The 72,089-nt window shown below is 36.8% G+C and overlaps 1 protein-coding gene across 1 annotated transcript; it reads left to right on the top strand.

Moving 5' to 3' along the window:
- Nucleotides 1-32,770: 32,770 nt before the first annotated feature.
- On the top strand, nt 32,771-33,543 carry LOC130960066 (uncharacterized). Its single transcript, XM_057885412.1, has 2 exons — nt 32,771-33,096; nt 33,294-33,543. Exons 1-2 carry the CDS (start codon nt 32,771-32,773, stop codon nt 33,541-33,543), a joined length of 576 nt encoding a protein of 191 aa, XP_057741395.1.
- The last annotated feature ends 38,546 nt before the right edge of the window (nt 33,544-72,089 follow it).

Here is a 72,089-nt window from a genome sequence, read left to right as displayed (position 1 = left end):
TTTAATAATATAATTTAAAAATTCAAAAATAAAAATTTAGTTTTTTACAATTATAATTTTTTAAAAATATTTTTATTTTTTTATTCACCGGATAATGTTACACGTAAACAGTTGACTTTTTTTGCTGCACTTGTTCACAAATTAAGAATAAATTATTTAAAAAATTTAAAATTTTTAATTTTTAATTTTCATATTTTTGGAATTTTTATTTTTTTACAATTAGAAAAATATATTTTTAGTTTAAATATTAAAAAATAAATTTACAGATCTGTTGTTTACTAGATATTGCTGGACTTTTTTTATTATTTAAATAAAAAACATTTAAAATAAATTTAAAATTTAAAAAAAATTTTGTTTTTTAAATTTTTTATTTTTTTAAAAATATTTTTTATTTTTTTATTCACCGTATAATGCTACACCTAGACAATTAACTTTTTTTTGCTGCACTTGTTCACAAATTGAGAATAAATTAATTTAAAAAATTTAAAATTTTAATATTTTTATTTTTTGGATATTTTTGGAATTTTTTATTTTTTTCAATTAGAAAAAATATTTTTTATATTAAATATTAAAGAAATAATAAATTTACAGATCTGTTGTTTACTAGATATTGCTGGACTTTATTTTTTTTATTTAAATAAAAAACATTTAATAATATAATTTAAAAATTCAAAAATAAAAATTAGTTTTTTCTAAATTTTTATTTTTTTAAAATTATTTTTTATTTTTTTATTCACCGAATAATGCTACACATAGACAGCTGACTTTTTTTGCTGCACTTTTGCACAAATTAAGAATAAGTTAATTTAAAAAATTTAAAATTTTTAATTTTTAATTTTTGGATATTTTTGAAATTTTTATCTTTTTACAATTAGAAAAAATATTTTTATTTTAAATTTTAAAAAAATAATAAATTACAAATCTGTTGTTTTCTAGATATTGCTGGACTTTATTTTTTATTATTTAAATAGAAAACATTTAATAATATATTTAAAAATTCAAAAATAAAAAATTTAGTTTTTTAAAATTTTAATTTTTTAAAAGTATTTTTTATTTTTTTATTCACCGGATAATGTTACACGTAAACAGTTGACTTTTTTTTTGCTGCACTTGTTCAGAATTAAGAATAAATTTATTTAAAAAATTTAAAATTTTAATTTTTAATTTTTGGATATTTTTGGAATTTTTTATTTTTTTACAATTAGAAAAAATATTTTTTTAGTTTAAATATTAAAAAATAATAAATTTACAGATCTGTTTACTAGATATTGCTGGACTTTATTTTTTTATTATTTAAATAAAAAACATTGAATAATATAATTTAAAAATTTAAAAATAAAAAATTTAGTTTTTTAAAATTTTTTATTTTTTCAAAATATTTTTATTTTTTTATTCACCGGATAATGCTACACCTAGACAATTGACTTTTTTTTGCTACACTTGTTCACAAATTGAGAATAAATTAATTAAAAGATTTAAAATTTTAATTTTTTTATTTTTGGATATTTTTGGAAATTTTTTTATTTTTTTTACAATTTGAGAAAAATATTTTTTAGATTAAATATTAAAGAAATAATAAATTTACAGATCTGTTATTTACTAGATATTTCTGGACTTTATTTTTTATTATTTAAATAAAAAACATTTAATAATATAATTTAAAAATTCAACAATAAAAAATTTAGTTTTTTTAAATTTTTTATTTTTTTAAAAATATTTTTTATTTTTTTATTCACCGGCTAATGCTACACCTAGACAATTGACTTTTTTTTGCTACACTTGTTCACAAATTGAGAATAAATTAATTTAAAAGATTTAAAATTTTAATTTTTTATTTTTTGGATATTTTTGGAAATTTTTTTATTTTTTACAATTTGAGAAAAATATTTTTTTAGATTAAATATAAAGAAATAAATTTACAGATCTGTTATTTACTAGATATTGCTGGACTTTATTTTTTATTATTTAAATAAAAAACATTTAATAATATAATTTAAAAATTCAACAATAAAAAATTTAGTTTTTTTAAATTTTTTATTTTTTAAAAATATTTTTTATTTTTTTATTCACCGGAAAATGTTACACGTAAACAGTTGACTTTTTTTTGCTGCACTTGTTCACAATTAAGAAAAATTGTTTAAAAAATTTAAAATTTAAAATTTTAATTTTTTTATTTTTTGGATATTTTTGGAATTTTTTATTTTTTTACAATTAGAAAAAAATATTTTTTAGTTTAAATATTAAAAAAATAATAAATTTACAGATCTATTGTTTACTAGATATTGCTTGACTTTATTTTTTATTATTTAAATAGAAAACTATTAATAATATAATTTAAAAATTAAAAATTAAAAAATTTAGTTTTTTAAAATTTTTTATTTTTTTAAATATTTTTATTTTTTTATTCACCGGCTAATGCTACACCTAGACAATTGATTTTTTTTACTGCACTGTTCACAAATTGAGATAAATTAATTTAAAAAATTTAAAATTTTAATATTTTTATTTTTTGGATATTTTTGGAATTTTTTATCTTTTTACAATTAGAAAAAAATATTTTTTAGATTAAATATTAAAGAAATAATAAATTTACAGATTTGTTATTTACTAGATATTGCTGGACTTTTTTTATTATTTAAATAAAAAACATTTAATAATATAATTTAAAATTTAAAAAATAAAAATTTTGTTTTTTAAAATTTTTAATTTTTTAAAAATTTTTTATTTTTATTCACCGGATAATGCTACACCTAAACAATTAACTTTTTTTGCTGCACTTGTTCACAAATTGAAAATAAATTAATTTAAAAAATTTAAAATTTTAATATTTTTATTTTTTGGATATTTTTGGAATTTTTTATTTTTTTACAATTAGAAAACATATTTTTTTAGATTAAATATTAAAGAAATAATAATTTACAGATCTGTTGTTTACTAGATATTGCTGGACTTTATTTTTTATTATTTAAATAGAAAAATTTAATAATATAATTTAAAAATTAAAAAATAAAAAATTTAGTTTTTTAAAATTTTAATTTTTTAAAAATATTTTTTATTTTTTTATTCACCGGATAATGTTACACGTAAATAGTTGACTTTTTTTTGCTGCACTTGTTCACAAATTAAGAATAAATTTATTTAAAAATTTAAAATTTAAAATTTTTAATTTTTGGATATTTTTGGAATTTTTTATTTTTTACAATTAGAAAAAAATTTTTTTAGTTTAAATATTAAAAAATAATAAATTTACAGATCTGTTGTTTACTAGATATTGCTTGACTTTATTTTTTATTATTTAAATAAAAAACATTTAATAATATAATTTAAAAAATAAAAAATTTAGTTTTTTAAAATTTTTAATTTTTTTAAAAATATTTTTTATTTTTTATTCACCGGATAATGCTACACATAGACAATTGACTTTTTTTTGCTACACTTGTTCACAAATTGAGAATAAATTATTTAAAAAATTTAAAATTTTAATATTTTTATTTTTGGATATTTTTGGAATTTTTTATCTTTTTACAATTAGAAAAAAATATTTTTTTAGATTAAATATTAAAAAAATAATAAATTACAGATTTGTTATTTACTAGATATTGCTGGACTTTTTTATTATTTAAATAAAAAACATTTAATAATATAAAAAAAAAAATAAAAAATTTTGTTTTTTAAAATTTTTAATTTTTTTAAAAATATTTTATTTTTTTATTCACCGGATAATGCTACACCTAGACAATTAACTTTTTTTGCTGCATTGTTCACAAATTGAGAATAAATTAATTTAAAAAATTTAAAATTTTAATATTTTTATTTTTTGGATATTTTTGGAATTTTTTATTTTTTTACAATTAGAAAATATATTTTTTAGATTAAATATTAAAGAAATAATAAATTTACAGATCTGTTGTTTACTAGATATTGCTGGACTTTATTTTTTTATTATTTAAATAGAAAAAATTTAATAATATAATTTAAAAATTAAAAAATAAAAAATTTAGTTTTTTAAAATTTTAATTTTTTTAAAAATATTTTTTATTTTTTATTCACCGGATAATGTTACACGTAAATAGTTGACTTTTTTTGCTGCACTTGTTCACAAATTAAGAATTGTTCACAAATTTAAAATAAATTTTTTTGGATTTTTTGGAATTTTTTATTTTTTAAAATTTTTAATTTTTGGATATTTTTTTTTTTATTTTTTTACAATTAGAAAAAATATTTTTTTAGTTTAAATATTAAAAAATAATATTTACAAATCTCTTGTTTACTAGATATTGCTTGACTTTATTTTTTATTATTTAAATAAAAAACATTTAATAATATAATTTAAAAAATAAAAAATTTAGTTTTTTAAAATTTTAATTTTTTTAAAATATTTTTTATTTTTTATTCACCGGATAATGCTACACATAGACAATTGACTTTTTTGCTGCACTTGTTCACAAATTGAGAATAAATTAATTTAAAAAATTTAAAATTTTAATATTTTATTTTTTGGATATTTTTGGAATTTTTTATCTTTTACAATTAGAAAGAAATATTTTTTAGATTAAATATTAAAAAAATAATAAATTTACAGATTTGTTATTTACTAGATATGCTGGACTTTTTTTATTATTTAAATAAAAAACATTTAATAATATAATTTAAAATTTAAAAAATAAAAATTTTGTTTTTTAAAATTTTAATTTTTTTAAAAATATTTTTTTATTTTTTATTCACCGGATAATGCTACACCTAGACAATTAACTTTTTTTTGCTGCACTTGTTCACAAATTGAGAATAAATTAATTTAAAAATTTAAAATTTTAATATTTTTATTTTTTGGATATTTTTGGAATTTTTTATTTTTTTACAATTAGAAAACATATTTTTTAGATTAAATATTAAAGAAATAATAAATTTACAGATCTGTTGTTTACTAGATATTGCTGGACTTTATTTTTTATTATTTAAATAGAAAAAATTTAATAATATAATTTAAAAATTAAAAAATAAAAAATTTAGTTTTTTAAAATTTTAATTTTTAAAAATATTTTTTATTTTTTTATTCACCGGATAATGTTACACGTAAATAGTTGACTTTTTTTGCTGCACTTGTTCACAAATTAAGAATAAATTTATTTAAAAAATTTAAAATTTAAAATTTTTAATTTTTGGATATTTTTGGAATTTTTTTTTTTTACAATTAGAAAAAATATTTTTTTAGTTTAAATATTAAAAAATAATAAATTTACAGATCTGTTGTTTACTAGATATTACTTGACTTTATTTTTTTATTATTTAAAAAAAACATTTAATAATATAATTTAAAAAATAAAAATTTAGTTTTTTAAAATTTTTAATTTTTTTAAAAATATTTTTATTTTTTTATTCACCGGATAATGCTACACATAGACAATTGACTTTTTTTTGCTGCACTTGTTCACAATTGAGAATAAATTAATTTAAAAAATTTAAAATTTTAATTTTTTATTTTTTGGATATTTTGGAAATTTTTTATTTTTGTACAATTAAAAAAAATATTTTTTCAGATTAAATATTAAAGAAATAATAAATTTACAGATCTGTTGTTTACTAGATATGCTGGACTTTATTTTTTATTATTTAAATAAAAAACATTTAATAATATAATTTAAAAATTCAACAATAAAAAATTTAATTTTTTAAATTTTTTATTTTTAAAAATATTTTTTATTTTTTATTCATCGGAAAATGTTACACGTAAACAGTTGACTTTTTTTTGCTGCACTTGTTCACAAATTAAGAATAAATTTGTTTAAAAAATTTAAAATTTTAATTTTTTTTTTTTTGGATATTTTTGGAATTTTTTTTTTTTACAATTAGAAAAAAATATTTTTTAGTTTAAATATTAAAAAAATAATAAATTTACAGATCTATGTTTACTAGATATTGCTAGACTTTATTTTTTATCATTTAAATAAAAACTATTAATAATATAATTTAAAAATTAAAATTTAAAAATTTAGTTTTTTAAAATTTTTTATTTTTTTAAAATATTTTTTATTTTTATTCACCAGGTAATGCTACACCTAGACAATTGACTTTTATTTACTGCACTTGTTCACAAATTGAGAATAAATTAATTTAAAAAATTTAAAATTTTAATATTTTTATTTTTTGGATATTTTTGGAATTTTTTATCTTTTTACAATTAGAAAAAAATTTTTTTTAGATTAAATATTAAAGGAATAATAAATTTACAGATTTGTTATTTACTAGATATTGCTGGACTTTTTTTTATTATTTAAATAAAAAAAATTTAATAATATAATTTAAAAATTCAACAATAAAAAATTTAGTTTTTTTAAATTTTTTATTTTTTAAAAAATTTTTTATTTTTTTATTCGCTGAATAATGCTACACCTAGATAGTTGACTTTTTTGCTGCACTTATTCACAAATTAAGAATAAATTAATTTAAAAAATTTAAAATTTTTAATTTTTAATTTTTGGATATTTTTGGAATTTTTTATCTTTTAGAATTAGAAAAAATATTTTTTAGTTTAAATATTAAAATAATAATAAATTTACAAATCTGTTGTTTACTAGATATTGCTGGACTTTATTTTTTTATTATTAAATAGAAAACATTTAAATATAATTAAAAAATTCAAAAATAAAAATTAAGTTTTTTAAAATTTTAATTTTTTAAAAATATTTTTTATTTTTTTATTCACCGGATAATGTTACATGTAAATAGTTGACTTTTTTTTTGCTGCACTTGTTCACAAATTAAGAATAAATTTATTTAAAAAATTTCAAATTTAAAATTTTTAATTTTTGGATATTTTTGGAATTTTTTTACAATTAGAAAAAGATATTTTTTAGTTTAAATATTAAAAAAATAATAAATTTACAGATCTGTTGTTTACTAGATATTGCTGGACTTTATTTTTTTATTATTTAAATAGAAAACATTTAATAATATAATTTAAAAATTAAAAAATAAAAAATTTAGTTTTTTAAAATTTTAATTTTTTAAAAATATTTTTTATTTTTTTATTCACCGGATAATGTTACACGTAAACAGTTGACTTTTTTTGCTGCACTTGTTCACAAATTAAGAATAAATTTTTTAAAAAATTTAAAATTTTTAATTTTTAATTTTTGGATATTTTTGGATTTTTATTTTTTTACAATTAGAAAAAAATATTTTTAGTTTAAATATGAAAAAATAATAAATTTACAGATCTGTTGTTTACTAGATATTGCTGGACTTTATTTTTTTATTATTTAAATAAAAACATTTAATAATATAATTTAAAAATTAAAAAATAAAAATTAGTTTTTTAAAATTTTTAATTTTTTTTAAAAATATTTTTTATTTTTTTATTCACCGGATAATGCTACACCTAGACAATTGACTTTTTTTTGCTGCACTTGTTCACAAATTGAGAATAAATTAATTTAAAAAATTTAAAATTAATTTTTTTATTTTTTGGATATTTTGGAAATTTTTTTTTTTTACAATTAGAAAAAAATATTTTTTAGATTAAATATTAAAGAAATAATAAATTTACAGATCTGTTGTTTACTAGATATTGTTGGACTTTATTTTTTTATTATTTAAATAAAAACATTTAATAATATCATTTAAAAATTAAACAATAAAAAATTTAGTTTTTTTAAATTTTTAATTTTTTTAAAAATATTTTTATTTTTTATTCACCGGATAATGCTACACCTAGACAATTGACTTTTTTGCTGCACTTGTTCACAAATTGAGAATAAATTAATTTAAAAAATTTAAAATTTAATTTTTTTATTTTTTGGATATTTTTGGAAATTTTTTTATTTTTTTACAATTAGAAAAAATATTTTTTAGATTAAATATTAAAGAAATAATAAATTTACAGATATGTTGTTTACTAGATATTGTTGGACTTTATTTTTTTATTATTTAAATAAAAAACATTTAATAATATAATTAAAAATTCAACAATAAAAAATTTAGTTTTTTAAATTTTTTATTTTTTATTCACCAGAAAATGTTACACGTAAACAGTTGACTTTTTTTGCTGCACTTGTTCACAAATTAAGAATAAATTTGTTTAAAAAATTTAAAATTTTAATTTTTTTATTTTTTGGATATTTTTGGAATTTTTATTTTTTTACAATTAGAAAGAAATATTTTTTAGTTTAAATATTAAAAAATAATAAATTTACAGATCTATTGTTTACTAGATTGCTAGACTTTTTTTTTATTATTTTAATAAAAAACATTTAATAATATAATTTAAAAATTAAAAATTAACAAATTTAATTTTTTAAAATTTTTTTTAAAATATTTTTTATTTTTTTATTCACCGGATAATGCTACACTTAGACAATTGACTTTTTTTACTGCACTTGTTCACAAATTGAGAATAAATTAATTTAAAAAATTTAAAATTTTAATATTTTTATTTTTTGGATATTTTTGGAATTTTTTATTTTTTTACAATTAGAAAAAAATATTCTTTTAGATTAAATAATAAAGAAATAGTAAATTTACAGATCTGTTGTTTACTAGATATTGCTGGACTTTATTTTTATTATTCAAATAAAAAAATTAATAATATAATTTAAAAATTCAACTTTAAAAAATTTAGTTTTTTTAAATTTTTATTTTTTTAAAAATATTTTTTATTTTTTATTCGCTGAATAATGCTACACTAGACAGTTGACTTTTTTTGCTGCACTTGTTCACAAATTAAGAATAAATTAATTTAAAAAATTTTAATTTTTAATTTTTAATTTTGGATATTTTTGGAATTTTTTATCTTTTAACAATTAGAAAAAATATTTTTTAGTTTAAATATTAAAAAATAATAAATTTACAGATCTGTTGTTTACTAGATATTGCTGGACTTTATTTTTTTATTATTTAAATAGAAAACATTTAATAATATAATTTAAAAATTCAAAATAAAAAATTTTGTTTTTTAAAATTTAATTTTTTAAAAATATTTTTTATTTTTTTATTTACCGGATAAATTACACGTAAACAGTTGACTTTTTTTTGCTGCACTTGTTCACAAATTAAGAATAAATTTATTTAAAAAATTTAAAATTTAAAATTTTTAATTTTTGGATATTTTTGATTTTTTATTTTTTTACAATTAGAAAAAAATATTTTTTAGTTTAAATATTAAAAATAATAAATTTACAGACATGTTGTTTACTAGATATTGCTGGACTTTATTTTTTTATTATTTAAATAAAAAACATTTAATAATTGATGACGAGTCATCTTAGCCTAGTTTCACTAGTCTTTTTCTTTGTTTTCATTTAGTTTTATGCACTTTCTTAAGCCATAAGTAAGCCAATTGGGTTGAAATTCATGTTATCTTTGACTCAATCAATCATGTATAAATGATGCATTTTCATGAGATTTTGTGCTATAATTGTCATATATTATGGAAGAGAAACAATCTCATGATTTGAAGCATAGCTTTGATGTTTTTGATTGATTGATGATAGGTGAAACAAGCTTGGAAGGAGGTTGCAAGAAGATGAAAGCAAGTCCCTGGGAGAAGCAACGCCTGCGCCAACGTTTGCCTCAAACGTTGAGGCAAACGTTGGCTGAAATCAACACCCTGGGGAGGCTAACGTTTGCGCCAACGTTTGCCTCAAACGTTGAGGAAAACGTTGGTTGAAAGAAAGCAGGGGAGGGAGGCAACGTTTGCGCCAACGTTTGCCTCAAACGTGAGGTCAAACGTTGGCGCCAAAATGAAGGAAAATGGCATCCTGGAAGCATGCAACGTTTGCGCTAACGTTTGCCTCAAACGTGAGGTCAAACGTTGGCTATATCTTAGCAAGGAAGAGACCCCTGATTGATGATGATTGTTGAGCCACGTTTGCGCCAACGTTTGCCTCAAACGTTAGGCCAAACGTTGGCCAAAAAAGAAGCTTGGGAGGATCCATGTTTGAGCTCACGTTTGACCTCGAACGTTGAGCCAAACGTGGATGACAGCAAATGGGCTTGGCTGCATAATTTCTCACAAGCAACGTTTGAGTCAAAGTTTGCCTCAAACGTTGGCTCAAACGTGAAAGTTGCATGGCCCGGTTCACAAGTGGATTTCTTCCCAACACCAAGAGCAATCAACGGAGGCTACTATCAACCCAATTCCATCAAGGCCAAGGCCCAATTCAAGGCTTGAAGATCATTAGAAGAGAGTGTATAAATAGATTAGAATTTAAGTTTTTCGAGAACTTTTGAATTGTGATTTTTGCTGAGGAGTTTGAGAGCTTACTTGGCATTTTATAGAGTTTCTGGGAGGAGAATTGAATTCTCTTCCTCTGGGTTTTCTTGTTTACTTTCCTGCAAAGCTTTATTTGAGTCTTGGGTGTTGAGAATTGAGGAAATTCTGTCTCAATCTCACCTTGAGATTTCTCTCTGTTTTGAGCTACTGCACATTTGAGAAATTGATATTTGAATTCCTTTATTCCACTGCTTGATCTTAAATTTTCTTGCAACTATTTTCAGAATTTGGATCTAGGAAGGCAGTGAGATCTAGACTTGGCTATCTAGTCTCTTGGGTCCTGAGATCTATTGATTTCCATTTTAATTTCCTTGTTTAATTGCTGCATCAAGCTTATTTTTCCTTTTAATCTGAATTCTGGTTGAATTGAATCCATCATCTACTCTTCTGCTTGTTTAATTTTACTTTTCTTGTCTAATTTCTGCAATCCCACATCCCACTTCCCCTTTATTTTTCAAGTCATTTATATTTCTTGCACTTTAAGTTTCTGCAATTTACATTACTTGCACTTTAAGATTCAGCTCTTTTTCTTTTTGTTCCCTTTAATTTCCTGCAAATCACCCACACCCCTTTACATTTTTTGCAATTTAATTCCTGTCAACAAATCTCACACAATCAACACTTGTTTGCTTGACTAATTCAACCACTAAACTAAAATTGCTCAATCCTTCAATCCCTGTGGGATCGACCTCACTCATGTGAGTTATTATTACTTGATGCGACCCGGTACACTTGTCGGTGAGTTTTGTGTCGGATCGTTTTCCGCACATCAAGTTTTTGGCGCCGTTGCCGGGGATTGAAATAGATTGACAATGATTAAGTGAGATGGTAGTTTAGATCAAGCAATTTTTCTTTAATTTTGACTAACCCACTAACTGTTTGAGGATTTGCTTCTACTAACCCACTAACTGTTTGAAGTTTTGTCTCAACTGACTACACTCAATTTTCAAAAATACCACTGTGTGTTTCGTTTGTTGATTATATGTCACAGGAAAGAAGAGGCCAGAGGGAAGGATATCATTGAAGAAGGAGTTTCTGAGAAAGAAGAACACCACAACATGAAGCCGCAACTCATTACACTAATCAAGAACAATTGCTCCTATGGTGGAAATCCATTGGAGGATCCGAAACAGCACATATCCATTTTTCTGAGGACTTGTGGTGCTATTAATCTCAATGGTGTAAATCATGATACCTATAAACTCTTGTTATTTCTGTTCTCACTGAGGGATGAAGCAGCACAATGGCTTGAAACCTTTCCCCAAGGAAGTATCACTAGTTGGGATGATTTGGTTGCCAAGTTTCTAGCCAAATTTTCCTCATCCCAACAAAACATCAAGATGAAAGAGGGAATACATCCATTCATACAAGGAGAGGAAGAACCATTGTTTAAAGCATGGGAAAGATACAAAAAAGCAAGTGACAAAGTGGTTTCCAAGCTTTCTATGAAGGATTAACCTCAGAAACAAGAAGAGCGGTGGATCACTTCTCAGATGGTCTACTCAAAGCAACAGCAACCGGCTAAGGAACTGCAGAGTTCAATGACAAAAGAGTCAATAATCAACACTCATTTGAGAAACCACAGAATGCAATTTCAGAAAAGGAAGTGATGAATCTTGAAGGAGTGAAGGTAGTCATGAATCAAAACAAACAGTTACACCAGCAAACTCAGCAACAATTGGAATCAATAGCTAGACAAATTGATTTCCTACATTCTACTACAGTGAATGCACAATTTCCACCATGGAAGCCACATTCTTATATAAGAATGGGGGAGCACCAACATCAAGAACAGAGAAGTTCCAACATAGGCAAACCCATGATCACAAACAACCAAAGTCACTCTAGCATGTCCCAACACCAGTCTCAGAATGATGTGTACATCCCACCCTGGAGAATTCAATCCAACTGGAAAGAGGGTGAAAACCAAAATCAAAGACCAAGGGACTTCAACTGCAACAACTCCAACTTCAAAAACCAGCATAAAAACCACCCCCACAACAACAATCATCAAGCACTACCCCAACACACACACCTCCAACCCCATCCTACCTCACCACTCGCCCAAAATGACTTTCATCAACCACCACAGTTGACACAGCCACGACCAATTCTAAACTTTCAAAACTCTATGTTCTAGAAATGGCAATGGAGAGGTTCATGAAAGTTCAAGAAATGACAACACTAGAGCAGGAAGAAATAAGAAAAATCAAGAGATGATAAGCAGGAACCAAGAAGCCTCACTCAGAAGAGTTGAAAGGCAAATGGAACAACTGGTTCAACACCTTGCTGAAATGGGCGAGAAGAAGGCAAATATATCCCTAAGGGACACTGAAGACAACCCAAAGAACAGCGGAAAAGCTGCTGGGTTGAAAGGGAAAGCACTCATGGAGGAAAGTGAGAAGGATATGGGAAAAGAAATAATGATCAAAGAGAAGCACCACAGAGAAGTTACTCAAGAAGAAATAGAGGAAGGAAAACCCACAGTAAGAGGAAAAACTCAAAGGCAACAGAATTCTCTACTTCCATGATCAGAGGATGGAGAATGTCAAGCTAGTGACAATAAAGAAGCGCTTGTTGGGAGGCACCCCAACCTGAGGTAGTTCTCTTTCCATTTAATAAAAAGGCTAAGTAGTCTTATCTATATTGCAAGGAGCTAAGTTTGGTGTTGCACACCAAAACAAAGGGAGAATGAAGAATGCTAAGTTTGGTGTTCCACCAAAAATCTCATTTAAAAACACATTCTCACCTTCTGCATAAAGGGTTGCTATCTCCAAGCAATCAGAGAAACTACTTAACCAATGTCTATTTTCTAGTTTTTAGTCTTATTGCCTTTAGCAAAGAAAAAGAGTTCCACATATGGTCAATTTGATGCATGAGAACTATTGGCAAGGTACTAAGTTTGGTGTTCTCACACCAAAGTAAGTTCAAAAGCCCACAATAATTCATGCTTGCTGACCATCTTTCAAGTGCTTGGGGAACAAGCAACTTTCAAAGTTTATTGTAGGCAGTCACTTGAATCTAATGAAGGATTAAGCACCATCAACCAAAGAGACAAAGAGGGATGCAAAGATCAACAATGGTGCTGAGAAGGGGTGAAGCAAGTGAACTCCAACAACAGGTTGTATTGTTAAGTGACTGTCTTATACTCAAAATTGTTATGATTGAAAGTGATATTGTATCCCTGTTTAGTATAATTTCCTTATAGTCAATAACTAAGATGATTGGTATATCATAGCACCATATACTTAAAATTTTGCTTGCACCCATGGTTTGAAAAAAATACGAATAGAAAGCATTTCTTTGAAGAGAAGGATTGATGAATCAAAAATTTATCGTGAGGTAAGCAAAAGATTAAGGGAAGTGGTGGTTCTGGTTGTAAGAATGTGTATTGAGGTTACATGTTTGTGAAACCTGCATGGGAGCTCATAGGCAGGAAATAGAATTCAAAGAAGTATTGTGGAGATTCTCAGACATCTTTTGATCCAAGAAGCGAAAAAAAAAACATAATTTTGAATAAAATAAAAAGGGAAAGAATGAGAAAGCTGAAGGCTCTGAGTACCAATGGCAATTTATTTGCTAAGTGCTTATGGGTTTATGTATCGAGCCAAATGCTTGAAAACAAAACACTTAGAAGTCAAGGCTAGGCTCAAGTGCAAAAGCACTCCCTTATGGCCCAAGGCTCTGAGCATCAATTACTGATACGTGAAAATTAAAATTCACGTATACAACCGGCAAGTATACCGGGTCGTATCAAGTAATAAAACTCACCAAGAGTGAGGTCGATCCCACGGAGATTGGTAGATTAAGCAATTTTAGTTAAATGGTATATTTAATCAAGCAAACATAATCTGGATTTCATGAGAATTGATTTTTGAATGTACTTGCAGAAAATTAAATGACAAGGAATTTAAAGAACTAGAATAAAGGAAGAATATGAAAGTAAATAGCTGAAAAATTAAAGTGCAAGAAACTTAAATGACATGAAAAGTAAATTGCAAGAAAGTAAATGTTGCAGAATTTAGAGAGCAGAGGAAAAGATTGCAAGAAGTAGGAAGCAGAATATAAGTGACAGAATGATAAATTGCAAGAAAGAAAAGGGAATTGGGTAGTGGGTATTCGGAATAACTAAAGAACAAAAGAGATGAGAATTAATGATGGAGAGATCATTAGGGATCAGAGATGTAATTATCATGGATTGACTTGGTTCAACTCCTTCTCAATCATGGGTATAGATCCATGGCAGATTATGAATAATTGGATCCCAATCTCTTGGCAATCCAATTTCTCTCAACAATCAATTGCCACTCTCGTGATCTAATTGGTCATGAGAAGAGGTGAAGCTCAATTTCTAATCCAAAGCCACACAACTTCCAGGATCTCAACCAAGGGAGGTTACATCTCACATACCAACCCAAAGTGTATTGATCAAAGAAATCATGAAAGGATAACTCTAAACTGAATTCTATGGATTTTTTCTCAAGTTCACCATACAATTCATATAGATTCAATCCTTCTCTCGAATGTAATTGAATCTGTGAAGAACAAGAGTTTCCTCTTGGATGAACCACTTGAATTGAGAAAGAGAAGAATTGTTGTCAACCCATTCAAATAAACAGAGCTCATCCCCCTAATGAAGGTGGGGTTTAGTGAATCATAGCTCTAAATTCAACAACAATTGCAAAGATAAACATTCAAATTTAATAGAGAAGAAATGAAGAATGAAGAAGAAGAAGTTCTTAAAACTGAAATTTGAAAGTTGCAAGAGAAACAAAATAGCTTTCGGGTATCCTCCCGAAAGTGAAAAATAATCTCAGTGTCAAAGTAAAAGTAAAAGTCTCTAAAAAGTGGAAGAAGAGTCCCCCAAGTACAAAGTTTAAGTCTATTTATACTACTCCTAAGACTCATTTGGAGGTCCTCAAGTGGTTGGTAATGTGGGCTTTTTCCATTGTTGAGTTACTGGTCCAATGAAGGAAGAAGTTGCCTTTGAAAAGGGTGTAGAGAACAAGAGTCATCTCTTCACAGATTCTGGCCCAAAATGGGCGTTGTTGCCAACAACGCCAGCTTTATGCACGTTGGCAACGTGCATGGAATTTCCTGGGCTTGGGCGTTCCCAGCCCAAATTGTTGCTAAGTGTTTTGGCCTTCTCTGAATTCAGTTTTGATGCTTAAAGTTGCCTCTTGCTCGAGCTTCAATTTCATGCTTTACTATAGACAATTATACATGGTTGGAAAGCTCTGAATGTCAGCTTTCCAATGCAACTGGAAGCACCTCAATTGGATCTCTATAGCTCAAGTTATGCTCCTTTGAAGAGGGTATGGTCAGGCTGTCTGGCGTTGTTGCCCAAGTTGTTGGCAAACACGCCAGCAACAACGCCCAGTGTTTCTGAGGCTCTAATTGTAGCTGGCTCTAATTGTAGCTGGCTCTTGAATCTTCAAATGAACTCTAATCCCATGCTATGATATATGGATGGAAAGCTCTTGATGTCTATTTTCCAATGCAATTGGAAGCATCTCATTTGGAGTTCTCTAGCTCAAGATATAAGTCATTGAAGAGAGGGAGGTCAGGCTGCCTGGGCTGGGCGTTGTTGCCCAAGTTGTTGGCAAACACGCCAGCAACAACGCCCATTGGAAGCTCCTGGGCGTTGGCAACGTGCTCTGGGCGTTGGCAACGTGCTAGATGCTGCCCCTTTCTTCTCTGCTTGGGCGTTGCCAACTTGGTGTTGGCGTTGGCAACTTGGTGAGCATGCCAGTAACAATGCTTTCCATGTTTGAGGCTCTAAATGAAGCTAACATTTGAACCTTCAAATGAACTCCAATTTCATACTGTGATATATGGTTGGAAAGCTCTTGATGTTTACTTTCCAATGCCACTGATTTCACCTCATTTGGAGTTTTCCAGCTCAAGATACACGTTCTTGAAGGGAGCATCCTCGAGCTGCCTGGGCGTTGTTGCCCAAGTTGTTGGCAAACACGCCAGCAACAACGCTAGGCTCTCCTCTCTTCTCTGCTTGGGCGTTGTTGCCCACGTTGTTGGCAAACACGCCAGCAACAATGTGCCAACATCTCTTTTCTTCTTGGCTTGGGCGTTGCCAACTTGGTCTTGGCGTTGGCAACGTGCTAACATCTTCCCCTGGTGGCTCCTGGCGTTGCCAACTTGGTGTTGGCGTTGGCAACGTGCTAACATCTTCCCCTGGTGGCTTCTGGCGTTGCCAACTTGGTCCTCAAGTTGGCAACTTGCAATGCTTCATTTCCTTGCTCTTGGGGCTTAAGTTTCCCTCTGATTTGAGCTTCCATTCCTTGCCACATTATGGACTATTGTATATCGTTGGAAAGCTCTTGATGTCAGCTTCTCAACGCAATTGGAATCATGCCAATTGGATCCTTGTGGTTCAAGATATTCATCCTTGAAGAGGGGAAGGTCAGGCTGCAAATTCTGCTGATCATGCACTAGCACGTTGCCAACTTGGTTTCCAAGTTGCCAACGTGCTACTCCTCCTGGCAGCACCAATTTGGGCGTTGGCAACTTGGAGACCAAGTTGCCAACGTGCTCTCTCATCCTGGTTACATCAAATGGGCATTGCCAACTTGAGGATCAAGTTGGCAACGTGCATCTCCTTCTTGCTCCAAGATTTCCTTGCATCATTGTCTTCTTGCTTCATCACCTATCATAAACCAAAGAGCTTTTCTCAAAGTTTTGCCATCTCATGCATTAAATTTCAAGGAAATCATTCACCTTAACTTGCATATAAACTTCTTGAATCATTTGCATGGATTATGTCAATTTTCACTTAATTCTTGGTTTATGGATGCATGGAGGAAAGTTCACAAATTTGTCTATTTATTTCAAAGAAAATGAATAAAGCTAAGCTAAAACTAACTAAACTAACTAAGTAAAATGGTAAATATGCGAATGCATCACAACACCAAACTTAAAATGTTGCTTGTCCTCAAGCAATAGAAAATGATTTGATAACAGAATTTAAGATGCACACATATTTAAACAGAGAGGAATTCCTTTCAAGAAGTCTATCATCCTTAGTTGTGTAGCCATTTATTCAATGCAAATGATCAAGGGCTCATTTACTTCTTTATTAAAATGCTTGCTTTAATACCAGACTAGCTAGATTTATTAGACTCCTCTTTTTTCATACCCTAGCACCTAATCCTTAACTTGATTCTTTGCTTTCCAGTTTCCTTTGCTTTAATTGAGCTAAATATCTTGTCTTAAGGCGGCTTTTTAGCATAAGCTTTCAACCAACAATCCCAAACCAGTTGGTTTAAGTTGTTAAGTGTTAAAACACTCTTAAAGATTTACTAGCTCAAGCCTCTCTCCTTAACACATTCTACCATAGGCATATAACTTTGGGATTGTACTTGGATAGTGGTCCAACACCTCTTTGGGTTGTTAAATGTTCTGTTATGGAGCTACTCTTGAAGTGGGTTTTCAATCGATAATCCCGAGTTAGTTAACTCAAGTTATCGGGTGATGAAGCACCCCTCGGATTTACTAGCCCAAGTATGTCTCCTAACATCAATCACCACAGACACATATCCAAATTTAGTCATTGATGCCTAGCTTTTCATTTTTTTCCTTTTCTTTTCTTTTTTTTTTTTCGTTAAGGACTCTTGTGCTTTGAGTTTCTTGAGCCTTGTTTCTTTTAACCAACTAGTCTTGTATAAACAAACATCCTTTGAATTCTTGAACCTTGATTTATTTACAAAGAAACCATGTATACTATCATTTTCTAAGAAACAACTTCATTCTTTCTAAGCCAAATTTCTCTCTGTTCTTGTTTGAATTCCATCTTTTATTCAATCATCAAATAAAAGGACTTAGGACAAACATGCATTTCAAACATGATGTAAACATTAGAATGCATAACATAAACAAAAGGAAATAAATGCATAAAAGGGGGATCTTAGAAGGTATATCATGTCTCAGATATACATCTTCTTTATTTATTGAAATACTAAAAGAAACTTCACCACCTTTAAGCTTTGGGTTCCTTTCCTTTGCTTGATTCTCCTTGCTTTCCTTTGCCTTTTGGATCTTGCTTTTTCTTGCTTCTCATTTCTCCTTGTTGTTTTGTTGTTGAGTCATCATCTATTTTCTTCCATATCCCTGAGCTCACCATCCTATCTTTTAGCCTTTGAGCATTAAATTGCACCCTTGCAATCTCCTGCTCCTCTAATATATTGTGTGCTTCATTGAATGTTTGGATTTTTGGGTTGAGCACTGGGAGTGATCCACAGATGTAGCTGAGTTTTTCTTGGGTGAGTATATCATAATCAATCCTGTCTCTGTGTCTAGCCTCTTTGAATATTCTGTTCTCATTGTAGTCGTTCTGCAAGGCGTTTTGCCTAGCCTCCATCCTATGGAAAAGCTCCCTTTGTTGAGCTTGCTCTCCTCAACTGAACCTGCTCTTGAATTACTTTATTCATGGATTTTTCATATTCAGCGGTTGAGTTGTTGATGGCTTCGTACATCTTAGTATATTGCTCTTGTTGAAGTTCCATCATGTGTGTTTGATATTCCCTCTGCTGCTCCATCCATTGAGCTTGGGCTCCTCTTTGTTGATCCATCAATTGCCAAAGATCTCTTTGTTGTTGAGCTTGCTCATTTTGGCTTCTTTGAATTTGTGAGTATTGCTCGGAGATTCCTTCTAACGCAGCTTGAAGTTGATTCATGCTTAATGCAGCTGGTTCTTCTCTCTCGTCTTGCTGTTCCCTTCTCTTTGCTCCCATTCTTCTCCTTGCTCCTCCTCTTGCCTTGTTTCTTTTCTCCTCTTTCTTCTTGCTAAAGGTTGCCTTTCTAATTGGGTTGTGGTGAGATACTCCATTAACTTCTTGGTGATGGGTTTCCCGGTGGAGACTATGTCTGTGGAATCAAATTCTTCAAGTGGCACTCCAGCTTCTTCACATAAACGCAAGATAGTGCTAGGATATCCTAGCCAGCCGTCTCTTTGGACACCTTCGGCTATGCTGATGATGTTCTGGGCTATGGTTTCTCCCACATCTATCCCCCTCCTTTCATTATACAATGAATCATTATAGCTCTGTTCAATGTCACTCTGAGTTGTTTGAGGTAGGGATTAATGATCTTCTCACTATGTCATGCCATCCTTTTGCTTGAGGTATGAGATCACCCCTTCTGAGTTTGAGTGGTTGTCTGTGTGAGTCCAACACCCAGTCTGTGCCTACTTTACATAAATCACTTAGAACATCTACACACCTTGGGTCATATTTGATTCTCTCCTCATAGCTAGGTTGCTTGAACCGTTTTGGTATGGTTTTTAGCACTCCATTGATGGTGTCTGGGCTAAATGGAACTACCACTCCTCGTACATAACTCAAGTATGGTTCTTCCTCCTCATCTTTCTTTATGACATTGGCATAGAACTCATGGATGAGAAGCATACTTACAACTTGGGGTTGGTCACATAGAAGCTCCCATCCCCTTTTTCTAATCACTTTGTGTATGTCCGGGTATTCTTCATCTTTTAGTTTGAAAGGCACCTCCGGGACAATGTCTCTAGTCATCATCCAATTGAAGATGCGTTCATGGTATTCAGATTTGAACCTTCTTTCATCAAATGTGGATTGCTCTTGCATGGGTTGCTTATCCTTCTTCTTCCTAGCTCGTGTTGATGAGGCCATTGGATTGTGATGGTCGAATCTTCCCAACACCAAACTTAAAGCAATGCTTGTCCTCAAGCATACATGAAGTGTAAGTAAGAGAAGCTTAGATTGTTGAGTTTATAAGGTAAGAAATGAAGGTTTGAAAGTGATTGCAAGAGATATGAGGAGTGAGGATGGTATGGGTAATCAAAAGACTAAAGATTGTGAAACAAGGAAGAATAATTGGGGGAGAGTTTTCGGGTGAGTTGGTGAAGCATGGTGATTGATGACAAGTCATCTTAGCCTAGTTTTACTAGTCTTTTTCTTTTGTTTTCACTTGAATTATGCACTTTCTTGAGCCATAAGCAAGCCAATTGGGTAGATTTTCATGATTCCTTTGATTTAATCAACCATATGTGAATTAATGCAATTTCATGAGGATTTATGCTATAATTGTTGCATATTATGATAGATTGAACATCTCATGATTTTGAGAATAGCTTTGATGTGTTTGGTTGATTTATGATAGGTGAAGAAAGCTTGGAGAAAAGTGGAAGAAAGAAGGAACGGCTAGAAGCAAAGAGGAGACAATGAAACAAGTGAATTTGAACCAGGAAACATAAAGTTGGAGTTGAAGTTAGCCCTCAAACTTTGGCACAAACTTTTGGTGCAAAGTTAGCCTCAAAGTTAACCCCCTAACTTGAAGGCTAACTTGAGAAGTTGAATTTTCTTCCCTGGGCCACTCAAAGTTTGTGCCAACGTTAGCCCCCAAACTTGGAGGCTAACGTTGGCATGACAATTCTCACCCAGGGTAGCCAAAGTTTGCGCCAACGTTAGCCCCCAAACTTGGAGGCTAACGTTGGCATGAGAATTTATGCTCCAGGGTGGCCAAAGTTTGCGCCAACGTTAGCCCCCAAACTTGGAGGCTAACGTTGGCATGTCAATTTCTCCCAGGGGTGGCCAAAGTTTGCGCCAACGTTAGCCCCCAAACTTGGAAGCTAACGTTGGCGCCAATTGTGTTTAAGGAAGGGCCAAAGTTTGCGCTCAAGTTAGACCCCAAACTTGAAGGCCAACTTTGGCACCAGAAAAATTGATTTGCTGATATGAAAAGTTGGCCTTAAAGTTAGCCCCCTAACTTCAACTCAAACTTTGAATCCAACTTTGCAAAAATCAAATCCGGATCACATGGTTCACTTGGGTTTCTCTCCAAACTTCAAGAGCAATTAACCAAGGCCTCTTTCAACCCAATTCCACCAAGAGTAAGGGCCCAACTCAAGGCTTGAAGATCAATTGAAGAAAGTGTATAAATAGGCTAGAATTCAAGTTATTCGGGGAGTTCCCTTTTTAGAATTTTTCATAGAGCTTTCCTTTTATTTTAGTTACAGAGAGTGATCTTTAGTTTCTTAGTTTGGGGAAGGAGAATTCCATTCTCTTCCTCTTAGTTTTATTGCTTTTAATTTCAATTACAATTGTCTTGGATCTTGGGTTGGAGAATTGAAGGAATTCTGTTTCAATCATCCTTGGATCTCTTTTTACGGCTTAATTGAATTTAGTTCTCTGTTAATTGTTCTTCTTCTATTTCTTTGCAATTTACAATTCTTTTACTATGTTCTTGTTGGATCTAGGAAGGCATTGAGATCTAGACTTAGTTTTCTAGTCTCTGGGTCCTGAGATCTAATTTTCCCATTTCAATTCTCTGTTTCTTGCTTCACTTGTTCATTTACTTTCCTGTTTTAAATCCGATCCAAACCCCAATTCCAATTTACTCTTCTGTTGATGCAATTCAACTTCTCTTTGTTTAATTCCTGCAAATCCAAGTCCCAATCCCCTTTACATTTCAAGTCATTTACATTTCTTGCCATTTAAGATTCTTGCAATTTACATTTCTTGCTCTTTAAGTTTCTGCCACTTAATTTCTTGTTTCTTAAGATTCAGCACTTTAATTTTGTTCTCTTTAAATTCATGCCAATTTCCCATTCCCTTTACTTTCAATGCAATTTAAATTCTGCCAATCACCAATCAATCAACCAAATCTTGATTCGCTTGACTAATTCAACCACTAAGCTAAAATTGCTCAATCCTTCAATCCCTGTGGGATCGACCTCACACCCGTGAGTTTTATTACTTGATGCGACCCGGTGTACTTGCCGGTTAGATTGGTGTATTTTTGGGAGAAATTCATTTTTCCACACAAAATATCCCATCAAGTTTTTGGCGCCGTTGCCGGGGATTGATTAGATTGACAATGATTAAGTGAGGTGGTAATTTAGATCGAGCACTTTTTCTTAATTTTTGACTAACCCACTAACTGTTTGATTTATTGTTTAAACTAACCAAAACCTCAATTTGACAGTGAATTGAAACATTGGTTTGTGAATTTATCTTGTTATGCTTGTATGTCAGGTACAAGCAGAACCACACCCACTTTTCATGAAACTGACGAAAGAACTCTCAGGAGGTTAAGAAGAGCTGAAAGAGGGAAGAATATTGTTGGAGAAGAGGAATCCGAAGAAGAATTTCAAGATATGGAGGAACACTCAACCAATCCGCCAGGTGGAACAAACAACAACAATGGCAACCCACCTCAGAGGAGAGTTTTGGCCTCCTATACCTTTGCCAATCCTAGACATTGTGGAAGCAGCATCTTGGCCCCAAATGTCAATGCAAACAATTTTGAACTTAAGCCACAACTCATCACTTTGGTTCAGAATAATTGCTCTTTTGGTGGAGGATCACTTGAAGACCCGCATCAACACTTATCCACCTTTTTGAGAATATGCAACACTGTCAAAACTAATGGAGTGCCTCCTAACAGTTACAAACTGATGCTATTCCCATTCTCTCTCAGGGACAAGGCCACTCAGTGGTTGGAATCATTTCCAAGGGACAGCATTAACAATTGGGATGATTTGGTAACCAAGTTCCTTGCCAAGTTTTATCCACCACAGAGGGTTATAAGGTTGAAAGCCGAGGTACAAACATTCACACAAATGGAGACTGAACCCATCTATGAGGCATGGGAGAGATACAAGGCTCTAGTCAGAAAATGTCCCCCTACCATGTTTAATGAATGGGAGAAGCTGCAAAACTTCTATGAAGGCTTGACACTGAAGTCTCAGGAATCCTTGGATCACTCAGCTGGAGGTTCCTTGCAACTCATGAAAATTGCAGAGGAGGCCCAAGAACTCATTGATATGGTGGCCAACAACCAATATTCTTTGCTCATCAAAGAAACCGCCAACCATCACAAAGAAGAGGAGTAATGGAGCTAGAAGGAGTGGATTCAATCCTAGCTCAAAACAACTCATGCAGCAGCAAATCCAACAACAATTTGAGCAAATGACCAAGAGGATTGATAGCCTCCAAGTTTCGGCAGTGAGCACCAGCCAACCATCACCACATGGGGCAAAATGAAGAAGTTCAAGAAGAGCAACAGCAAGAACAAGTCCGTACATGCATTCTAATCCAAATGAGTTCTATGGTGATACTTACAACCCCTCATGGAAGAATCACCCCAACCTCAGATGGGAGACACTCACACCAAAACCAACAGCCATGGCAGAGGAACTCAAACCAAAACAGTCCAAGAAACAACCAAAATTACAACCAACATCAAACCAACCAAAACACCTACAGAAAACCTCAAAACAACTACCCAACCTCAACCAGTACCAATCCAATAATCAACCCATTAACCAAAATGCCCACCATCCACCACCTACAACTCACAACCCACCACAAGCACCACCTGAATCCCAAAGACTCACAAACCTGGAGACCTTTATGGACAAAATGATGAAATACCAAGAAATGGCAACCAAAACCAAGAAGCATCAATAAAAAGCCTAGAGAGGCAGATCGGGCGAATCTCCAAGCAAATCTCTGGTGAGAGACCTTCAAGCTCACTGCCCAGTGACACAATCCCAAATCCCAAGGAGGAATGCAGGCAATACAATTAAGGAGTGGAAGAACATTGATGAGCATAATGACACACAAAGAAGCAAACGGAGAGCATCAAAGAACCAACAGGGGATGAGAAGCAACCAAAGGAAGCTAAGGAGCAAGTTGTGGTGCCAAACAAAGCACTGAGAAACTCAAAAAGCAGGACAACCAATCACATAGCTCAAAGGAAATGACTCAGGGACAGCAGCACATAGGAAAAAGCATCACACCTCCATTGCCATACCCTCATAGATCAACAAAGAGGTTAAGGACCAACATTTCCACAAGTTCCTTGAAACCTTCAAGAAGCTGGAAATCAATATCCCTTGGCGGAAGCACTTGAACAAATGCCTCTGTATGCCAAATTCTTAAAGGAGCTTATCAACAAGAAAAGAAGGTGGACGAGAAGGAAGTCGTATTACTCACCGAGGAATGCAGTGCTGTGATTCAACGGGATTCCACCAAAACTCAAGGATCCGGGGGGCTTTGTAGTATCATGCACCATTGGCAAACAATTCTCAATAAAGCTCTCTGTGACCTTGGTGCCAGCATCAATTTAATGCCTCTTTCGATGATGAGAACGCTGATATAGAAGAGCTTAAACCCACCAGGATTTTGGATACTGAAGAGGAAGGAAGTGACTCAATCATTTTAGGAAGGCCATTTCTACACACAGCAAGCCATCATTGATGTAGAAAGGGAAATGATCTTCAGAGTCCATAATGAACAAATGATCATAAATGTTTTCAAGTCAATGCAACATCCCGGAGCAAGAAGACTACGTAAAAGTGGATATGATAGAGAGTCTGGTGGAAGAAATGTTGGAAGAAAGTTCTCAGGAGCAAGAAGGAAATCAAGAGGCAACAGAGAACAAGTAGCTGAGACCTTCATTAAGCAAGATGAGAAACAAGACAAGAAGGAAGAAGTACGGAAACAGGAACTAAAACCACTACCTCTCCATCTCAATATGCATTTCTAGATATCAGAGAGTTTTCCAGTGATCATTAATTCATCCCTGACAAAGAAGGAAGAAGGAGAGCTTCTTAATGTGCTCAAGGCTCACAAAGATGCTTTAGGGTGGACCATTGATGATCTGAAAGGAATCAGCCCCACAGTGTGTATGCATAAAATCCTTTTGGAAGACAATTCCAAACCAGTAGTTCAACCTCAAAGAAGCTAAAATCCCACAATGAAGGAAGTTGTCCAGAAAGAAGTAATGAAGTTGTAGAATGCAGGGATAATTTTTCCAATATCTGACAGCCCATGGGTGAGCCCGGTTCGATTGTACCAAAGAAAGGAGGAATGACGGTCATCACCAATGAAAAAAAAATTGATCCCTACTAGAACAGTAACTGGGTGGAGGAGTTGCATAGACATAGAAGAGTGAATGATGCCACCAGAAAGGACCATTTCCCTCTTCCATTCATTGATCAGATGTTGGAACGGTTGGCCGGTCACGCCTATTATTGCTTTTTGGATGGATTTCTGGGTATAATCATATGTGTGGACCCCAAGGACCAAGAGAAGACTGCTTTTACATGCCCATTTGGAGTCTTTGCATACCGGGACCCCAAGGACCAAGAGAAGACTGCTTTTACATGCCCATTTGGAGTCTTTGCATCCGAAGGATGCCCTTTGGACTTTACAACGCCCCTGCCACATTTCAAAGGTGTATGCTCTCCATTTTTTTCTGATATGGTCGAAAAATTTCTAGAGGTTTTCATGGATGATTCTCTGTTTTTGGTGATAATTTCAATGCTTGCTTGAACCATTTAACCTTGTCTTGAAAACGATGCCAAGAACCTAATTTGGTTTTAAATTGGGAAAAATGCCATTTCCTAGAGGTTTTCATGGATATTCTCTGTTTTTGGTGATAATTTCAATGCTTGCTTGAACCATTTAACCTTGTCTTGAAAACGATGCCAAGAACTAATTTGGTTTTAAATTGGGAAAAATGCCATTTCATGGTACCGAAGGGATTGTCCTTGGCCATAAAGTTTCAAGAAAAGGGATAGAGGTTGATAAGGCAAAGGTTGAAATAATAGAAAACTCCCTGCACCAATTAATGTGAAATCTGTTAGAAGTTTCTTGGGACATGCCGGATTTTATAGAAGGTTTATCAAGGACTTTTCAAAAATAGCCAAACCTTTAAGTAATTTGTTAATGCTTGATAATCCTTTGTGTTTGATGAAGTTTGCTGGCATGCTTTTGAAACCTTAAAACATAAACTCAAATGATGCCCAAAGAAATTACACCACAACAGAGAAGGAGTTGCTAGCTATAGTGTATGCATTTGATAAGTTTAGATCATACTTGATAGGATCTAAAGTTGTGGTTTATACTGCATGCTGCACTTAATATTTGATGTCAAAGCAGGATGCTAAACCAAGACTCATCAGGTGGATATTGCTCCTACAAGAATTTGACATTGAGATAAGAGATAGGAAGGGCACTGAAAACAAGGTTGCTGATCATTGTCAAGGGTACCACATGAAACAACTCAAAAGGCTTCTCAACCCGTGAATGAAAGCTTCCCAGATGAACACCTCATGCAGATCCAGCAAACACCTTGGTTTGCTGACATAGCCAACTACAAAGTGGAAGGAAAGATACCTCAAGAGTTTTCTAAGCAACAAGTGAAGAGGTAATCAATGAAGCAAGGAAATTTTCAGGGATGAACCCTTCCTATTTAAAAGATGCTCTGATGGAGTAATTAGAAGGTGCATTCCCGAGAGTGAAATAAGGGATATCTTGTGGCATTGTCATGGGTCAGCTTATGGTGGACACTTTGGCCCAGAAAAAACAGCTGCTAAAGTACTACAAAGTGGCTTCTATTGGCCAACCATCTTCAAAGATGCCAGAGAATATGTTCACCAATGTGATAAATGTCAGAAAACAGGAGGGTTAACAAGAAGAAATGAGATGCCTCAAAACTTCATCTTGGAGTTAGAATTGTTCGATCTATGGGGAATTGACTTCATGGGACCCTTTCCTCCTTCCTATTCTTTCAGATACATCTTGGTAGCAGTGGAGTACGTCTCAAAGTGGGTGGAAGCAATAGCCACAACTACCTGTGATGCACAAATTGTCTTTCAATTCCTAAAAAAACACATTTCACAAGATATGAGTACCCAAGGGGCTTGTTAGTGATGGTGGGGGTCACTTTTGCAACAAACAGATGGAAAAAACTTCTCCACAAATATGGAGTAATCCACAAGGTAGCCACACCATACCACCCTCAGACTAACGGCCAAGCTGAATTAGCAAATAGGGAATTGAAGAAGATCTAGAGAAAACAGTGGGAATCACAAGAAAAGATTGGGCTAGAAAGCTAGAGGATGCATTATGGGCATATAGGACAGCTTTTAAAACTCCTATTGGCAAGTCACCCTTTCAGCTTCTGTATGGCAAATCCTGCCACCTCCCTGTAGAGCTTGAACATAGAGCTTTTTGGGCTACTAAACTCCTCAACCTTGACTCCCAAGCTGCAGGAGAGAAAAGGCTGTTACAACTAAATGAATTGGATGAATTCAGGCTAGAAGCTTATGAAAGTGCCAAGATATACAAGGAGAGAGCTAAGAGGTGGCATGACAAGAAGATCACAAAGAAGGAGTTCAAGCCAGGACAGCAAGTGCTCTTGTACAATTCAAGGCTTAAACTTTTCCCTGGCAAACTAAGGTCTAAGTGGACTGGGCCATACTTGGTGACAAAGGTTCTTCCCTATGGAAGTATTGAAACTGCTTGATGAGGCAACAAAGAATCAATTCACAGTAAATGGTCACAGAGCAAAGTTGAGGACAATGGGACAAGGAGAAAGAGGTCCAGAACCTACAGCCCTCTTGAAAAGAATGGAAAAATGTCAAGCTAATGACAATAAAAGAGCGCTTGTTGGGAGGCAACCCAACCTGAGGTAGTTTTCTTTTCATAGCTTTTTCAAATAAAAATTGATAATTGACATGCATTGCAGGGAACTAAGTTTGGTGTTACACACCAAAAACAATTAAGAAAGAAGGTAGGATTCTAAGTTTGGTGTTCCACCAAGACCTCATTCAGAAACACCTTTTAACTTCCTGCATATTGCTAGTCTCAAGCAATCAAACAGATTATTCAACCATGTAATTGCTTTTTAGTCCTTACTCTATAGCATTTAGCAAGAACATAAAAGTTTGCCCGGAGTCAAAATGTAGAATCAGAGGAAGTAGCAAGGAATTGGCATCATGACTCAAAAATAGGTACAACAGAAGGACGCACAGAAGAACTGCAAACCAATAGGTTGTATATACACTAACCTTTGCTGTTGAGAAATGTTTTGTGTGTGTTCTGCTAAAGTGTTCATTTAGTTTAAACAGAGTTAATTTCCTTTTGAAACAAGTAAGCTAGTTTAAGATTGTGCTTGTGTGTTTACTTCCACTTGACTAAGAGCATGTTCTGTCCCCTGCATCTTTAAATCAATAAAAGAAATGTTTGAATGTGAAGTAAGATAGTTCTCTGATAGATAAGTATGATAAAAGTAAGTGGTGGTATGTGTGTGATTGTATAAAAACTCACTATTAGTGAATAAGTGATCTAGAATGTCTCATTCTAAGTGTAGAGTGGCTTACTGTCTATGAATCTCAATAAGAAAATCCTTGGTTCAAAAGAAAAACAAAAAGAAAGAAAGAAAAGAAATAGCCAAAAGATGGCAGAATCAAAGAAAACAAAAAAAAGAAACAAAGCTGGACACCAATAGCTTGAACCTTAAAAATATATGCCTGTGGTGTCTGTGTATTAGGATCTGCTTGGACTACTAAGCTCTTGGAGTGCTTCAACACTCGGTGACTTGGATTAACTAATCCGGGATCATCAGCTGAAAATCCACTATCAAGAGCAACCTAATTACAAGGCATTTAGCAACCCAAAAAAGGTGCTGGGGCATCAATGTTTAAAAGGAAAGGTGAGCCAAGTGTCCATGGTGAATAATGTGTCAAGTATACAGAAAAGAAAATGAACTTGCTACACATGACACTCAAATAAAGCTTTGAACAAAGTAATAGCCAAGGATAAGGGAATAATGAGAGGTCATAGCTGTAGGTTACTTGAAGCTTGAAGGAGACTTTCTAGGCCTAAGAGTCAATAAGAAGTGAGTATTGCATATCCACACAAAACCCCATGAACTACCAATAACTTCCTGCTAGCATGAACACCCTCTTCCATTTCATTCTTTCTTCTTAATAATTCATTTCTTGCTTGGGGACAAGCAGCTTTAAGTTTGGTGTTGTGATGACAAGTCATCTTAGCCTAGTTTTACTAGTCTTTTTCTTTTGTTTTCACTTGAATTATGCACTTTCTTGAGCCATAAGCAAGCCAATTGGGTAGATTTTCATGATTCCTTTGATTTAATCAACCATATGTGAATTAATGCAATTTCATGAGGATTTATGCTATAATTGTTGCATATTATGATAGATTGAACATCTCATGATTTTGAGAATAGCTTTGATGTGTTTGGTTGATTTATGATAGGTGAAGAAAGCTTGGAGAAAAGTGGAAGAAAGAAGGAACGGCTAGAAGCAAAGAGGAGACAATGAAACAAGTGAATTTGAACCAGGAAACATAAAGTTGGAGTTGAAGTTAGCCCTCAAACTTTGGCACAAACTTTGGTGCAAAGTTAGCCTCAAAGTTAACCCCCTAACTGAAGGCTAACTTGAGAAGTTGAATTTTCTTCCCTGGGCCACTCAAAGTTTGCGCCAACGTTAGCCCCCAAACTTGGAGGCTAACGTTGGCATGACAATTCTCACCCAGGGTAGCCAAAGTTTGCGCCAACGTTAGCCCCCAAACTTGGAGGCTAACGTTGGCATGAGAATTTATGCTCCAGGGTGGCCAAAGTTTGCGCCAACGTTAGCCCCCAACTTGGAGGCTAACGTTGGCATGTCAATTTCTCCCAGGGGTGGCCAAAGTTTGCGCCAACGTTAGCCCCAAACTTGGAGGCTAACGTTGGCGCCAATTGTGTTTAAGGAAGGGCCAAAGTTTGCGCTCAAGTTAGACCCCAAACTTGAAGGCCAACTTTGGCACCAGAAAAATTGATTTGCTGATATGAAAGTTGGCCTTAAAGTTACCCCTAACTTCAACTCAAACTTTGAATCCAACTTTGCAAAAATCAAATCCGGATCACATGGTTCACTTGGGTTTCTCTCCAAACTTCAAGAGCAATTAACCAAGGCCTCTTTCAACCCAATTCCACCAAGAGTAAGGGCCCAACTCAAGGCTTGAAGATCAATTGAAGAAAGTGTATAAATAGGCTAGAATTCAAGTTATTCGGGGAGTTCCCTTTTTAGAATTTTTCATAGAGCTTTCCTTTTATTTAGTTACAGAGAGTGATCTTTAGTTCTTAGTTTGGGGAAGGAGAATTCCATTCTCTTCCTCTTAGTTTTATTGCTTTTAATTTCAATTACAATTGTCTTGGATCTTGGGTTGGAGAATTGAAGGAATTCTGTTTCAATCTCATCCTTGGATCTCTTTTTACGGCTTAATTGAATTTAGTTCTCTGTTAATTGTTCTTCTATTTTTTTGCAATTTACAATTCTTTTACTATTGTTCTTGTTGGATCTAGGAAGGCATTGAGATCTAGACTTAGTTTTCTAGTCTCTGGGTCCTGAGATCTAATTTTCCCATTTCAATTCTCTGTTTCTTGCTTCACTTGTTCATTTACTTTCCTGTTTTAAATCCGATCCAAACCCCAATTCCAATTTACTTCTGTTTGATGCAATTCAACTTCTCTTTGTTTAATTCCTGCAAATCCAAGTCCCAATCCCCTTTACATTTCAAGTCATTTACATTTCTGCCATTTAAGATTCTTGCAATTTACATTTCTTGCTCTTTAAGTTTCTGCCACTTAATTTCTTGTTTCTTAAGATTCAGCACTTAATTTTGTTCTTTAAATTCATGCCAATTTCCCATTCCCTTACTTTCAATGCAATTTAAATTCTGCCAATCACCAATCAATCAACCAAATCTTGATTCGCTTGACTAATTCAACCACTAAGCTAAAATTGCTCAATCCTTCAATCCCTGTGGGATCGACCTCACACCCGTGAGTTTTTATTACTTGATGCGACCCGGTGTACTTGCCGGTTAGATTGGTGTATTTTTGGGAGAAATTCATTTTTCCACACAAAATATCCCATCAAGTTTTTGGCGCCGTTGCCGGGGATTGATTAGATGACAATGATTAAGTGAGGTGGTAATTTAGATCGAGCACTTTTTCTTAATTTTTGACTAACCCACTAACTGTTTGATTTATTGTTTAAAACTAACCAAAACCTCAATTTGACAGTGAATTGAAACATTGGTTTGTGAATTTATCTTGTTATGCTTGTATGTCAGGTACAAGCAGAACCACACCCACTTTTCATGAAACTGACGAAAGAACTCTCAGGAGGTTAAGAAGAGCTGAAAGAGGGAAGAATATTGTTGGAGAAGAGGAATCCGAAGAAGAATTTCAAGATATGGAGGAACACTCAACCAATCCGCCAGGTGGAACAAACAACAACAATGGCAACCCACCTCAGAGGAGAGTTTTGGCCTCCTATACCTTGCCAATCCTAGACATTGTGGAAGCAGCATCTTGGCCCCAATGTCAATGCAAACAATTTTGAACTTAAGCCACAACTCATCACTTTGGTTCAGAATAATTGCTCTTTTGGTGGAGGATCACTTGAAGACCCGCATCAACACTTATCCACCTTTTTGAGAATATGCAACACTGTCAAAACTAATGGAGTGCCTCCTAACAGTTACAAACTGATGCTATTCCCATCTCTCAGGGACAAGGCCACTCAGTGGTTGGAATCATTTCCAAGGGACAGCATTAACAATTGGGATGATTTGGTAACCAAGTTCCTTGCCAAGTTTTATCCACCACAGAGGGTTATAAGGTTGAAAGCCGAGGTACAAACATTCACACAAATGGAGACTGAACCCATCTATGAGGCATGGGAGAGATACAAGGCTCTAGTCAGAAAATGTCCCCCTACCATGTTTAATGAATGGGAGAAGCTGCAAAACTTCTATGAAGGCTTGACACTGAAGTCTCAGGAATCCTTGGATCACTCAGCTGGAGGTTCCTTGCAACTCATGAAAATTGCAGAGGAGGCCCAAGAACTCATTGATATGGTGGCCAACAACCAATATTTCTTGCTCATCAAAGAAACCGCCAACCATCACAAAGAAGAGGAGTAATGGAGCTAGAAGGAGTGGATTCAATCCTAGCTCAAAACAAACTCATGCAGCAGCAAATCCAACAACAATTTGAGCAAATGACCAAGAGGATTGATAGCCTCCAAGTTGCGGCAGTGAGCACCAGCCAACCATCAACCACATGGGGGCAAAATGAAGAAGTTCAAGAAGAGCAACAGCAAGAACAAGTCCAGTACATGCATTCTAATCCAAATGAGTTCTATGGTGATACTTACAACCCCTCATGGAAGAATCACCCCAACCTCAGATGGGGAGACACTCACAACCAAAACCAACAGCCATGGCAGAGGAACTCAAACCAAAACAGTCCAAGAAACAACCAAAATTACAACCAGCATCAAACCAACCAAAACACCTACAGAAAACCTCAAAACAACTACCCCAACCTCAACCAGTACCAATCCAATAATCAACCCATTAACCAAAATGCCCACCATCCACCACCTACAACTCACAACCACCACAAGCACCACCTGAATCCCAAAGACTCACAAACCTGGAGACCTTTATGGACAAAATGATGAAATACCAAGAAATGGCAACCAAAAACCAAGAAGCATCAATAAAAAGCCTAGAGAGGCAGATCGGGCGAATCTCCAAGCAAATCTCTGGTGAGAGACCTTCAAGCTCACTGCCCAGTGACACAATCCCAAATCCCAAGGAGGAATGCAAGGCAATACAATTAAGGAGTGGAAGAACATTGATGAGCAATAATGACACCACAAAGAAGCAAACGGAGAGCATCAAAGAACCAACAGGGGATGAGAAGCAACCAAAGGAAGCTAAGGAGCAAGTTGTGGTGCCAAACAAAAGCACTGAGAAACTCAAAAAGCAGGACAACCAATCACATAGCTCAAAGGAAATGACTCAGGGACAGCAGCACATAGGAAAAAGCATCACACCTCCATTGCCATACCCTCATAGATTCAACAAAGAGGTTAAGGACCAACATTTCCACAAGTTCCTTGAAACCTTCAAGAAGCTGGAAATCAATATCCCCTTGGCGGAAGCACTTGAACAAATGCCTCTGTATGCCAAATTCTTAAAGGAGCTTATCAACAAGAAAAGAAGGTGGGACGAGAAGGAAGTCGTATACTCACCGAGGAATGCAGTGCTGTGATTCAACGGGGAATTCCACCAAAACTCAAGGATCCGGGGGGCTTTGTAGTATCATGCACCATTGGCAAAACAATTCTCAATAAAGCTCTCTGTGACCTTGGTGCCAGCATCAATTTAATGCCTCTTTCGATGATGAGAACGCTTGATATAGAAGAGCTTAAACCCACCAGGATGTCATTAGTTATGGCTGACAGATCCATCAAGACACCCAATGGAATTGTGGAAAATCTGTTGGTGAAGATTGGGGAATTCATCTTCCCAGCAGATTTTGTGATTTTGGATACTGAAGAGGAAGGAAGTGACTCAATCATTTTAGGAAGGCCATTTTACACACAGCAAGAGCCATCATTGATGTAGAGAAAGGGGAAATGATCTTCAGAGTCCATAATGAACAAATGATCATAAATGTTTTCAAGTCAATGCAAAACATCCCGGAGCAAGAAGACTACGTAAAAGTGGATATGATAGAGAGTCTGGTGGAAGAAATGTTGGAAGAAAGTTCTCAGGAGCAAGAAGGAAATCAAGAGGCAACAGAAGAACAAGTAGCTGAGACCTTCATTAAGCAAGATGAGAAACAAGACAAGAAGGAAGAAGTACGGAAACAGGAACTAAAACCACTACCTCTCCATCTCAAATATGCATTTCTAGATACATCAGAGAGTTTTCCAGTGATCATTAATTCATCCCTGACAAGAAGGAAGAAGGAGAGCTTCTTAATGTGCTCAAGGCTCACAAAGATGCTTAGGGGTGGACCATGATGATCTGAAAGGAATCAGCCCCACAGTGTGTATGCATAAAATCCTTTGGAAGACAATTCCAAACCAGTAGTTCAACCTCAAAGAAGGCTAAATCCCACAATGAAGGAAGTTGTCCAGAAAGAAGTAATGAAGTTGTGGAATGCAGGGATAATTTTTCCAATATCTGACAGCCCATGGGTGAGCCCGGTTCAGATTGTACCAAAGAAAGGAGGAATGACGGTCACCAATGAAAAAAATGAATTGATCCCTACTAGAACAGTAAACTGGGTGGAGGATGTGCATAGACTATAGAAGATTGAATGATGCACCAGAAAGGACCATTTCCCTCTTCCATTCATTGATCAGATGTTGGAACGGTTGGCCGGTCACGCCTATTATTGCTTTTTGGATGGATATTCTGGGTATAATCAAATAGTGGGTGGACCCCAAGGACCAAGAGAAGACTGCTTTTACATGCCCATTTGGAGTCTTTGCATACCGAAGGATGCCCTTTGGACTTTACAACGCCCCTGCCACATTTCAAAGGTGTATGCTCTCCATTTTTTCTGATATGGTCGAAAAATTTCTAGAGGTTTTCATGGATGATTTCTCTGTTTTGGTGATAATTTCAATGCTTGCTTGAACCATTTAACCCTTGTCTTGAAACGATGCCAAGAAACTAATTTGGTTTTAAATTGGGAAAAATGCCATTTCATGGTACCCGAAGGGATTGTCCTTGGCCATAAAGTTTCAAGAAAAGGGATAGAGGTTGATAAGGCAAAGGTTGAAATAATAGAAAACTCCCTGCACCAATTAATGTGAAATCTGTTAGAAGTTTCTTGGGACATGCCGGATTTTATAGAAGGTTTATCAAGGACTTTTCAAAAATAGCCAAACCTTTAAGTAATTTGTTAATGCTTGATAATCCTTTTGTGTTTGATGAAGTTTTGCTGGCATGCTTTTGAAACCTTAAAACATAAACTCACAACAGCACCAATCATCACACCCCAGATTGGGAACTACCTTTTGAACTCATGTGTGATGCAAGTGACCTTGCAATTGGTGCTGTACTTGGGCAAAAGAAAGGAAATCTGCATCATGTTATATATTATGCAAGTAAAGTGTTAAATGATGCCCAAAGAAATTACACCACAACAGAGAAGGAGTTGCTAGCTATAGTGTATGCATTTGATAAGTTTAGATCATACTTGATAGGATCTAAAGTTGTGGTTTATACTGATCATGCTGCACTTAAGTATTTGATGTCCAAAGCAGGATGCTAAACCAAGACTCATCAGGTGGATATTGCTCCTACAAGAATTGACATTGAGATAAGAGATAGGAAGGGCACTGAAAACAAGGTTGCTGATCATTTGTCAAGGGTACCACATGAAACAACTCAAAAGGCTTCTCAACCCGTGAATGAAAGCTTCCCAGATGAACACCTCAGCAGATCCAGCAAACACCTTGGTTTGCTGACATAGCCAACTACAAAGTTGGAAGGAAGATACCTCAAGAGTTTCTAAGCAACAAGTGAAGAGGTTAATCAATGAAGCAAGGAAATTTTCATGGGATGAACCCTTCCTATTTAAAAGATGCTCTGATGGAGTAATTAGAAGGTGCATTCCCGAGAGTGAAATAAGGGATATCTTGTGGCATTGTCATGGGTCAGCTTATGGTGGACACTTTGGCCCAGAAAAAACAGCTGCTAAAGTACTACAAAGTGGCTTCTATTGGCCAACCATCTTCAAAGATGCCAGAGAATATGTTCACCAATGTGATAAATGTCAGAAAACAGGAGGGTTAACAAGAAGAAATGAGATGCCTCAAAACTTCATCTTGGAGTTAGAATTGTTCGATCTATGGGGAATTGACTTCATGGGACCCTTTCCTCCTTCCTATTCTTTCAGATACATCTTGGTAGCAGTGGAGTACGTCTCAAAGTGGGTGGAAGCAATAGCCACAACTACCTGTGATGCACAAATTGTCTTTCAATTCCTAAAAAAAACACATTTTCACAAGATATGGAGTACCCAAGGGGCTTGTTAGTGATGGTGGGGGTCACTTTTGCAACAAACAGATGGAAAAACTTCTCCACAAATATGGAGTAATCCACAAGGTAGCCACACCATACCACCCTCAGACTAACGGCCAAGCTGAATTAGCAAATAGGGAATTGAAGAAGATCCTAGAGAAAACAGTGGAAATCACAAGAAAAGATTGGGCTAGAAAGCTAGAGGATGCATTATGGGCATATAGGACAGCTTTAAAACTCCTATTGGCAAGTCACCCTTTCAGCTTCTGTATGGCAAATCCTGCCACCTCCCTGTAGAGCTTGAACATAGAGCTTTTTGGGCTACTAAACTCCTCAACCTTGACTCCCAAGCTGCAGGAGAGAAAAGGCTGTTACAACTAAATGAATTGGATGAATTCAGGCTAGAAGCTTATGAAAGTGCCAAGATATACAAGGAGAGAGCTAAGAGGTGGCATGACAAGAAGATCACAAAGAAGGAGTTCAAGCCAGGACAGCAAGTGCTCTTGTACAATTCAAGGCTTAAACTTTTCCCTGGCAAACTAAGGTCTAGTGGACTGGGCCATACTTGGTGACAAAGGTTCTTCCCTATGGAAGTATTGAACTGCTTGATGAGGCAACAAAGAATCAATTCACAGTAAATGGTCACAGAGCAAAGTTGTACTTAGGAGGACAATGGGACAAGGAGAAAGAGGTCCAGAACCTACAGCCCTCTTGAAAAGAATGGAAAAATGTCAAGCTAATGACAATAAAAGAGCGCTTGTTGGGAGGCAACCCAACCTGAGGTAGTTTTCTTTCATAGCTTTTTCAAATAAAAATATTGAATAATTGACATGCATTGCAGGGAACTAAGTTTGGTGTTACACAAAACAATTTAAGAAAGAAGGTAGGATTCTAAGTTTGGTGTTCCACCAAGACCTCATTCAGAAACACCTTTTAACTTCCTGCATATTGCTAGTCTCAAGCAACAAACAGATTATTCAACCATGTAATTGCTTTTAGTCCTTACTCTATAGCATTTAGCAAGAACATAAAAGTTTGCCCGGAGTCAAAATGTAGAATCAGAGGAAGTAGCAGGAATTTGGCATCATGACTCAAAATAGGTACAACAGAAGGACGCACAGAAGAACTGCAACCAATAGGTTGTATATACACTTAACCTTTGCTGTGAGAAATGTTTTGTGTGTGTTCTGCTAAAGTGTTCATTTAGTTTAAACAGAGTTAATTTCCTTTTGAAACAAGTAAGCTAGTTTAAGATTGTGCTTGTGTGTTTACTTCCACTTGACTAAGAGCATGTTCTGTCCCCTGCATCTTTAAATCAATAAAAGAAATGTTTGAATGTGAAGTAAGATAGTTCTCTGCTAGATAGAAGTATGATAAAAGTAAGTGGTGGTATGTGTGTGATTGTATAAAAACTCACTATTAGTGAATAAGTGATCTAGAATGTCTCATTCTAAGTGTAGAGTGGCTTACTGTCTATGAATCTCAATAAGAAATCCTTGGTTCAAAAGAAAAACAAAAAGAAAGAAAGAAAAGAAATAGCCAAAAGATGGCAGAATCAAAGAAAACAAAAAAGAAACAAAGCTGGACACCAATAGCTTGAACCTTAAAAATATATGCCTGTGGTGTCTGTGTATTAGGATCTGCTTGGACTACTAAGCTCTTTGGAGTGCTTCAACACTCGGTGACTTGGATTAACTAATCCGGGATCATCAGCTGAAAATCCACTATCAAGAGCAACCTAATTACAAGCATTTAGCAACCCAAAAAGGTGCTGGGCATCAATGTTTAAAAGGAAAGGTGAGCCAAGTGTCCATGGTGAATAATGTGTCAAGTATACAGAAAAGAAAATGAACTTGCTACACATGACACTCAAATAAAGCTTTGAACAAAGTAATAGCCAAGGATAAGGGAATAATGAGAGGTCATAGCTGTAGGTTACTTGAAGCTTGAAGGAGACTTTCTAGGCCTAAGAGTCAATAAGAAGTGAGTATTGCATATCCACACAAAACCCCATGAACTACCAATAACTTCCTGCTAGCATGAACACCCTCTTCCATTTCATTCTTTCTTCTTAATAATTCATTTCTTGCTTGGGGACAAGCAAGCTTTAAGTTTGGTGTTGTGATGACAAGTCATCTTAGCCTAGTTTTACTAGTCTTTTTCTTTTGTTTTCACTTGAATTATGCACTTTCTTGAGCCATAAGCAAGCCAATTGGGTAGATTTTCATGATTCCTTTGATTTAATCAACCATATGTGAATTAATGCAATTTCATGAGGATTTATGCTATAATTGTTGCATATTATGATAGATTGAACATCTCATGATTTTGAGAATAGCTTTGATGTGTTTGGTTGATTTATGATAGGTGAAGAAAGCTTGGAGAAAAGTGGAAGAAAGAAGGAACGGCTAGAAGCAAAGAGGAGACAATGAACAAGTGAATTTGAACCAGGAAACATAAAGTTGGAGTTGAAGTTAGCCCTCAAACTTTGGCACAAACTTTTGGTGCAAAGTTAGCCTCAAAGTTAACCCCCTAACTTGAAGGCTAACTTGAGAAGTTGAATTTTCTTCCCTGGGCCACTCAAAGTTTGCGCCAACGTTAGCCCCCAAACTTGGAGGCTAACGTTGGCATGACAATTCTCACCCAGGGTAGCCAAAGTTTGCGCCAACGTTAGCCCCCAAACTTGGAGGCTAACGTTGGCATGAGAATTTATGCTCCAGGGTGGCCAAAGTTTGCGCCAACGTTAGCCCCCAAACTTGGAGGCTAACGTTGGCATGTCAATTTCTCCCAGGGGTGGCCAAAGTTTGCGCCAACGTTAGCCCCCAAACTTGGAGGCTAACGTTGGCGCCAATTGTGTTTAAGGAAGGGCCAAAGTTTGCGCTCAAGTTAGACCCCAAACTTGAAGGCCAACTTTGGCACCAGAAAAATTGATTTGCTGATATGAAAAGTTGGCCTTAAAGTTAGCCCCCTAACTTCAACTCAAACTTTGAATCCAACTTTGCAAAAATCAAATCCGGATCACATGGTTCACTTGGGTTTCTCTCCAAACTTCAAGAGCAATTAACCAAGGCCTCTTTCAACCCAATTCCACCAAGAGTAAGGGCCCAACTCAAGGCTTGAAGATCAATTGAAGAAAGTGTATAAATAGGCTAGAATTCAAGTTATTCGGGGAGTTCCCTTTTAGAATTTTTCATAGAGCTTTCCTTTTATTTTAGTTACAGAGAGTGATCTTTAGTTTCTTAGTTTGGGGAAGGAGAATTCCATTCTCTTCCTCTTAGTTTTATTGCTTTTAATTTCAATTACAATTGTCTTGGATCTGGGTTGGAGAATTGAAGGAATTCTGTTTCAATCTCATCCTTGGATCTCTTTTTACGGCTTAATTGAATTTAGTTCTCTGTTAATTGTTCTTCTTCTATTTTCTTTGCAATTTACAATTCTTTTACTATTGTTCTTGTTGGATCTAGGAAGGCATTGAGATCTAGACTTAGTTTTCTAGTCTCTGGGTCCTGAGATCTAATTTTCCCATTTCAATTCTCTGTTTCTTGCTTCACTTGTTCATTTACTTTCCTGTTTTAAATCCGATCCAAACCCCAATTCCAATTTACTCTTCTGTTTTATGCAATTCAACTTCTCTTTGTTTAATTCCTGCAAATCCAAGTCCCAATCCCCTTTACATTTCAAGTCATTTACATTTCTTGCCATTTAAGATTCTTGCAATTTACATTTCTTGCTCTTTAAGTTTCTGCCACTTAATTTCTTGTTTCTTAAGATTCAGCACTTTAATTTTTGTTCTCTTTAAATTCATGCCAATTTCCCATTCCCTTTACTTTCAATGCAATTTAAATTCTGCCAATCACCAATCAATCAACCAAATCTTGATTCGCTTGACTAATTCAACCACTAAGCTAAAATTGCTCAATCCTTCAATCCCTGTGGGATCGACCTCACACCCGTGAGTTTTTATTACTTGATGCGACCCGGTGCACTTGCCGGTTAGATTGGTGTTTTTTGGGAGAAATTCATTTTTCCACACAAAATATCCCATCAGTGATGGTCTATATATAGAAGTGGAAATGAAGTGAAATGTTGTTGGGGGTTCACGTTGCTTTGCATGGTGAAAGCATTGTTTTAAGGGTTTGGTTATGGCATGGGGAGTGTGAATCTTCTAGCTAATGCATGTTGAGTGTCTTTTCCCAAAGCACAAACTCCAAGGCACATGTGACTTCCTTTTTCTTCTATGTGCATCCGTGAACTCCTCTCCCAAGATTCTCCATCACTTCTTTCTTTCACTTCCCTGCAAAAGAAAACTAAAACTTGAGATTCTCGAAAACAAAATCTTGAAAAATAAATAATATATATATATATTTTCAATCATAATAAGGCTTTAATTAAAATGACAAATTTAATTTAAGGGTGTTTTCATATGCTGAATTAAATGAAAAATGTTTTTTTTTCCTAGCATTTTATGTATGCATGGACACCAGACTTAGTTTGTGACTAAGTGTTGCAAAAAGAGTTCTGCGTTTCTTTAAGGTTTGTCACACCAAACTTAGTGTCTTACATACACTATATGCTATGCTCTCTTTTTTTTTTTGAGATATATGATGCACCCTTCCATTATTAACTACTTAAAGCATAAGAATAAAAGACTCCTGTGCATGGGTTGCCTCCCATGAAGCGCTTGTTTATTGTCCTTAGCTTGACAATGCAGCCTCCTTTTTCATGCTAACATAGTACAGTCTCTTCTTTGCTCCAAGGTCCACCAAGATAAAGTTTCACCCTCTGCCCATTGACCGTAAAGGTCTCTTTTGAATTCTCATCAAGTAATTCCACATATCCATGAGGTGATACTTTGGTGATGGTGTATGGTCCATTCCATCTAGACCTCAACTTCCCAGGGAAGATCTTCAGTCTTGAGTTGAATAGCAACACCTTTTGGCCTGGTTCAAATGTTCTTGGAGAGATTCTCTTGTCATGCCACCTTTTTGCTCTTTCCTTGTATATTCTAGCATTCTCATATGCTTCCAATCTGAATTCTTCCAATTCATTGAGTTGTAGTAGCCTCTTTTCTCCTGCCGCTTGAGCATCTAAATTCAAGAGTTGAGTGGCCCAAAAGGCCTTGTGTTCAAGCTCTACAGGTAGATGGCATGCTTTCCCATACACTAGCTGAAATGGAGATTTCCCTATGGGTGTTTTGAATGCTGTCATGTATGCCCAGAGTGCATCATCCAGCTTCCTTACCCAATCTTTTCTTGTTGCTCCTACAGTTTTCTCCAAGATTCTCTTTAGCTTTCTGTTGGCAAGTTCAGCTTGCCCATTTGTCTGGGGGTGATAGGGTGTTGCCACTTTATGAGTTACCCCATATTTATGAGAAGAGAGTTTAATTGTTTGTTGCAAAAGTGGCTCCCCCCATCACTTACAAGTCCCTTTGGCACTCCAAATCTAGTGAAGATGTTTTCTTTAGGAATTGCAATACCACGTTAGTGTCACATGTGGTTGTGGCTACTGCTTCAACCCATTTCGAAACATACTCCACTGCCACCAAAATGTATTTGAAAGTGTAGGATGGAGGAAAGGTCCCATGAAGTCTATTCCCATAGATCAAAGAGCTCCACCTCTAGGATGAACTTTTGAGGCATCTCATTCTTCTTTGTCAGGCCACCTGCTCTTTGGCATTCATTGCAATGACTCACAAAATCCCTAGCATCCTTGAAGATGGATGGCCAGTAGAATCCACTTTGAAGCACCTTTGCTGCAGTTCTTTCAGCTCCAAAATGACCACCATAGCTAGAGTTATGACAATGCCACAATATGTCCTTCATTTCCACCTCTGGCACACATCTTCTAATAATTCCATCTGGGCATCTTTTAAACAAGAAGGGTTCATCCCAAAGAACAACTTAGCTTCATGAAGCAGCTTCTTAACTTGTTGCTTTGTATATTCTTGTGGGATGCTCCTTCGTGCCTTGTAGTTGGCCATGTCTGCGAACCAAGGAATGTGTTGAATTTGCATGATGTGTTCATCTAGAAAGTCTTCATTTACTGACTGAGAAGTGTCTTGATTTGCTCCTTGTGGCAGCCTGAGAGATGGTCAGCAACTTGATTTTCACTACCCTTTCTATCTTTTATTTCAATGTCAAACTCTTGTAGAAGTAGTATCCATCTGATTAACCTTGGTTTGGCATCCTGTTTTGACATAAGATACTTAAGGGCAGCATGGTCAGTATAAACAAGAATTTTTGATCCAATCAAATATTGCCTAAACTTATCAAAAGCATATACCACAGCTAGTAACTCTTTCTCTGTTGTGGTGTAATTTCTTTGGGTCTCATTCAATACTTTACTTGCATAGTAGATAACATGAAGTTTCTTTTCCTTTCTCTGCCCCAACACAGCACCAATGGCAAGATCACTTGCATCACACATAAGTTCAAAGGCATTCCCCAGTTTGGGGGTGTGATAATTGGTGCTGTGGTGAGCTTAGCTTTTAGAGTCTCAAAGGCATGTTTGCATTCATCATCAAAGAGAAAAGGGTTGCTCACCACTAGCAGATTGCTTAGTGGCTTTGCTATTTTGGAAAAATCTTTAATGAATCTTCGATAAAATCCAGCATGCCCTAAGAAACTTCTAACAGCTTTCACATTGTTTGGTAGAGGAAGTTTTTCAATAATTTCTACTTTTGCCTTATCCACCTCTATACCCTCTCTTGAAATTTTGTGACCAAGTACAATTCCTTCAGGTACCATGAAGTGGCATTTTTCCCAATTTAGGACCAAATTAGTTTCTTGGCACCTTTTCAAGACTAAGGTAAGATGATGTAAACAAGTATTGAAGGAATCACCAAAAACAGAAAAATCATCCATGAATACTTCTATGAATTTTTCTACCATATCCGAGAAGATTGATAACATGCATCTCTGAAAGGTAGCTAGAGCATTACACAGCCCAAATGGCATCCTTCGGTATGCGAAAACTCCAAAGGGACATGTGAATGATGTCTTCTCCTGGTCCATGGGGTCAACAACTATTTGGTTATATCCAGAATAACCATCAAGGAAGCAGTAATATGCATGACCGGCCAGCCTTTCAAGCATTTGGTCAATGAAAGGAAGGGGAAAGTGGTCTTTTCGTGTGGCATCATTCAGCCTTCTATAATCAATACACATTCTCCAACCTGTCACAGTTCTTGTGGGGATAAGTTCATTCTTCTCATTAACAATAACAGTCGTGCCACCTTTCTTGGGTACCACTTGCACTGGGCTTACCCATGGGCTGTCAGAGATGGGGTAAATAATCCCGGCTTTGTACAATTTTAGCACCTCCTTTTAACAACCTCCTTCATTGTGGGATTTAACCTTCTCTGAGGTTGTACCACTGGTTTAGAGTTCTCTTCCAAGAGTATCTTGTGCATGCATATGGCAGGGCTTATTCCTTTCAAGTCATCAATGGTCCATCCCAATGCATCTTTGTGAGCTCTTAGTACTACAAGGAGTTTTTCTTCTTCATCAGCACTCAATGTAGAATTGATGATAACTGGGAAGCTGTCCTTTTCACCAAGAAATGCGTACTTGAGGTGAGAGGGTAGTGGTTTTAGCTCTTGTTGTGGCACCTCTTCTTTCTTGGTTTCTATTGGTTCCTCTAGTGCTTGCAATTTGTCCTCCTCTTGTTCTTGGGTATTCTGGATTTCATCTTGTTTCACTTGATGGCTTGCCGCAAATGCTTCTTCAACCAATGAGTCCACCATATCAATCCTCATGCAACTTTCTTTTTCAGCAGGATACTGCATTGCTTTGAAGACATTTATGGTCATTTGTTCATCATGTACTCTGAAGATCATCTCTCCCTTTTCCACATCGATGATTGTTCTTGCTGTGGCCAAAAAGGGTCTACCAAGAATGACTGAGTTGCTCCCTTCTTCATCCATATCTAGGACCACAAAATCAGCTGGGAATATGAAGTTTCCCACTTTCACCAAGAGGTTCTCAACTACTCCATTTGGTATTTTGATGGATCTGTTAGTAAGTTGGAGTGACACCCTTGTGGGTTTAAGCTCTTCAATCATCATTTTCTTCATCATGGTGAGGGCATTAAGTTAATGCTTGCTCCCAGATCACAAAGTGATTTGTCAATGGCCATGTTCCCAATCGTGCAGGGTATGAGGAAGCTGCCAGGATCTTTGAGCTTTGGTGGTAGCCCTTTTTGAATGATGGCACTGCACTCTTGAGTGAGAATCACTGTTTCTTTTTCTTGCCAACTTCTCTTCTTGGTGATCAATTCCTTAAGAAACTTTGCATATAATGGCATTTGTTCCAGAGCTTCTGCCAATGGGATGTTGATTTCGAGTTTCTTAAAGATTTCTAAGAATCTTGGGAATTGTTGGTCCTTTGCTCCTTTATGTATCCTGGTTGGATATGGAAGCTTGGGTACATAAGCTTTTACTCCTTCATTTTTGTTTTCTTGTTGCGGCTTTACATTCCCCTTGTCATCGTGGTGGTTCTCTTGACTGGGTGGTTTGCCTTGTGGCTTGACAGCCTCTTTGCTGCTTTGAGATGTTGAAGCTTTTTCTTCATCTTGCCCTTCCACTTGTTTCTGCACTATGTCTTTCTCCTTGGATTTTATTGCTTCTTTATTCGAACTTTCTCCAACTACCTTGCCACTCCTCAGCTGCAGAGCTTTACACTCTTCTCTCGGGTTGGGTATTGTGTCACTTGGGAGAACATTGGTTGGCCGTTCAGCTTGTTTGGCTAATTGTCCCACTTGTCGTTCAATATTCTTTATGGTGGCCTCATGTTCCTTTTGTCCCTTGATTAAGGCTTGAGTGCTTAGAGCAAGTGCTTGTGTGGTTTGATTGAGTGCTTGCAAGGTGGCTTCAAGATTAGAGATTCTTGTCTCATGATGGTCAATAGGGGGTATGATGGGGGCTGAATGTTGTTGCTGGAAGTTATTGGGAGGATTAGTGTGGTAATTTTGTGAGTTGGATGTTGGTGCAGGAAAGTTGTTTTGGTGAGTTTGTGAATTATTATGAGGTGGTTGATATGTGTTTTGTGTTTTTCTATATTGGTTAGTGTTGGTGGCATGGTGGTTGTGGTTGTTTGTGTTACGGGTGTGGTTGTGGTTATTGTTCTTTTGCCAATGGTTTTTACCCCACTTCACGTTAGGGTGATTTTTCCAGGATGGGTTGTATGTATCACCATGGAATTCATCCTGAGAATTTGAAGTATTCTGCATGTACTGAACTTGTTCTTGTGGCTGTTCAACAATGATCCCTTCACCTTGGCCCCATTCAAGTGATGATTGATTTGTTGTGTTCACTGATGCTAGTTGGAGGCCATCCATTCTCTTTGTTATCATTTCCATTTGTTGCTGAATTTGTTGGTGCATTAACTTATTCTGTGCCAAGATAGCGTCAACACCTTCAAGCTCCATCACGCCTTTCTTTGGGGCTGGGTTATGTTGCCTCTCTGATGAGTAATAGTACTGATTGTTTGCTACAATCTCAATGAGGTCTTGAGCTTCTTCTGCTGTCTTCATCATGTTGAGTGATCCTCCTGATGAGTAATCCAGTCCTTTCCTTGCTTCTGGACTTAAGCCTTCATAGAAGTTCTGGAGTTTGACCCAATCACTAAACATGTCAGGTGGGCATCTTCTCATTAGTGCCTTATACCTTTCCCAGGCTTCATATAATGACTCTCCATCAATTTGCCTAAAAGTCTGAACCTCTGTCTTCAACTTGATGATCTTTTGAGGTGGGTAAAACTTTGCTAGAAATCTGCTCATCACTTTATTCCAATCATTGAGGCTTTCCTTGGGGAATGACTCTAGCCATTGAGTGGCTTTGTCCCTCAAAGAGAATGGAAATAGCAGCAGTTTGTAGACATCTGGGTGTACTCCATTGGTCTTCACTGTATTGCATATCCTTAGAAAAACAGACAAATGTTGATTTGGGTCATCAAGAGGTCCCCCTCCATAGGAGCAGTTGTTTTGTACCAAAGTGATGAGTTGAGGTTTTAACTCAAAGTTATTGGCCTGAACAGTTGGAGTGGCAATACTGCTCCCACAATGTTTTGGATCAGGGATGGTGTAAGAAGATAGCACCCTTCTAGGTGGTCCATCATTGTTAGCAGCTCCTCCAGGAGGATTGTGCATGTCGTCCTCCATGACTTGGTCCTCTCCCTCTAATTCCTCTTCACCGACTATCCCCTTTCCTCTTTCTGCTCTTCTTATCCTTCGGAGGATCCTCTCGTCTTCAGGATTAAGTCTACTAGCTCCTGACATACACAAACAAAAACCAAAATCACAAGTGAGACACTCTATAACTAGAGTGGAATTGAAGTTAGTGAAACAAAGTGTCAAACAGTTAGTGGGCTCAGCAAAAATAAAAAAAAAAGCTTAATCTAAACTACCATTTACTTAATCATTGTCAATCTTTTCCAATCCCCGGCAACGGCGCCAAAAACTTGATACGTGAAAATTAAAATTTACGTATACAACCGGCAAGTATACCGGGTCATATCAAGTAATAAAACTCACCAAGAGTGAGGTCGATCCCACGGAGATTGGTAGATTAAGCAATTTTAGTTAAATGGTATATTTAGTCAAGCAAACATAATCTGGATTTCATGAGAATTGATTTTGGAATGTACTTGCAGAAAATTAAATGACAAGGAATTTAAAGAACTAGAATAAAGGAAGAATATGAAAGTAAATAGCTGAAAAATTAAAGTGCAAGAAACTTAAATGACATGAAAAGTAAATTGCAAGAAAGTAAATGTTGCAGAATTTAGAGAGCAGAGGAAAAGATTGCAAGAAGTAGGAAGCAGAATATAAGTGATAGAATGATAAATTGCAAGAAAGAAAAAGGGAATTGGGTAGTGGGTATTCGGAATAACTAAAGAACAAAAGAGATGAGAATTAATGATGGAGAGATCATTAGGGATCAGAGATGTAAATTATCATGGATTGACTTGGTTCAACTCCTTCTCAATCATGGGTATAGATCCATGGTAGATTATGAATAATTGGATCCCAATCTCTTGGCAATCCAATTTCTCTCAACACAATCAATTGCCACTCTCGTGATCTAATTGGTCATGAGAAGAGGTGAAGCTCAATTTCTAATCCAAAGCCACACAACTTCCAGGATCTCAACCAAGGGAGGTTACATCTCACATACCAACCCAAAGTGTATTGATCAAAGAAATCATGAAAGGATAACTCTAAACTGAATTCTATGGATTCTTTCTCAAGTTCACCATACAATTCATATAGATTCAATCCTTCTCTCGAATGTAATTGAATCTGTGAAGAACAAGAGTTTCCTCTTGGATGAACCACTTGAATTGAGAAAGAGAAGAATTGTTGTCAACCCATTCAAATAAACAGAGCTCCTCCCCCTAATGAAGGTGGGGTTTAGTGAATCATAGCTCTAAATTCAACAACAATTGCAAAGATAAACATTCAAATTTAATAGAGAGGAAATGAAGAATGAAGAAGAAGAAGTTCTTAAAACTGAAATTTGAAAGTTGCAAGAGAAACAAAATAGCTTTCGGGTATCCTCCCGAAAGTGAAAAATAATCTCAGTGTCAAAGTAAAAGTAAAAGTCTCTAAAAAGTGGAAGAAGAGTCCCCCAAGTACAAAGTTTAAGTCTATTTATACTACTCCTAAGACTCATTTGGACGTCCTCAAGTGGTTGGCAATGTGGGCTTTTTCCATTGTTGAGTTACTGGTCCAATGAAGGAAGAAGTTGCCTTTGAAAAGGGTGTAGAGAACAAGAGTCATCTCTTCACAGATTCTGGCCCAAAATGGGCGTTGTTGCCAACAACGCCAGCTTTATACACGTTGGCAACGCGCATGGAATTTCCTGGGCTTGGGCGTTCCCAGCCCAAATTGTTGCTAACTGTTTTGGCCTTCTCTGAATTCAGTTTTGATGCTTAAAGTTGCCTCTTTCTCGAGCTTCAATTTCATGCTTTACTATAGACAATTATACATGGTTGGAAAGCTCTGAATGTCAGCTTTCCAATGCAACTGAAAGCACCTCAATTGGATCTCTATAGCTCAAGTTATGCTCCTTTGAAGAGGGTATGGTCAGGCTGTCTGGCGTTGTTGCCCAAGTTGTTGGCAAACACGCCGGCAACAACGCCCAGTGTTTCTGAGGCTCTAATTGTAGCTGGCTCTAATTGTAGCTGGCTCTTGAATCTTCAAATGAACTCCAATCCCATGCTATGATATATGGATGGAAAGCTCTTGATGTCTATTTTCCAATGCAATTGGAAGCATCTCATTTGGAGTTCTCTAGCTCAAGATATAAGTCATTGAAGAGAGGAAGGTCAGGCTGCCTGGGCTGGGCGTTGTTGCCCAAGTTGTTGGCAAACACGCCAGCAACAACGCCCACTGGAAGCTCCTGGGCGTTGGCAACGTGCTCTGGGCGTTGGCAACGTCCTAGATGCTGCCCCTTTCTTCTCTGCTTGGGCGTTGCCAACTTGGTGTTGGCGTTGGCAACTTGGTGAGCATGCCAGTAACAATGCTTTCCATGTTTGAGGCTCTAAATGAAGCTAACATTTGAACCTTCAAATGAACTCCAATTTCATACTGTGATATATGGTTGGAAAGCTCTTGATGTCTACTTTCCAATGCCACTGATTTCACCTCATTTGGAGTTTTCCAGCTCAAGATACACGTTCTTGAAGGGAGCATCCTCGAGCTGCCTGGGCATTGTTGCCCAAGTTGTTGGCAAACACGCCAGCAACAACGCCAGGCTCTCCTCTCTTCTCTGCTTGGGCGTTGTTGCCCACGTTGTTGGCAAACACGCCAGCAACAACGTGCCAACATCTCTTTTCTTCTTGGCTTGGGCGTTGCCAACTTGGTGTTGGCGTTGGCAACATGCTAACATCTTCCCCTGGTGGCTCCTGGCGTTGCCAACTTGGTGTTGGCGTTGGCAACGTGCTAACATCTTCCCCTGGTGGCTCCTGGCGTTGCCAACTTGGTCCTCAAGTTGGCAACTTGCAATGCTTCATTTCCTTGCTCTTGGGGCTTAAGTTTCCCTCTGATTTGAGCTTCCATTCCTTGCCACATTATGGACTATTGTATATCGTTGGAAAGCTCTTGATGTCAGCTTCTCAACGCAATTGGAATCATGCCAATTGGATCCTTGTGGTTCAAGATATTCATCCTTGAAGAGGGGAAGGTCAGGCTGCAAATTCTGCTGATCATGCACTAGCACGTTGCCAACTTGGTTTCCAAGTTGCCAACGTGCTACTCCTCCTGGCAGCACCAATTTGGGCGTTGGCAACTTGGAGACCAAGTTGCCAACGTGCTCTCTCATCCTGGTTACATCAAATGGGCGTTGCCAACTTGAGGATCAAGTTGGCAACGTGCATCTCCTTCTTGCTCCAAGATTTCCTTGCATCATTGTCTTCTTGCTTCATCACCTATCATAAACCAAAGAGCTTTTCTCAAAGTTTTGCCATCTCATGCATTAAATTTCAAGGAAATCATTCACCTTAACTTGCATATAAACTTCTTGAATCATTTGCATGGATTATGTCAATTTTCACTTAATTCTTGGTTTATGGATGCATGGAGGAAAGTTCACAAATTTGTCTATTTATTTCAAAGAAAATGAATAAAGCTAAGCTAAAACTAACTAAACTAACTAAGTAAAATGGTAAATATGTGAATGCATCAATTACTAGGCAGGAAAGAAGAAAACTCAAAGAGTTAGTATCCTAGTAAATGCTTGTGGTCGAGATGTGTCAAGGAGAGAGGCTTGAGCAAGTAAATCCTTTGGGGTGCTTTAACACCTAATACCTTAAAACCAACTGGTTTAGGAGTATTGATTGAAAGCTTATCTAAAAAGCCGCTTTGAGACATGACACTTAGAGTCGAGGCCAAAACACAGAAATCATAAGCTGCTTCAAGGTGATTATCTATAAAGAGATCTCCACAATATCATTTGGGTGAAATTCCTAAGACCTAAGACTTCCAAGATGTAGGGACTAATAAACACTGAAGCCCTTGCATAAACATATGATTCAGAGTTCACTCCACTGTCAATTAATCACTTCACTCACAGAGCCTTACATGTCATTCTGTCATTCTTCACTATTTTCTATTCTGCTAGTACTCATGAGTTTAAAGTCTTTTCTTGCTTGGGGACAAGCAAGTTTTAAGTTTGGTGTTGTGATGACGAGTCATCTTAGCCTAGTTTCACTAGTCTTTTCTTTGTTTTCATTTAGTTTTATGCACTTTCTTAAGCCATAAGTAAGCCAATGGGGTTGAAATTCATGTTATCTTTGACTCAATCAATCATGTATAAAATGATGCATTTTCATGAGATTTTGTGCTATAATTGTCATATATTATGGAAGAGAAACAATCTCATGATTTGAAGCATAGCTTTGATGTTTTTGATTGATTGATGATAGGTGAAACAAAGCTTGGAAGGAGGTTGCAAGAAGATGAAAGCAAGTCCCTGGGAGAAGCAACGCCTGCGCCAACATTTGCCTCAAACATTGAGGCAAACGTTGGCTGAAATCAACACCCTGGGGAGGCTAACGTTTGCACCAACGTTTGCCTCAAACGTTGAGGCAAACGTTGGTTGAAAGAAAGCAGGGGAGGGAGGCAACGTTTGCGCCAACGTTTGCCTCAAACGTGAGGTCAAACGTTGGCGCCAAAATGAAGGAAAATGGCATCCTGGAAGCATGCAACGTTTGCGCCAATGATCCTCAAGTTGGCAACGCCCAAATTAGTGCTGCCAGGAGGAGTAGCACGTTGGCAACTTGGAAACCAAGTTGGCAACGTGCTAGTGCATGATCAGCAGAAATTGCAGCCTGACCTTCCCCTCTTCAAGGATAAATATCTTGAACCACAAGGATCCAATTGGCATGATTCCAATTGCGTTGAGAAGCTGATATCAAGAGCTTTCCAACGATATACAATAGTCCATAATGTGGCGAGGAATGGAAGCTCAAATCAGAGGGAAACTCAAGCCCCAAGAGCAAGGAAATGAAGCATTGCAAGTTGCCAACTTGAGGACCAAGTTGGCAACGCCAGGAGCCACCAGGGAAGAGTAGCACGTTGCCAACGCCAACACCAAGTTGGCAACGCCAGGAAGCCACCAGGAAGCCACCAGGAAGCCACCAGGGGAAGAGTAGCACGTTGCCAACGCCAACACCAAGTTGGCAACGCCAGGAAGTCACCAGGGGAAGAGTAGCACGTTGCCAACGCCAACACCAAGTTGGCAACGCCCAAGCCAAGAAGAAAAGAGATGTTGGCACATTGTTGCTGGTGTGTTTGCCAACAACGTGGACAACAACGCCCAAGCAGAGAAGAGAGGAGAGCCTGGCATTGTTCCTGGTGTGTTTGCCAACAACTTGGGCAACAACGCCCAGGCAGCTTGAGGATGCTCTCTTCAAGAACTTGTATCTTGAGCTAGAAAACTCCAATTGAAGTGAAATCAGTGGCATTGGAAAGTAGACATCAAGAGCTTTCCAACCATATATCACAATATGAAATCGGAGTTCATTTGAAGGTTCAAATGTTAGCTTCATTTAGAGCCTCAAACATGGAAAGTATTGTTACCAGCATGCTCACCAAGTTGCCAACGCCAACACCAAGTTGGCAACGCCCAAGCAGAGAAGAAAGGGGCAGCATCTAGCACGTTGCCAACGCCCAGAGTACGTTGCCAACGCCCAGGAGCTTCCAGTGGGCGTTTTTGCTGGCGTGTTTGCCAACAACTTGGGCAACAACGCCCAGCCCAGGCAGCCTGACCTCCCTCTCTTCAATGACTTATATCTTGAGCTAGAGAACTCCAAATGAGATGCTTCCAATTGCATTGGAAAATCGACATCAAGAGCTTTCCATCCATATATCATAGCATGGGATTGGAGTTCAATTGAAGATTCAAGAGCCAGCTACATTTAGAGCCTCAGAAATACTGGGCGTTGTTGCTGGCGTGTTTGCCAACAACTTGGGCAACAACGCCAGACAGCCTGACCATACCCTCTTCAAAGGAGCATAACTTGAGCTATAGAGATCCAATTGAAGTGCTTCCAGTTGCATTGGAAAGCTGATATTCAGAGCTTTCCAACCATGTATAATAGTCTATAGTGAAGCATGAAATTGAAGCTCGAGCAAGAGGCAACTTTGGGCACCAAAAACTGAATTCAGAAAAGGCCAAGTGTTTGGCAACAACTTGGGCTGGCAACGCCCAAGCACCAAGCCTGGTGCCCAGGAAATTACTTGAACGTTGCCAACGTGCATAAAGCTGGCGTTGTTGGCAACAACGCCCATTTTGGGCCAGAATCTGTGAAGAGATGACTCTTGTTCTCTACACCCTTTTCAAAGGCAACTTCTTCCTTCATTGGACCAGTAACTCAACAATGGAAAAAGCCCACATTGCCAACCACTTGAGGACCTCCAAATGAGTCTTAGGAGTAGTATAAATAGACTTAAACTTTGTACTTGGGGGACTTCTTCTTCCACTTTTTAGAGACTTTTACTTTTACTTTGACATTGTGACTATTCTTCACTTTCGGGAGGATACCCGAAAGCTATTTTGTTTTTCTTGCAACTTTCAGTTTTAAGAACTTCTTCTTCTTCATTCTTCATCTTCTTCTTCATTTTATTTTAATGTTTATCTTTGCAATTGTTGTTGAATTTAGAGCTATGATTCACTAAACCCCACCTTCATTAGGGGGAGGAGCTCTGTTTATTTGAATGGGTTGACAACAACTATTCTCTTTCTCAATTCAAGTGGTTCATCCAAGAGGAAACTCTTGTTCTTAACAGATTCAATTACATTCGAGAGAAGGATTGAATCTATATGAATTGTATGGTGAACTTGAGAAAGAATCCATAGAATTCAGTTTAGAGTTATCCTTTCACAATTTCTTTGATCAACACACTTTGGGTTGGTATGTGAGATGTAACCTCCCTCGGTTGAGATCCTGGAAGTTGTGTGGCTTGAGATTAGAAATTGAGCTTCACCTCTTCTCATGACCAATTAGATCACGAGAGTGGCAATTGATTGTGTTGAGAGAAATTGGATTGCCAAGAGATTGGGATCCAATTAATCACAATCTGCCATGGATCTACACCCATGATTGAGAAGGAGTTGAACTAAGTCAATCCATGATAATTTACATCTCTGATCCCTAATGATCTCTCCATCATCAATTCTCATCTCTTTTGCTCTTTAGTTCTTGAATACCCACTACCCAATTCCCTTCTATTTTCTTGCAATTTATCATTCCGTCACTTACACTCTGTTTTCTATTCCTTGCAATTTACTTTTCTGCTCTCTAAAATTCTGCACTCTTTAATTTCCTGCAATTTATTTTCAATGTCATTTAAGTTTCTTGCATTTTAAGTTTCAGTTATTTACTTTCATTTCCTTTCCCTATTCTAGTTCTTTAAATTCCTTGTAGTTGGTGAAGCATGGTGATGGTCTATATATAGAAGTGGAGATGAAGTGAAGTGTTGTTGGGGGATTCACGTTGCTTTGCATGGGGGAAGCCTTGTTTTAATGGTTTGGTTGTGGCATGGGGAGTGTGAATCTTCTAGCTAATGCATGTTGAGTGTCTTTTCCCAAAGCACAAACTCCAAGGCACATGTGACTTCCTTTTTCTTCTATGTGCATCCGTGAACTCCTCTTCCAAGATTCTCCATCACTTCTTTCTTTCACTTCCCTGCAAAAGAAAACTAAAACTTGAGATTCTCGAAAACAAAATCTTGAAAAATAAAATATATTTTTTTTTCTTTTTTTTTCTTTCATAATAAGGCTTTAATTAAATGACAAATTTAATTTAAGGGTGTTTTCATATGCTGAATTAAATGAAAAATGTTTTTTTTTCCTAGCATTTTATGTATGCATGGACACCAGACTTAGTTTGTGACTAAGTGTTGCAAAAAGAGTTCTGCGTTTCTTTAAGGTTTGTCACACCAAACTTAGTGTCTTACATACACTATATGCTATGCTCTCTTTTTTTTTTTTGAGATATATGATGCACCCTTCCATTATTAACTACTTAAAGCATAAGAATAAAAGACTCCTGTGCATGGGTTGCCTCCCATGAAGCGCTTGTTTATTGTCCTTAGCTTGACAATGCAGCCTCCTTTTTCATGCTAACCATAGTACAGTCTCTTCTTTGCTCCAAGGTCCACCAAGATAAAGTTTCACCCTCTGCCCATTGACCGTAAAGGTCTCTTTTGAATTCTCATCAAGTAATTCCACATATCCATGAGGTGATACTTTGGTGATGGTGTATGGTCCATTCCATCTAGACCTCAGCTTCCCAGGGAAGATCTTCAGTCTTGAGTTGAATAGCAACACCTTTTGGCCTGGTTCAAACGTTCTCGGAGAGATTCTCTTGTCATGCCACCTTTTTGCTCTTTTCTTGTATATTCTAGCATTCTCATATGCCTCCAATCTGAATTCTTCCAATTCATTGAGTTGTAGTAGCCTCTTTTCTCCTGCCACTTGAGCATCTAAATTCAAGAGTTGAGTGGCCCAAAAGGCCTTGTGTTCAAGTTCTACAGGTAGATGACATGCTTTCCCATACACTAGCTGAAATGGAGATTTCCCTATGGGTGTTTTGAATGTTGTCCTGTATGCCCAGAGTGCATCATCCAGCTTCCTTACCCAATCTTTCCTTGTTGCTCCTACAGTTTTCTCCAAGATTCTCTTGAGCTCTCTGTTGGCAAGTTCAGCTTGCCCATTTGTTTGGGGGTGATAGGATGTTGCCACTTTATGAGTTACCCCATATCTATGGAGAAGAGAGTTTAATTGTTTGTTACAAAAGTGGCTCCCCCCATCACTTACAAGTCCCTTTGGCACTCCAAATCTAGTGAAGATGTTTTTCTTTAGGAATTGCAATACCACGTTAGTGTCACATGTGGTTGTGGCTATTGCTTCAACCCATTTCGAAACATACTCCACTGCCACCAAAATGTATTTGAAAGTGTAGGATGGAGGGAAAGGTCCCATGAAGTCTATTCCCCATAGATCAAAGAGCTCCACCTCTAGGATGAACTTTTGAGGCATCTCATTCTTCTTTGTTAGGCCACCTGCTCTTTGGCATTCATTGCAATGACTCACAAAGTCCCTAGCATCCTTGAAGATGGATGGCCAGTAGAATCCACTTTGAAGCACCTTTGCTGCAGTTCTTTCAGCTCCAAAATGACCACCATAGCTAGAGTTATGACAATGCCACAATATGTCCTTCATTTCCACCTCTGGCACACATCTTCTAATCATTCCATCTGGGCATCTTTTAAACAAGAAGGGTTCATCCCAAAAGAACAACTTAGCTTCATGAAGCAGCTTCTTAACTTGTTGCTTTGTATATTCTTGTGGGATGCTCCTTCCTGCCTTGTAGTTGGCCATGTCTGCGAACCAAGGAATGTGTTGAATTTGCATGATGTGTTCATCTGGAAAGTCTTCATTTACTGACTGAGAAGTGTCTTGATTTGCTCCTTGTGGCAGCCTTGAGAGGTGGTCAGCAACTTGATTTTCACTACCCTTTTCTATCTTTTATCTCAATGTCAAACTCTTGTAGAAGTAATATCCATCTGATTAACCTTGGTTTGGCATCCTGTTTTGACATAAGATACTTAAGGGCAGCATGGTCAGTATAAACAAGAATTTTTGATCCAATAAAATATTGCCTAAACTTATCAAAAGCATATACCACAGCTAGTAACTCTTTCTCTGTTGTGGTGTAATTTCTTTGGGTCTCATTCAATACTTTACTTGCATAGTAGATAACATGAAGTTTCTTTTCCTTTCTCTGCCCCAACACAGCACCAATGGCAAGATCACTTGCATCACACATAAGTTCAAAAGGCATTCCCCAGTTTGGGGGTGTGATAATTGGTGCTGTGGTGAGCTTAGCTTTTAGAGTCTCAAAGGCATGTTTGCATTCATCATCAAAGAGAAAAGGGTTGCTCACCACTAGCAGATTGCTTAGTGGCTTTGCTATTTTGGAAAAATCTTTAATGAATCTTCGATAGAATCCAGCATGCCCTAAGAAACTTCTAACAGCTTTCACATTGTTTGGTAAAGGAAGTTTTTCAATAATTTCTACTTTTGCCTTATCCACCTCTATACCCTCTCTTGAAATTTTGTGACCAAGTACAATTCCTTCAGGTACCATGAAGTGGCATTTTTCCCAATTTAGAACCAAATTAGTTTCTTGGCACCTTTTCAAGACTAAGGTAAGATGATGTAAACAAGTATTGAAGGAATCACCAAAAACAGAAAAATCATCCATGAATACTTCTATGAATTTTTCTACCATATCCGAGAAGATTGATAACATGCATCTCTGAAAGGTAGCTGGAGCATTACACAGCCCAAATGGCATCCTTCGGTATGCGAAGACTCCAAAAGGACATGTGAATGATGTCTTCTCCTGGTCCATGGGGTCAACAACTATTTGGTTATATCCAGAATAACCATCAAGGAAGCAGTAATATGCATGACCGGCCAGCCTCTCAAGCATTTGGTCAATGAAAGGAAGGGGAAAGTGGTCTTTTCGTGTGGCATCATTCAGCCTTCTATAATCAATACACATTCTCCAACCTGTCACAATTCTTGTTGGGATAAGTTCATTCTTCTCATTGACAATAACAGTGGTGCCACCTTTCTTGGGTACCACTTGCACTGGGCTTACCCATGGGCTGTCAGAGATGGGGTAAATAATCCCGGCTTTGTACAATTTCGGCACCTCCTTTTTAACAACCTCCTTCATTGTGGGATTTAACCTTCTCTGAGGTTGTACCACTGGTTTAGAGTTCTCTTCCAAGAGTATCTTGTGCATGCATATGGCAGGGCTTATTCCTTTCAAGTCATCAATGGTCCATCCCAATGCATCTTTGTGAGCTCTTAGTACTACAAGGAGTTTTTCTTCTTCATCAGTACTCAATGTAGAATTGATGATAACTGGGAAGCTGTCCTTTTCACCAAGGAATGAGTACTTGAGGTGAGAGGGTAGTGGCTTTAGCTCTTGTTGTGGCACCTCTTCTTTCTTGGTTTCCATTGGTTCCTCTAGTGCTTGCAATTCGTTCTCCTCTTGTTCTTGGGTATTCTGGACTTCATCTTGTTTCACTTGATGGCTTGCCTCAAATGCTTCTTCAACCAATGAGTCCACCATATCAATCCTCATGCAACTTTCTTTTTCAGCAGGATACTGCATTGCTTTGAAGACATTTATGGTCATTTGTTCATCATGTACTCTGAAGATCATCTCTCCATTTTCCACATCGATGATTGTTCTTGCTGTGGCCAAAAAGGGTCTACCAAGAATGACTGAGTTGCTCCCTTCTTCATCCATATCTAGGACCACAAAATCAGCTGGGAATATGAAGTTTCCCACTTTCACCAAGAGGTTTTCAACTACTCCATTTGGTATTTTGATGGATCTGTCAGCAAGTTGGAGTGACACCCTTGTGGGTTTAAGCTCTTCAATCATCATTTTCTTCATCATGGTAAGGGGCATTAAGTTAATGCTTGCTCCCAGATCACAAAGTGACTTGCCAATGGCCATGTTACCAATCGTGCAGGGTATGAGGAAGCTGCCAAGATCTTTGAGCTTTGGTGGTAGCCCTTTTTGAATGATGGCACTGCACTCTTGAGTGAGAATCACTGTTTCTTTTTCTTGCCAACTTCTCTTCTTGGTGATCAATTCCTTAAGAAACTTTGCATATAATGGCATTTGTTCCAGAGCTTCTGCCAATGGGATGTTGATTTCGAGTTTCTTAAAAATTTCTAAGAATCTTGAGAATTGTTGGTCCTTTGCTCCTTTATGTATCCTGGTTGGGTATGGAAGCTTGGGTACATAAGCTTTTACTCCTTCATTTTTGTTTTCTTGTTGTGGCTTCACATTCCCCTAGTCATCGTGGTGGTTCTCTTGACTGGGTGGTTTGCCTTGTGGCTTGACAGCCTCTTTGCTGCTTTGAGATGTTGAAGCTTTTTCTTCATCTTGCCCTTCCACTTGTTTCTCCACTATGTCTTTCTCCTTGGATTTTATTGCTTCTTTATTCGAACTTTCTCCAACTACCTTGCCACTCCTCAACTGCAGAGCTTTACACTCTTCTCTCGGGTTGGGTATTGTGTCACTTGGGAGAACATTGGTTGGTCGTTCAGCTTGTTTGGCTAATTGTCCCACTTGTCGTTCAATATTCTTTATGGTGGCCTCATGTTCCTTTTGTCCCTTGATTAAGGCTTGAGTGCTTAGAGCAAGTGCTTGTGTGGTTTGATTGAGTGCTTGCAAGGTGGCTTCAAGATTGGAGATTCTTGTCTCATGATGGTCAATAGGGGGTATGATGGGGGCTGAATGTTGTTGCTGGAAGTTATTGGGAGGATTAGTGTGGTAATTTTGTGAGTTGGATGTTGGTGCAGGGAAGTTGTTTTGGTGAGTTTGTGAATTATTATGAGGTGGTTGATATGTGTTTTGTGTTTTTCTATATTGGTTAGTGTTGGTGGCATGGTGGTTTTGGTTGTTTGTGTTACGGGTGTGGTTGTGGTTATTGTTCTTTTGCCAATGGTTTTCACCCCACTTCAGGTTAGGGTGATTTTTCCAGGATGGGTTGTATGTATCACCATGGAATTCATCCTGAGAATTTGAAGTATTCTGCATGTACTGAACTTGTTCTTGTGGCTGTTCAACAATGGTCCCTTCACCTTGGCCCCATTCAAGTGATGATTGATTTGTTGTGTTCACTGATGCTAGTTGGAGGCCATCCATTCTCTTTGTTATCATTTCCATTTGTTGCTGAATTTGTTGGTGCATTAACTTATTCTGTGCCAAGATAGCGTTAACACCTTCAAGCTCCATCACGCCTTTCTTTGGGGCTGGGTTATGTTGCCTCTCTGATGAGTAATAGTACTGATTGTTTGCCACAATCTCAATGAGGTCTTGAGCCTCTTCTGCTGTCTTCATCATGTTGAGTGATCCTCCTGATGAGTAATCCAGTCCTTTCCTTGCTTCTGGACTTAAGCCTTCATAGAAGTTTTGGAGTTTGACCCAATCACTAAACATGTCAGGTGGGCATCTTCTCATTAGTGCCTTATACCTTTCCCAGGCTTCATATAACGACTCTCCATCCATTTGCCTAAAAGTCTGAATCTCTGTCTTCAACTTGATGATCTTTTGAGGTGGGTAGAACTTTGCTAGAAATCTGCTCATCACTTCATTCCAATCATTGAGGCTTTCCTTGGGGAATCCTTAGAAAAACAGACAAATGTTGATTTGGGTCTTCAAGAGGTCCCCCTCCATAGGAGCAGTTGTTTTGTACCAAAGTGATGAGTTGGGGTTTTAACTCAAAGTTATTGGCCTGAACAGTTGGAGTGGCAATACTGCTCCCACAATGTTTTGGATCAGGGATGGTGTAAGAAGATAGCACCCTTCTAGGTGGTCCATCATTGTTAGCAGCTCCTCCAGGAGGATTGTGCATATCGTCCTCCATGACTTGGTCCTCTCCCTCTGATTCCTCTTCACCGACTATCCCCTTTCCTCTTTCTGCTCTTCTTATCCTTCGGAGGATCCTCTCGTCTTCGGGATTAAGTCTACTAGCTCCTGACATACACAAACAAAACCAAAATCACAAGTGAGACACTCTATAACTAGAGTGGAATTGAAGTTAGTGAAACAAAGTGTCAAACAGTTAGTGGGCTCAGCAAAAATAAAAAAAATGCTTAATCTAAACTACCATTTACTTAATCATTGTCAATCTTTTTCAATCCCCGGCAACGGCGCCAAAAACTTGATACGTAAAAATTAGGATTCACGTACAACCGGCAAGTATACCGGGTCGCATCAAGTAATAAAACTCACCAAGAGTGAGGTCGATCCCACAGAGATTGGTAGATTAAGCAATTTTAGTTAAATGATATATCTAGTCAAGCAAACATAATCTGAATTTCATGAGAATTAAGTGTTGAATGTAATTACAGAAAGTTAAATGACAAGGAATTTAAAGAACTAGAATAGGGAAAGGAAATGAAAGTAAATAACTGAAACTTAAAATGCAAGAAACTTAAATGACATTGAAAATAAATTGCAGGAAATTAAAGAGTGCAGAATTTTAGAGAGCAGAAAAGTAAATTGCAAGGAATAGAAAACAGAGTGTAAGTGACGGAATGATAAATTGCAAGAAAATAGAAGGGAATTGGGTAGTGGGTATTCAAGAACTAAAGAGCAAAAGAGATGAGAATTGATGATGGAGAGATCATTAGGGATCAGAGATGTAAATTATCATGGATTGACTTAGTTCAACTCCTTCTCAATCATGGGTGTAGATCCATGGCAGATTGTGATTAATTGGATCCCAATCTCTTGGTAATCCAATTTCTCTCAACACAGTCAATTGCCACTCTCGTGATCTAATTGGTCATGAGAAGAGGTGAAGCTCAATTTCTAATCTCAAGCCACACAACTTCCAGGATCTCAACCAAGGGAGGTTACATCTCACATACCAACCCAAAGTGTGTTGATCAAAGAAATTGTGAAAGGATAACTCTAAACTGAATTCTATGGATTCTTTCTCAAGTTCACCATACAATTCATATAGATTCAATCCTTCTCTCGAATGTAATTGAATCTGTTAAGAACAAGAGTTTCCTCTTGGATGAACCACTTGAATTGAGAAAGAGAAGAGTTGTTGTCAACCCATTCAAATAAACAGAGCTCCTCCCCCTAATGAAGGTAGGGTTTAGTGAATCATAGCTCTAAATTCAACAACAATTGCAAAGATAAACATTAAAATAAAATGAAGAAGAAGATGAAGAATGAATAAGAAGAAGTTCTTAAAACTGAAAGTTGCAAGAAAAACAAAATAGCTTTCGGGTATCCTCCCGAAAGTGAAGAATAGTCACAATGTCAAAGTAAAAGTAAAAGTCTCTAAAAAGTGGAAGAAGAAGTCCCCCAAGTACAAAGTTTAAGTCTATTTATACTACTCCTAAGACTCATTTGGAGGTCCTCAAGTGGTTGGCAATGTGGGCTTTTTCCATTGTTGAGTTACTGGTCCAATGAAGGAAGAAGTTGCCTTTGAAAAGGGTGTAGAGAACAAGAGTCATCTCTTCACAGATTCTGGCCCAAAATGGGTGTTGTTTCCAACAACGCCAGCTTTATGCACGTTGGCAACGTTCAAGTAATTTCCTGGGCACCAGGCTTGGTGCTTGGGCGTTGCCAGCCCAAGTTGTTGCCAAACACTTGGCCTTTTCTGAATTCAGTTTTTGGTGCCCAAAGTTGCCTCTTGCTCGAGCTTCAATTTCATGCTTCACTATAGACTATTATACATGGTTGGAAAGCTCTGAATGTCAAATTTCCAATGCAACTGGAAGCACCTCAATTGGATCTCTATAGCTCAAGTTATGCTCCTTTGAAGAGGGTATGGTCAGGCTGTCTGGCGTTGTTGCCCAAGTTGTTGGCAAACACGCCAGCAACAACGCCCAGTGTTTCTGAGGCTCTAAATGTAGATGGCTCTTGAATCTTCAATTGAACTCCAATTCCATGCTATGATATATGGATGGAAAGCTCTTGATGTCTATTTTCCAATGCAATTGGAAGCATCTCATTTGGAGTTCTCTAGCTCAAGATATAAGTCATTGAAGAGAGGGAGGTCAGGCTGCCTGGGCTGGGCGTTGTTGCCCAAGTTGTTGGCAAACACGCCAGCAACAACGCCCACTGGAAGCTCCTGGGCGTTGGCAACGTGCTCTGGGCGTTGGCAACGTGCTAGATGCTGCCCCTTTCTTCTCTGCTTGGGCGTTGCCAACTTGGTGTTGGCGTTGGCAACTTGGTGAGCATGCTGGTAACAATACTTTCCATGTTTGAGGCTCTAAATGAAGCTAACATTTGAACCTTTAAATGAACTTCGATTTCATATTGTGATATATGGTTGGAAAGCTATTGATGTCTACTTTCCATACCACTGATTTCACCTCAATTGGAGTTTTCTAGCTCAAGATACACGTTCTTGAAGAGAGCATCCTCAAGCTGCCTGGGCGTTGTTGCCCAAGTTGTTGGCAAACACGCCAGCAACAACGCCAGGCTCTCCTCTCTTCTCTGCTTGGGCGTTGTTGCCCACGTTGTTGGCAAACACGCCAGCAACAATGTGCCAACATCTCTTTTCTTCTTGGCTTGGCCGTTGCCAACTTGGTGTTGGCGTTGGCAACGTGCTACTCTTCCCCTGGTGACTTCCTGGTGTTGCCAACTTGGTGTTGGCGTTGGCAACGTGCTACTCTTCCCCTGGTGGCTTCCTGGTGGCTTCCTGGCGTTGCCAACTTGGTGTTGGCGTTGGCAACGTGCTACTCTTCCCCTGGTGGCTCCTAGCGTTGCCAACTTGGTCCTCAAGTTGGCAACTTGCAATGCTTCATTTCCTTGCTCTTGGAGCTTGAGTTTCCCTCTGATTTGAGCTTCCATTCCTCGCCACATTATGGACTATTGTATATCGTTGGAAAGCTCTTGATGTCAGCTTCTCAACGCAATTGGAATCATGCCAATTAGATCCTTGTGGTTCAAGATATTCATCCTTGAAGAGGGGAAGGTCAGGCTGCAATTTCTGCTGATCATGCACTAGCACGTTGCCAACTTGGTTTCCAAGTTGCCAACGTGCTACTCCTCCTGGCAGCACCAATTTGGGCGTTGCCAACTTGAGGATCAAGTTGGCAACGTGCATCTCCTTCTTGCTCCAAGATTTCCTTGCATCATTGTCTTCTTGCTTCATCACCTATCATAAACCAAAGAGCTTTTCTCAAAGTTTTGCCATCTCATGCATTAGATTTCAAGGAAATCATTCACCTTAACTTGCATATAAACTTCTTGAATCATTTGCATGGATTATGTCAATTTTCACTTAATTCTTGGTTTATGGATGCATGGAGGAAAGTTCACAAATTTGTTTATTTATTTCAAAGAAAATGAATAAAGCTAAGCTAAAACTAACTAAACTAACTAAGTAAAATGGTAAATATGTGAATGCATCAGCCAACGTTTGCCTCAAACGTGAGGTCAAACGTTGGCTATATCTTAGCAAGGAAGAGACCCCTGATTGATGATGATTGTTGAGCCACGTTTGCGCCAACGTTTGCCTCAAACGTTAGGCCAAACGTTGGCCAAAAAGGAAGCTTGGGAGGATCCACGTTTGAGCTCACGTTTGACCTCAAACGTTGAGCCAAACGTGGATGACAACAAATGGGCTTGGCTGCATAATTTCTCACAAGCAACGTTTGAGTCAACGTTTGCCTCAAACGTTGGCTCAAATGTGAAAGTTGCATGGCCCGGTTCACAAGTGGATTTCTTCCCAACACCAAGAGCAATCAACGGAGGCTACTATCAACCCAATTCCATCAAGGCCAAGGCCCAATTCAAGGATTGAAGATCATTAGAAGAGAGTGTATAAATAGATTAGAATTTAAGTTTTTCGAGAACTTTTGAATTGTGATTTTTGCTGAGGAGTTTTTGGAGCTTACTTGGCATTTTAGAGAGTTTCTGGGAGGAGAATTGAATTCTCTTCCTCTGGGTTTTCTTGTTTACTTTCCTGCAAAGCTTTATTTGAGTCTTAGGTGTTGAGAATTGAGGAAATTCTATCTCAATCTCACCTTGAGATTTCTCTCTGTTTTGAGCTACTGCACATTTGAGAAATTGATATTTGAATTCCTTTATTCCACTGCTTGATCTTAAATTTTCTTGCAACTGTTTTCAGAATTTGGATCTAGGAAGGCAGTGAGATCTAGACTTGGCTATCTAGTCTCTTGGGTCCTGAGATCTATTGATTTCCATTTTAATTTCCTTGTTTAATTGCTGCATCAAGCTTATTTTTCCTTTTAATCTGAATTCTGGTTGAATTGAATCCATCATCTACTCTTCTGCTTGTTTAATTTTACTTTCCTTGTCTAATTTCTGCAATCCCACATCCCACTTCCCCTTTTATTTTTCAAGTCATTTATATTTCTTGCACTTTAAGTTTCTGCAATTTACATTACTTGCACTTTAAGATTCAGCTCTTTTTCTTTTTGTTCCCTTTAATTTCCTGCAAATCACCCACTCCCCTTTACATTTTCTGCAATTTAATTCCTGTCAACACAATCTCACACAATCAACACTTGTTTGCTTGACTAATTCAACCACTAAACTAAAATTTCTCAATCCTTCAATCCCTGTGGGATCGACCTCTGATGAGCGGATAATTTATACGCTTTTTGGCATTGTTTTTAGGTAGTTTTTAGTAAGTTCAAGCTACTTTTAGGGATGTTTTCACTAGTTTTTATGTTAAATTCACATTTCTGGACTTTACTATGAGTTTGTGTGTTTTTCTGTGATTTCAGATAATTTCTGACTGAAATTGAGGGATTTGAGCAAAACTCTGAAAAAGGCTGACAAAGGACTGCTGATGCTGTTGGATTCTGACCTCCCTGCACTCGAAATGGATTTTCTGGAGCTACATAACTCCAATTGGCGCGCTCTCAACGGCGTTGGAAAGTAGACATCCAGAGCTTTCCATCAATATATAATAGTCCATACTTTATTCGAAGAATGATGACGTAACTTGGCGTTGAACGCCAAGTACAAGCTGCTGTCTGGAGTTAAACGCCAGAAAAACGTCATGATCCGGAGTTGAACGCCCAAAATACGTCATAACTCGGAGTTCAACTCCAAGAGAAGCCTCAGCTCGTGGATTAATCAAGCTCAGCCCAAGCATACACCAAGTGGGCCCCGGAAGTGGATTTATGCATCAATTACTTACTCATGTAAACCCTAGGAGCTAGTTTATTATAAATAGAACATTTATCTATTGTATTAGATATCTTTTGACCACTTTAAGTCTTTAATCATTCGGTCACTTGATCATGGAAAGGGCTGGCCATTCGGCCATGCCTGAACCTCTTTTACTTATGTATTTTCAACGGTGGAGTTTCTGCACACCATAGATTAAGGGTGTGGAGCTCTGCTGTACCTCAAGTATTAATGCAGTTCTATTTTCTTTTATTCAATTCTCTTTTATTCTTATTCCAAGATATTCATTCGCACCCAAGAACATGATGAATGTGATGATTAGATAACCCTCATTATCATTCTCACTTATGAACGCACGTGATTGACAACCACTTCCGTTCTACATGCAACAGAGCTTGAATGTGTATCTCTTAGATTCCCCAACAGAATCTTCGTGGTATAAGCTAGATAGATGGCGGCATTTATGAGGATCCGGAAAGTCTCACCTTGTCTGTGGTATTCCGAGTAGGACCCTGGGAATCCGGAAAGTCTCACCTTGTCTGTGGTATTCCGAGTAGGATTCCGGTAATGAATGACTGTGACGTGCTTCAAACTCGCAAGTGCTGGGCGTTAGTGACAAACGCAAAAGAATCAAGGGATTCTATTCCAGTAGGAGCGGGAACCAACCAGTGATTAGCCGTGCTGTGATAGAGTGCGTGAGCGTAGTTTTCACTGCGAGGATGGGATGTAGCCATCAACCATGGGTGATGCCTCCAGACGATTAGCCGTGCGAGTGACAGCCGCATAGGATCATTTTCCCGAGAGGATTGAAAGTAGCCACCGCTGATGGTGAACCCCTATACACAGCTTGCCATGGAAAGGAGTAAGAAAGATTGAGTTGAAGCAGTAGGAAAGCAGGCGTCCTTGAGCCATGCAGCATCTCCATATGCTTATCTGAAATTCCCACCAATGAATCTGCATAAGTGTTCTATCCCTTTTATTATTTCTTTTTATTATTTTCTATTTATTCCATTAATCAAATTTAAACTAATAATCCAATTATTCTTGAATCCGCCTGACTGAGATTTGCAAGGTGACCATAGCTTGCTTCATACCAACAATCTCTGTGGAATCGACCCTTACTCACGTAAGGTTTATTACTTGGACGACCCAGTACACTTGCTGGTTAGTTGAATGGAGTTGTGAATTCAACCAGTGCCATAATAATGATGCCTCTCAAAATAGTTAGAACATTGATCACAAATGATCCATGGTTCCCTCGTGCCAATTTCTTAAATTCCATAATTTTACAAGGAGTGCAACTTAAAGAATAAGGATCACAATTTCGTCCACCAAGTTTTTGGCGCCGTTGCCGGGGATTGTTCGAGTATGGACAACTGACGGTTCATCTTGTTGCTCAGATTAGGTAATTTTCTTTTCAAAAATCTTTTTCAAAATTTTTCTTTTATTTTTCGTTTTTCTAAACTTTATTTTTGAAAAAATTAATAAAAATTCAAAAAATTTCATAAAATCATAAAAATAAAAATATTTTGTGTTTCTTGTTTGAGTCTTGAGTCAATTTTTAAGTTTGGTGTCAATTGCATGTTTTAAAAATTTTTCTTGCATTTTTTCGAAAATCCCATGCATTCATAGTGTTCTTCATGATCTTCAAGTTGTTCTTGATAAGTCCTCTTGTTTGATCTTGATGTTTTCTTGTTTTGTGTTGTTTGTTGTTTTTCATATGCATTTTTCGTTTGTTAGAGTCCATACATTAAAGATTTCTAAGTTTGGTGTCTTGCATGTTTTCTTTGCATCAAAAATTTTTTAAAAATTGTGTTCTTGATGTTCATCATGATCTTCAAAGTGTTCTTGGTGTTCATCTTGACATTCATAGTGTTCTTGCATGCATCTTGTATTTTGATCCAAAATTTTCATGTTTTGGGTCATTTTTGTATTTTTCTCTCTCATCAAAAAAAATTTCAAAAATCAAAAAAATATCTTTTCCTTATTTTTCTCCAAATTTTCGAAAATTTGAGTTGACCAAGTCAAAAATTTTTAAAATTAGTTGTTTCTTATGAGTTAAGTCAAATTTTCAATTTTAAAAATCTTATCTTTTCAAAATCTTTTTCAAAAATCACATCTTTTTCATTTTTTTTTATAATTTTCGAAATTTTTTTAAAATATTTTTCAAAATCTTTTTCTTATCTTTTACATCATATTTTCGAAAATACAATCAATAATTAATGTTTTGATTCAAAAATTTGAAGTTTGTTACTTTCTTGCTAAGAAAGGTTCAATCTTTAAAGTTCTAGAATCTTATCTTGTAGATTCTTGTTAGTAAAAAAAAAAAATAATTTTAAAATTTTGAATTAAATCTTTTTATCTTATCTTTTTCAAAAATTTTATATTTTTTTTTTCAAAATTTGATTTCAAAATATCTTATCTAACTTCTTATCTTTTTAAATTTTGATTTCAAATCCTTTTCAATCAACTAACTAACTTTTTGTTTGTTTCTTATCTTTTTCAAAACCACCTAACTACTTTTCCCTCTCTAATTTTCGAAATATCTCTCTCTTTTTCAAAAAATTCTTTTTAATTAATTAATTGTTTTAAATTTTAATTTCAATTATATTTTATTTTGAATTTTCGAAAATTACTAACCTCTTTTTCAAAATTATTTTCGAAATTTCTCTTCTCTTTTCTTCTTCTATTTAATTATTTAATTACTAACACTTCTCTTCACCTCTCTTCATCCAAAATCCGAATCTCCTTCTTCATTCTTCTACCCCCTTTCTTTTTCTACTAACATAAAGGAATCTCTATACTGTGACATAGAGGATTCCTCTTTCTTTTCTTGTTTTCTTCTCTTTCATATGAGCAGGAACAAGGATAAAGGCACTCTTGTTGAGATTGATCCAGAACCTGAAAGGACTCTGAAGAGAAATTAAGAGAAGCTAAATTACAACAATCCAGAAACAACCTTTCAGAAATTTTCGAACAAGAGAAGGAGATGGCAGCCGAAAAAATAATAATAATGCAAGGAGAATGCTTGGTGACTTCACAAAACCAACGTCCAAGTTTGATGGAAGAAGCATCTCCATTCCTGCCATTGGAGCCAACAACTTTGAGCTGAAACCTCAGCTAGTTGCTTTAATGCAACAAAACTGCAAGTTTTATGGACTTCCATCTGAAGATCCTTATCAGTTTTTAACTGAGTTCTTGCAGATCTGTGAGACTGTAAAGACGAATGGAGTTGATCCTGAAGTCTACAGACTCATGCTTTTCCCTTTTGCTGTAAGAGACAGAGCTAGAGTATGGTTGGATTCACAACCCAAGGATAGCCTGGACTCATGGGATAAGCTGGTCACTGCCTTCTTGGATAAATTCTTTCCTCCTCAAAAGCTGAGCAAGCTGAGAGTGGATGTTCAAACCTTCAAACAAAAAGATGGTGAATCCCTCTATGAAGCTTGGGAAAGATACAAGCAACTGACCAAGAGATGTCCATCTGACATGTTCTCAGAATGGACCATATTAGATATATTCTATTATGGTCTCTCTGAATTTTCGAAAATGTCATTGGATCATTCTGCAGGTGGATCTATTCACCTGAAGAAAACGCCTGAAGAGGCTCAAGAACTCATTGACATGGTTGCAAATAACCAGTTCATGTACACTTCTGAGAGGAATTCCGTGAACAATGGGATACCTCAAAAGAAAGGAGTTCTTGAAATTGATACTCTGAATGCCATACTGGCTCAGAACAAAGTGTTGACTCAACAGGTCAACATGATCTCTCAAAATCTGAATGGATTGCAACATGCATCCAACAGTACTAGAGAGGCAGCTTCTGAAGAAGCTTATGATCCTGAGAACCCTGCCATGGCAGAGGTTAATTATATGGGTGAACCTTATGGAAACACCTATAACTCATCATGGAGAAATCATCCAAATTTCTCCTGGAAGGATCAACAAAGCCCTCAACAAGGTTTTAACAATGGTGGACGTAATAGGCTGGGCAATAGCAAGCCATATCCATCATCTTCTCAGCAACAGACAGAGAATTCTGAACAAAACACTTCTAATTTAGCCAATGTAGTCTCTGATCTGTCAAAGGCCACTTTCAGTTTCATGAGTGAAACAAGATCCTCCATTAGAAATCTGGAGGCACAAATGGGCCAGCTGAGTAAGAAAGTCATTGAAACTCCTCCCAGTATTCTCCCAAGCAATACAGAAGAAAATCCAAAAGGAGAGTGCAAAGCCATTGACATAGTCATATGGCCGAATGCACAAAGGAGGAGGAGGACGAAAATCCTAGTGAGAAAGACCTCCTGGGACGTCCCTCAAGCAAGAAGGAGTTTCCTATTAAGGATCCAGAGGAATCTGAGGCTCATACAGAGACCATAGAGATTCCATGAATCTCCTTCTGCCATTCATGAGCTCTGAAGACTATTCATCCTCTGAAGAGGATGAAGATGTAACTGGAGAGCAAGTTGCTCAATATTTAGGAGCTATCATGAAGCTGAATGCCAAGTTGTTTGGTAATGAGACTTGGGAAAGTGAACCTCCCTTGCTCATTAATGAACTGGATACTTGGATTCAGAAATTCTACCTCAAAAGAAACAAGATCCTGGCAAGTTCTCAATACCTTGTACATAGGCACCATGATCTTTGAAAAAGCTCTGTGTGACCTGGGGTCAGGGATAAATCTAATGCCACTCTCTGTAATGGAGAAGCTGGGAATCATTGAGGTACAACCTGCCTTGTTCTCATTACAACTGGCTGACAAGTCATTGAGACAAGCCTATGGAATAGTAGAGGACGTGCTAGTAAAGGTTGAAGGCCTTTACATCCCTACTGATTTCATAATCCTAGACACTAGGAAGGAAGATGATGAATGCATCATCCTAGGAAGACCTTCCTAGCCACAGCAGGAGCTGTGATAGATGTCAACAGAGGTGAGTTAGTCCTTCAATTGAATGGGGACTACCTTGTGTTTAAGGCACATGGCCATCCCTCTGTGACAAAAGAGAGCAAGCATGAAGAGCTTCTCTCAGTTCAAGGTCAAGAAGAGCCACACAGTCAAACTCTAAGTTTGGTGTTGTGAGACCACAACCAAACTCTAAGTTTGGTGTTAAGACCCCATATCCAAACTCTAAGTTTGGTGTTGGGACCACACTAAAATTGACTTGATCACCTTGTAGCTCTATGAGAGCCACTGTCAAGCTATTGACATTAAAAGCGCTTGTTGGGAGGCAACCCAATTTATTTATCTAAATTTATTTTATTTTGTTTCTTTGTTATTTTTGTGTTTAATTAGGTACATGATCATGAGGAGTCACGAAAAAAATCAAAAAAATTAAAAACAGAGTCAAAAACAGAAGAAAAAAAATTGTTCACCCTGGAGGTAGCGCAGACTGGCGTTCAACGCCAGTAATATGCATCTGGCTGGCGTTCAACGCCAGAACAGAGCACCATTCTGGCGCTGAACGCCAGAAAAGCAACAACCTGGCGTTAAACGCCAGGAACGTGCACAGAGAGGACAAACTGGCGCTGAACGCCAGAAACAAGCATGAAACTGGCGTTCAACGCCAGAAACATGCATTACATGGGCGTTGAACGCCCAGAACATGCACCAATGGGCGTTTGAACGCCAGAATGATGCATGAAGGCATTTTACATGCCTATATGGTGAAGGAATGGTATTTGTTTACACCTCAGGATCTGTGGACCCCACAGGATCACCCCAGGATCTATGGACCCCACAGGATCCCCACCTACCATATTCCCACCTTACCTTTTAATCCTAATCACACTCTCCTAATCCAAATCTCATTTCACTCTTCCCCATATCACACTTCCCAAAAACCTTCACCAACACCTCAAGTCCTCTTCCAATTACCCATTCATCATTCACATCACCTCTTTTTCCCCATAAACCTCACCTACCCTCATAAAATTCAAATTCAATTTCCCACCATTCCACCCAAAATGGCCGAACTCCCACCCTCCCTCTCCCTATAAATAACCTTCCATTCTTCTTCATTTTCACACAACACAAACCCTTCTCCCATATAGCCGAACCTACTTCTCTCCCTCTACCATATTTTCTTCTTCTTCTTCTACTATTCTTTTCTTTCTTGCTCGAGGACGAGCAAATTTTAAGTTTGGTGTGGTAAAAGCATAAGCTTTTTTTTTGTTTTTCCATTACCAATGGCACCTAAGGCCGGAGTTTCCTCTAGAAAAGGGAAAGGGAAGGCAAAAGCTTCCACCTCCGAGTCATGGGAGATGGAAAGATTCATCTCCAAGAGCCATCAAGACCACTTCTATGATGTTGTGGCAAAGAAGAAGGTGATCCTGAGGTCCCTTTCAAGCTCAAGAAGAATGAATATCCGGAGATCCGACATGAAGTTCAAAGAAGAGGTTGGGAAGTCTTAACCAACCCCATGCAACAAGTCGGAATATTGATGGTTCAGAATTCTATGCCAATGCATGGATCACTAGGAACCATGCTCAAAGTATGAACCCGAATCCAAAGAACTATCTCACAATGGTTCGGGGGAAATACTTAGATTTTAGTCCGGAAAATGTGAGGTTGGCGTTTCACTTACCCATGATGCAAGGTGATGAATGCCCCTACACAAGAAGGGTCAACTTTAATCAAAGGTTGGACCAAGTCCTAATGGACATATGTGTGGAAGGCGCCCAATGGAGAATAGACTCCAAAGGCAAACCGGTCCAACTAAGAAGACTGGATCTCAAGCCTGTGGCTAGAGGATGGTTGGAGTTCATCCAAGATCCATCATTCCTACTAGCAACCGATCCGAAGTTACTGTGGATCGGGCCATCATGATCCATAGCATCATGATTGGAGAGGAAGTAGAGGTTCATGAGGTCATCTCCAATGAACTCTACAAAATAGCCGACAAGTCCTCACCCATGGCACGGCTAGCCTTCCCTCACCTTATTTGCCATCTATGTACTCAGCCGGAGTTATCATAGATGGAGATGTCTCCATTGAAGAAGACAAGCCCATCACCAAGAAAAGGATGGAGCAAACAAGAGAAGTGCCTCACGGCCCTCAAGAAGAACATGAGGAAGTTCATCATCAACAATGCTCAGGAATGCACTTTCCTCCCAACAACTATTGGGAGCAACTCAATACCTCTTTAGAAGATTTGAGCCATAATGTTGAACATTAGGGTGGAACATCATGAGCACTCCATCATCCTCCAAGAAATAAGAGAAGATCAAAGAGCAATGAGGGAGGAGCAACAAAGGCAAGGAAGGGACATAGAAGAGCTTAAGAACATTGTTGGACCTTCAAGAAGAAGACGCCACTAAAGGTGGATTCATTCCTTGTTCTTATTTCTTTCTGTTTTTTCGGTTTTTAATATTGTGTTTATCTATGTTTTGTGTCTT

Source organism: Arachis stenosperma, unplaced genomic scaffold, assembly GCF_014773155.1.
Source record: "Arachis stenosperma cultivar V10309 unplaced genomic scaffold, arast.V10309.gnm1.PFL2 arast.V10309.gnm1.Scaffold_100054, whole genome shotgun sequence".
NCBI classification, from domain to species: Eukaryota; Viridiplantae; Streptophyta; class Magnoliopsida; order Fabales; family Fabaceae; genus Arachis; species Arachis stenosperma.
This window is presented reverse-complemented; position numbering and strand designations above follow the sequence as displayed.

Bases quoted from the DNA above. Each gene is read 5' to 3' on its own strand.
- LOC130960066 (XM_057885412.1), top strand. From the start codon at position 32,771: ATGAGCAATAATGACACCACAAAGAAGCAAACGGAGAGCATCAAAGAA. The intron at 33,097-33,293 runs GTATGCCAAATT...CCTTGGTGCCAG, and splicing joins GCACTTGAACAAATGCCTCT to CATCAATTTAATGCCTCTTT.